This window comes from Melanostigma gelatinosum (assembly GCF_949748355.1).
Source record: "Melanostigma gelatinosum genome assembly, chromosome: 18".
NCBI classification, from domain to species: domain Eukaryota; kingdom Metazoa; phylum Chordata; class Actinopteri; order Perciformes; family Zoarcidae; genus Melanostigma; species Melanostigma gelatinosum.
In genome coordinates, this window is record NC_136651.1 from 20,242,218 (window position 1) to 20,314,306 (window position 72,089).

The 72,089-nt window shown below is 43.0% G+C and overlaps 3 protein-coding genes across 7 annotated transcripts in view; 2 read left to right on the forward strand and 1 right to left on the reverse strand.

Annotated features, from left to right (window-relative positions):
* Nucleotides 1–759: 759 nt before the first annotated feature.
* Nucleotides 760–27,302, forward strand: crb2a (crumbs cell polarity complex component 2a; the record flags this gene model as incomplete). Its single annotated transcript, XM_079288961.1, has 13 exons — nucleotides 760–811; nucleotides 9,784–10,359; nucleotides 12,247–12,442; nucleotides 13,355–13,494; nucleotides 15,055–15,225; nucleotides 15,305–15,418; nucleotides 16,676–17,629; nucleotides 20,134–20,708; nucleotides 21,331–21,496; nucleotides 22,539–23,409; nucleotides 23,717–23,833; nucleotides 26,275–26,401; nucleotides 27,081–27,302. 13 exons carry the CDS (start codon nucleotides 760–762, stop codon nucleotides 27,300–27,302), a joined length of 4,281 nt encoding a protein of 1,426 aa, XP_079145087.1.
* A 4,992-nt stretch (nucleotides 27,303–32,294) lies between these two features.
* On the reverse strand, nucleotides 32,295–59,401 carry dennd1a (DENN/MADD domain containing 1A). Of its 5 annotated transcripts, XM_079289868.1 has the most exons (24): nucleotides 59,308–59,401; nucleotides 53,441–53,505; nucleotides 52,217–52,260; nucleotides 51,780–51,829; nucleotides 49,797–49,916; nucleotides 49,502–49,571; nucleotides 48,444–48,524; nucleotides 48,118–48,171; nucleotides 47,064–47,174; nucleotides 46,392–46,442; nucleotides 45,501–45,601; nucleotides 45,218–45,263; nucleotides 45,019–45,120; nucleotides 44,793–44,918; nucleotides 43,107–43,208; nucleotides 42,948–43,035; nucleotides 42,076–42,116; nucleotides 39,350–39,421; nucleotides 39,201–39,257; nucleotides 38,887–39,036; nucleotides 37,824–37,888; nucleotides 36,254–36,391; nucleotides 34,467–34,713; nucleotides 32,295–34,070 (listed from the first exon to the last, which is right to left on the reverse strand). In XM_079289868.1, exons 1-24 carry the CDS (start codon nucleotides 59,322–59,324, stop codon nucleotides 33,006–33,008), a joined length of 3,063 nt encoding a protein of 1,020 aa, XP_079145994.1. In that variant the 5' UTR covers nucleotides 59,325–59,401; the 3' UTR covers nucleotides 32,295–33,005. The 5 variants fall into 5 exon arrangements, with proteins under 5 accessions (XP_079145994.1, XP_079145995.1, XP_079145996.1 ...); XM_079289869.1 differs by lacking the exon at nucleotides 46,392–46,442; XM_079289870.1 differs by lacking the exon at nucleotides 36,254–36,391.
* Nucleotides 59,402–62,341: 2,940 nt separating this feature from the next.
* nek6 (NIMA-related kinase 6) overlaps nucleotides 62,342–72,089 on the forward strand; it is a 29,781-nt gene continuing 20,033 nt past the window's right edge. The window contains exons 1-2 of the mRNA XM_079288788.1: nucleotides 62,342–62,480; nucleotides 71,576–71,712. The gene's annotated coding sequence lies outside the window, so the exon portion shown is untranslated. The remainder of the gene's footprint in view (nucleotides 62,481–71,575; nucleotides 71,713–72,089) is intronic.

The following is a 72,089-nucleotide window of genomic DNA, read 5'->3' on the forward strand; positions in this document are numbered from 1 at the left end:
AATGATCTAGAATTGGACTCGACTGAATCTTTAGAGTGAGTTTTTTTTAGGGGAATATTAATAATTTCATCATTGAGTTTCAAAACATTGTGTCAAATTGGAGTATGCTGCGTTAAACAAACAAATGAATTCATTTTACAACGTTTTCTGTGTTCTTGCATCGATTTTGCTGATTTTTTTTAGCTTCACTTTGAGCAAACAATGAACATTTTGAGTGACATACAATCACATTATGATGCATAATGACAGTGATTGTAATGCATTATGAAAAGATTATAATGTATTGCAACTACGGAAACTATGATACACAAAAAGAATGTCAATGAGTGACCATCAATTAGGAAGTATTGTACTTGACCATATAAGTCATTATTAAATGCTTTATAATATGTTCTTATTGTGCTTATTGAGTAGTTATGAACATTCATGAGTGCTTATTACTCTACTTATATCGTGTTGTAAGAAAGTTACCTCCCGTTTCCACAGGAGCTCAGAGGATGAGCCTCCGTATCAGCAGGTGTTAATCCAGCTCGTGTTTTCCCGTCGTCTCTCTGCTCTCATGGCTGATTACACTCGGCACAGGGAGGAGGGCTCGTCTGCTGGAGCCCGCTGCTGCACACTCACTAGTAGCCAAGCATGGGCAGTGTGTAGCACGCCAGCCTCTGAGCAACACAGCGAGGATGTAACTACTGTAGGACTCCCAGCACTTTCTTCTTCCTACATATGACCTTGTGGTCTTGTGCAGATCCAGGTTTGACCATGGAGTTGAATCTAAAGACACTGCTGCTGACGATGATGATGTTGAAATGGGGTGAGTAGAGACAACAGTGTGTGTTTTTTCCTGAGCTCAAGGGCAGTTTGAAGTGGTCCTTCTGGATGAACAATTTCTGTAATTGAATGCTGAAGGACTGAAGGAAATCACGCTGTAATCCTACCGAGTCTCTGCGTGAAGTTGGTGTTTAATCCTCTTTCCTGCCAAAGCAACAGGTTGCACGGAACGAGTTATAACAGGGACGTAAATATCCACCAGAACTATTGCGGCTTACTACATGCTTGTTGACACAATACAAATTACACTTCATCATTATTTGGTTCGGAGAAGTCCAGAGGATTCTCACTCTCTCAGGCCTCAGGAATGTCACCCTGAGAGGTGCTGCTCTATGGATGGTGCACAAGTGGGGTGTTTTGAGCTCCCACTATATTAGCAGACTCAAATAGATGCTGGGGGGGGGGGGGGGGGGTTAGTCCTTTGTCACTTACAACAATGATGAGAGGCTTGGCTAGTTCCCAGTGCATTTTCACAATACTGAGAAACCAGGAGCATGAGGAGGATAACTGTTGTGGTGATGTTTCGACCGACAGACATCTTCACCAGGTGCTTGAACAGCAGCAGCTGCTGTATAATTTGATTGTAAAACATGTGGTTTCAATGTTTGAACTGCTCTTTCTATCAGATGTGACACATGAATGGTTCAGAATCGGAGGCTCCTCGGTCATGCACAGTCGAGAGAGAATCTCATTCATATTTGTCTGCGCATGAATGGAGGTGCACAATGAGGTCACATAGTGTGCAGAAAGTTTTTGTTTTTTTTAAAGCGATGTTCAAGTTAGATTTTTGAATTCCAAAAGGCAGCAAAAGGTGGACTCGCATATTATGAGCCAGGATTTTCTGTTGACAAATAGAGATGTTATTTCAAAGTGGTAACGAAGTTGTCTGTGATGATGAGGACGGGAACTCGCGGCACCGTGTCAAAGTTTGGACTCTCTCCATTGAACACAATGTAGAGAACATAACTCACGAATTGACCCCAAGAATAGACTCCCGAAAATAAACCACCATCATAGCAAAATGCTGTTGTTGTTATCATTTGTAGGAACGTTGCAGTTCATTTGCATATTGTGTAAAATGAAAATACATACTTTTCTTTTCAAATTGCAGCTTTTATCTTCAGTGCAATCAACATTAGAAATCAAAAGCTTATTTACATCCTCTGATTTACTTCTTTTGTAATTTCATTGAGCATTATGTGTGTTGTATTTATATGGTGAAACTAACTCGAGTCATTTTCAAACAAGTGAAATGAACCTTTATTCAAACTTCAACACTTTTTTAACATGAATTGTCTTACAGTACAAAAGTAGATTGAAACCTCAATCTCAGTTTGGCCTCCTGTTAAAATAAAGGTTTGGAGTCTGTCTCCTTCACAACGACAGAGTGGCCGGTACCCCACACAGCTTCAGGTACTGTGCGCTCATCATTCAGGCTGATTTTGCAGGGACCTTTTTTTAGAATATTGAAACATTCATTCTTTTATCACATCCATGTACAGGATATCAGGAATGGACCTCTGAGACACCTTATACATTTGACACATGACCTGATGATGAAATATGTGTTGACGATATTTAACAACGTCCATAATGAGGATATCAGCCTGGGGGGGGGGGGGGGGGGGGGGTATCATGCGTTATGTCGTGTATGTGTGTGTGTGTGTGTGTGTGTGTGTGTGTGTGTGTGTGTGTGTGTGTGTGTGTGTGCGTCTGTCTGTCTATCTGTCCGGTCTCACATACTACTGGACCCATCGGCTTATTATTTTGTTGTGCTCATCTATGACTGAATGCTCGAGGACCCCTCCTGCTTATAATCACTTTCAACCCGTCTTTGACTGCTGACTCCTCGAACCGTCCGTTTGGGGCAGTGAGTGATTAACAAGTGTTTCAGTAGCGAAAGACATTTCCAACGATCGGCGAGACTAAAAACAAGTCTGACCTCGTCTGTTGCAGGCCACATCTTGGCCTTTGTCGTGGCTCAAAATCTGACATCCATAGAAAGGTTTGGGATGCAGATTAATTACATACCCGATATGTTCTGATCCACTAAAGTTAAACATGACATGAAATGAATATATCACTGTTTTTGTTATTTCGCCGCCAACTCTTCTTTCTTTAGGGAGGGGAGAGGGAGATAGGTGGACATCTGCAGTCTGCACTCTAGTGCACGACTCGAGTTAGTACAGCAAAGTGCGAGCTCTGCTTCCTGTCCCTTCATGCTTTCAGAAAAAAAAAGCTGTGGACCTCAAAAGAACACGACTGCTTTTTAAAAACTGTTTTGGAGCATTCTCACCTTAAATGGACAGTTGATGGCAGAGAGGCATACAGGAAACAAGAGGGAGAGGATATGGCATGAGTCCTAAACACTAAAGGACGGGCGCTCCGGGTGCTCCGGGCATCACTTGGAGCTGTGTCAGGTGAATGAAACTGTAGGTACAGGCGTCTGAACAGTCAGGGTCAACCTTGTGTGTGTGAGTGTGTGTTCTGTGGATTACCATGGATGATGTACAGGTGGTAACCTTGTATTTGACTCCACTGTGTTTGTGTCTGGGTTCGTGCTCCAGTTTCATTTGGGGTTTAAGGTGAGACGCTACAGGCATAAAAATGTAATTTTTCATGCACAGGCACTTTTTTCAGACTAGTGGAAAGAAAACTACTACTTTGTCTGATTTCTCCCAAATTCACTGAAGTTTACCATTAGATAATGCCTCTTTTACATATTCAGACATAATATTTCAGAAAACTTGCAAAGCAAAAAGTATTGGTCTTAATATAAGTCATCAATTTCAACAATTAGCACATATTTAATACAATATTGCCTCATTTGCACACTTAACATTTCAGAAAACTTGTACTTGAAAAAAACTATTGTTTTAATGTAAGTAATCAACCGGGGAAGTTTCAATGGCGATGAGAAGTAAAGAAAAAAAAAGAAAAAAATACAACCAATTATGGGGACTGAGCAAGCATGTAGGGATGGTGATGAGCTGCATGATATATGCAGTGGAATTGGGTTTTTTAAAATCATGATTCTATTAATAGCTCCAGTTTCCTATAGAGTAACAACTGATCACACACCAGTTATTGGGACTGGCCCATCCCATTAGTTCAAAGAAAGTTGTATGTAATTGATGTCTATTGCAACGTGTAATATTAAAGCAACAGTTCAACACTATGTGAGTGAGATATGAAGATCCATCTCATGCCTTGTGTTGAGTACGGAGTTGGAGTAAGGAAGTGATCAGCCTAGCTTAGCATAAACACTTGAAGCAGGGGTAAACTCTGTTCCAACGAGAATAGAATGGAACACTGAATTACTCCTCAGTGTGACGATTACAGGAAGACTTGAGTATTAGAGCAATCATTTAACAAGTTGGAGATTAAATCTTGCTGGCCATGCTCACGATGTTCCTTAAATATTTGTACATCAGTATATATCAGTAGCATTATATGAACTTTGTTCTGAGCAAAAGTAATTTTGCATAAGCTATTGTCAATAAATATGAACTGTGAAATATTATTGTGTTATTCCACTGCTGCAAATTTCTGGGAATCCCAACAATTGTTCATGAGGGTTCGAGTATGGGACGCTGCTGAGGGGTAAGGTCAGAGTGACAGAAGAAGAAGAGCACGTGACAGACAATATGGTTACAGAGAGGTTGGAGCTTGAGGCTGTAATCTGTGCAGGTATCCTGCCACCCGGAGATTAGAGGAGCAAGGGGATTGACCCAAAGAGACCAGAGGGATTACAACATGGACAGGCTCTGGAGGTCAGGGAGGCCATCAAACCTGCTATGGTGAAAGAGGAGGACAAAGGGTAGGATGAAGATTAGAAGTGGGGGGTGGGGGTGGATGAGGAGAAGGTGGTGGAGACGAGGATCAGAAAAGAGGGAGAAGGTGTGCACAATGAAAACCAAAGCAGTGAGACTAAAATTTGAATTTGACAAACAAGATCACACATCTCTTTTATTTGCAATGAAACATGAGAGTCAGGGGTAAGGGGTATTTTACCGTCTGACTGCGGCGATTCTGTTGAAATGAACTGGTTTTGATCTGCTGAAATGCTGGTTTGACTGTATTCTAATTTATGCAGTTTCATTTGATCTAGTTGTATTGCATCATCAGGCTTAAATGAGCAACACAGTACCATGGCAATTTGGTTGCACACATCACAATTGCCGGAGGTAGTGTGTGCAAGGGGCCATATTTCTGAGGGTTCTGTGGTATCCAGCAGATGACCGAGCCAAGACCTTCTTTTCTCTGAGCTGCTCCTTGTTTACAATCCGATTTGCAACTTAAAATGAGGATTGTTTCACAAGTAGCCGTTAACAAGCACATTTTACAAACCAATAAAAAAGCTAAATCAACGTCAGACCAAAGTCGGTGTGTTTCCAGATTGCATTTCTGTCAATCTGTCCCCCCAATGTGATTGGTCAACACTACTCACTATACAAATGGAAACCAGAATGCTTCAGATACCAGAATCTTTGTCACCTGGAGGCAAAAAGGTAGCAGGGGATGGACCCAGATGCAGGTAGACACAGGGGAACAGAGGGATCATGCACGGTGAATTTTAATAAATGAGAAATATCCAAAACTAACACAACAGGAAACACACAAGGGAACACAGCAGGGAACATATCAGTGAATACACCAGTGAACAAAGCAGGGAACACAGCAGGGAACACATCAGAGAACATATCAGGGAACACACCAGGGAACATACCAGGGAACACAGCAGGGAACACATCAGAGAACATATCAGGGAACATACCAGACAACATACCAGGGAACACAGCAGGGAATACTGCAGGAAGCATAGCAGAGCCAACGAACCAACACATGATTTGTTCAATCATGGAGTGGATCAGAAATTGATCCTCAAGGCGCACCATCACGTAAGAAAAGATGAGCTGACAGTGAAACACAATGATCAGGGTCTACTTATGGACATCAATGAAATCAAGCATTGGGGCCTCTAGATTTGCACATTCACATTGTGAACCTATCCCGATGTAAACTGGGGAGTAAAGTGTTTGGTTATTTGTGTGTTTTCCTAAAAGTCAACCTTGACTTCTGGTTTCACACGGGACATGAGCGATGGTTTCCTGGGTGAAAACCCACCCACCCTCCTTACGCTGATTGTTTAAAATCTCTTCATACAACATCACCTGTCCTTGGCTCACGGTTTTATTGATTACATACAAATTGATCGCGTGGGTGATATACGAATTATAGCGCTTTTTGTAGATGTTGCTACCAACAGAGGCCTCACAGAGGCAGGAGTTCTTGAGATTAGTTGCATATGAATGCATTTAATCAAAGAAAGGGACAAAACGATTAAATCAATTGATTAATTAGTTTATGGTTGAAATAAAGGGCTGAAAACATTCATCCCTTCACAACTCACGAATGGACAGTGTTTCCTCGACCAGTGTTTGACCCAACAGCACTTATGTTAAGTTTCTTATGAAGCAAGCAAAGAATCACCTCCTCAATCAATTAACATGTTTATCCTGGTCTCCTCCTCACATCAGAGAGACTTGAGCCGAATCTCAAAACGCTCCACAGCCACCTGGGACTCCTCTAGTCTGCCGCCGGCTAACACTCTCCTGCGCCCCCTGTAATCTGTAACATTCAAACACAGTTGGCGTCCACAGTTCAGACCGGGGGGAAGACGCAACTCCATAGCAATTGGAAATGACACCAACCTGCTGCTTCGGAAGGGCGATGCTGGGGCACGTTGTAGAGCCTGAGGCCTGCTGCCAAAGAGCGTTCTAAATATATTGAACATGATCCATCGTAGGGTTATGGACAAATGAGGTGTCGTATGACTGCTGATGCTCACTGCCTGTGCTTTTTTGTTGGTTATTTACTTATATGTGACACACTTACATCTGTATGTTATATTTCAAACTATAATCTTTTTCATATTTGCTGCTTGTAGTAACAGTTGAGTAGTCACTATTTGAGCTCTTTTAACAGGTGCTATAGTCTGTCCAATCTGGATTTGTCATAATCCGTACAGTATGGAGCTGTGGATTATGGGTACTACAAACTAAACCGATGGCTGAGCTGCATGCTCATCCATCAGTGGAGCAGACACTGCTTTTAACTTTTATTTATTTATTGTTTTTTCCTTGTCTCACATCAGGTTCCTCAATATAACGAGGTCATCAGCCAGGGCTGCATCAGACATGTACTCATTTCAATCTCACAAATCAATAATAATGTGAATGGAATTGACTATTCTTGGTCTTAATTACCAAGTAATAGTCGTGACCACACTCTTTTAATGAGGGGAGTTTAAACTAAATCCTGTTGGTGCTGCACTGGGTCCCAGTTACATTATTGGTAACACTTTCTATGACGGCCATGTCTATATTGCATTATAAACATACTCACAATGTGATGTAATCTGTTTACAGTGCTGTATTATTATAGTAATAAGCCCTCATATATGTTAATAATGCTTTATAACAATAACCATAACACATTATAGAGAATTGTATAAAGACTGATTGGTAAAGTTGAGTTCAGTGTGTTGTTCTTGCATACATGTATTGATCATTCTTCAATTAACTTAAAGCAAACAATGAGCTCTTATAGTAACTTGTAATAAGATCATAACGCATTTTAACAGTGATTCAAAAAAGATTATAATAATTATAATACACTATGATTTATGCAAAAATAAATGGCCAGCAATTATGAAATAGATATAAATTATACCTTATAAAAATGTGTTATGATTATTGTTGTAAAACATTATGAATATTCATGAGTGCCTATAACTACAATAATACAGTGCTATAAGCAGAACATAAAGCATTATAATTATGTTTGAAATGCAACATGTGCATTACAGAAAGTGTTACCAAACGATTATACTTATAAACGTCAATAAGAAGCAGGATGAGACTTTGGTTGATGTGGGCTCAGTGACATGAAGACCAATGTGCTGCTGGGGCCCTTGACGGATGGTGGGCAGGAACCCGCTCATTAAATACGTGTCTCCATTTAGCAGCAACAAACAAGTGGACGACCGAAACAGATTACCTTTTAAACCTGTTGCTTATTCATTGGGACGTTCCCACTAATCTGCTTTCACTTCTTGTCCTGGCACCGGTGTTCAGATGCAGACGTGTTAAATCCTGAACACATACTGAACAGACAAGCCCCCCCACACGTGTGTCTGCTTTGCTGTCCTCACTGTGGAGGGTGTTTGGTTTGTTTCTCGGCAGGATTATGGAAAACCTACTGCCCCTTACCACACACACACACACACACACACGTGAATGTGCTCGCCTATGTGCAAAAATATAGTAATAATCATAATTATCACTAATAGACATTTTAATTGAGACATAAAATATTTATTTTCATAAATGTGGACATTTTGGGCAGATTATGCGTTCTCTATTTTGTAAAAATGAGCTTTGGGCAAAGGTTAATTATAACGTTGTCATGTGTTCTAATGTAATCTTTTAAAATGGAAGAAACTTAAATAAACACATTTTTAAAGGTTCTCACAGCAAAATTATGACCTGTTAAAAAATGGTACCGAAAGATCTCTGATTTATGTCTTGTTTGTTTCACAAAGACGCATGCAGGAACAAGTTTGAATAAAAGTTCCTTGAGTCAGCTAGAATTGTGCATTATACTCTATGAATAGCCACTCACACAGAAAGAGAAAGATGTGAACAGCAGCTAAAGTGAGCAGTTACAATACGCTGTCTCCCTTCAGCGGCCAACGCCACGAGCTCTCTGGGGAATTAGTCCACATTCCTTTTATTAGGACAATCTCAACCCCCCGTCCAATACACCCCCATCCACGACTCCCACCCTCCCAGCCCCCAACACTTTGATCAGTGTGCTGTTTCCAAAATCTCACTGATGTGGAAGATATTAACAGTGAAGGGAGTTATGGTGGTGAGGAAGGGGGGCAGAGAGAGAGAGAGAGAGAGAGAGAGAGAGAGAGAGAGAGAGAGAGAGAGAGAGAGAGAGAGAGAGAGAGAGAGAGAGAGAGAGAGAGAGAGAGAGAGGGAAGAGGGGGGATATTTAATGAGATAAACCAGTGGTGAGAAAGTCGTATTATTTATTGCAAATTTTACAGGAACAACATAGAGATAAAATCTGATGATTTACATTTTAATGCTTTTTTTCTCTCATTGTGTACAGACAGAGGAGTTCAGAACGTGAGGGAAGAGATTATAAACACATAATTACAGCGTCATAACCCTTTGATCTTCGTGGTTTCATTCCTGGTTGATGTGGTTGTTCTTTTTTTCACTCATTTTGTAACTCTTTATTATATGTGTTTAAATATGTCTGTTTTTTAATGTTTTAAATTGTTGTTTTTGTTCGTTTTTTAATGCTACAGCAGAACCAATTGCCCCTCTGGGTCAAAGGTCTTTGACTTTTGACTTTAAAGCTACTCGTTCTCAAACCCATCTTTATTACAAACGTCAGTGCCTCGATGGACGATGAGATGCACCGGGCTTTTTTTCAGTGTATTTGTAACCAAGTATTTCAGCATCAATTCCTAAACTTGGTAAAACGCCCGAAACATGAGGAGGAACTTTTTTGTCGGATATCATACTTACAGCTGTATGAGGACGCTTTGCATATTGAAGCGTAGGCCGTCGGTATTTGACGAGTTGGGAGTGAGAAGGTGTTGGAAGCAGCAGCTGTGGGAAATGTTGGCAGTGACTTCACACATTCAGCTCTCGTGCAGCTGCAGAAGAGTGGTCAGTATATGAGAGACTATGAACAGTAATGATGCAGTACATGCATTGTTTCCTGTGACACTCTTGCACACGTGCCAGTAACAATGACAACTTCTGATTTATCCTGGGACTCCTTTAGGAACCACTACTCTGTAATGCACACATATTGTTCTTAAAATGCATTAAGTAGTCCTCAGCATAACATTCTGTTTGCTTTTATTAGGAACCTTCTGCACAGCCACTTCGGACAAATGTCTGTCTGCACCCTGCCAGAATGGAGCTACCTGCGTGGACAACATGGACGATTACGCCTGCATCTGTGCCCGAGAGGGGGTCCTACACATGGGCAAAAACTGCGAAGAGCTCTATGACGCCTGCTCCTTTGCACCGTGTGAGGACTGCACCAGCACCACTGGCACCGCGGAGTACCACTGCATCTGCCCGGACGGTCTCACGGGGGACAACTGCACGGAGGAGGTGGACGAGTGTCAGAGCAACCCGTGCTCCGAACCCCGCTCCATGTGCGTGGACCAGCCGAACGGATACTTCTGCAGGTGTCCCGCTGGGTACGGGGAGGCCTGCGAGGAGGACGTCAACGAGTGCTCGTCAGAGCCCTGTCAGAACGGGGCCATCTGCATGGACGGAGTGGCAGAGTTCCACTGCTTCTGCGTGCCCGGTTTTCAGGGTTACACCTGCGAGATCGACATCAACGAGTGTGCCTCACGGCCCTGTGAGAACAACGGCACCTGCATCAATGAGAAGGACCACTATGAGTGCGAGTGCCTGGAGGGCTTTGCAGGTACATCCAAATGTACACACACACACACACACACACACACACACACACACATGTTTGGCAGATGTCCTTTCACATTTCAAACATACAGTTATCAGTCAACTGTTGCTGTTTGCATTTTGTAATTTACATTGCCACAATTTGGTGGCTTTGGGGTATGTAGACAGGAAGTACAATGTTGCAGTAAAGGCAGCCCCCTTTCGGTCGGTACCCTCTGTACAACACATCGGTATAGGGGAACGTGTCCTCACGAGATCACCCTGAAGAAAGCCTGTCAGGGACGCTGTCAACAGTCTCTTCTCTTCAGTCTCTTGTTTGCCGTTCACCTCGTTTAATCTGACGACAGCAAAACCCTCGATTTAACTGTCCAACAGGAGGGGAGCTGCTTGTTTGTTAAAGGGACCTTCTGTTTTGCCAAGCCACTCCACGAAAGTATATCCGATCACCATGTGATCAGGCAGGTCGCATCAAGGGGGCGAAGTGTGGACACACATATGCGGACGCAGCTGAGTTCTGATCTGGCACATCCAATCACAATAGTTGCATTGAGAGGACAAGTGTAACTACGGCCAGAAGGCCTCTACACAATGTTGGCGTGATGAATGAACAGCACAAAATACTTTCTTGTCAATATTACATGTCTAGGGCTTTTATTGTGAAAGGTAAGAACAGAAGGAGTGGATCTGGTCTGAAGGAGTAATAAAGTTGACTGTCTTGGTTTGGACAATTGAGCATCCGTGTTGTTGTACAATATAATGTACATTTTGAATGTGCACATTCTGCACAGCGTGATTGGTTGATGCCTTCATTTTGAATGCGAAGGCGACGCTTTTTACGACGCTGTGTGAAAGTATTCATAACAAAAACAACAGTTCTAAATAAATATATTGAGTTTTCTTTTCTCGTGAAAAAGAAAAGCAACGCTCCCCCGGAGTGTAAAGGCCTTCAGAGTGGGAGGGATGTGGTGTCAGTCGGGGCCCACAGCTCAGTTTTTGCCCTTTGGCCCTTAACAGATTATTCCAGCGTGCTCCATAGTCTGAGTCGAATGCTTTCTTTCTGTCATGCATGTTTGAAGGTTTGGTATGTCATTTTCCTGCTCAATCATCATCTAAATAAGAAAAAAGATCAGAATGATCAATAATAGTGCTCCTACTCATCAACAAACATTTTCAACTGACACGTACAAACATGTAAACAGTATAGCCTAGTTCTAAACCAATCTAAACAGTGAACCTTGGTGAAACAGTAATATAACTCCATATTGCCTCAGCCTCCTGCGTGCGTGTTTGGAGCTGTGAGTGTAGGTGTTTAATATTATGTCATCATTAATCATCTCCTCGAGGAACACGTCTTTGAGCCGAGACAGGGACGTTCTGCTCGCTGACAGCGTTTTATTTGTTTTTCTACTCCGTGTTCCTCGCCACCATTTGTTGTGTCCAAAGTGTTCCGTTTGTTCCCGATACACTGGGCATGGGGAGTATTTTAAGTGTGCCGTGAGATGCCGTTAGTCAGACGTCTTATCTGCGGCTCAGATAACCTCGCCGTGCAGAGTGAGAAGAAACACTCCCGTCTTGCTGTTTCTTGCACTCCCCTCTCTCCTCCACGAGCCTGCTCTGTGTCAGAGGAGCTCCGTGTTATCTGCGAGCAGTCGGCGTGGATCGGCACCGCTGCATTCCGCCGTCACGCTATCACTTTGTTTGGAGAATGTAAAGACGGGCTTTTTATCACCGCTGGTATCTGGAGACCAGAATAGACAGACTGATGAAGACATTGATGACATTGATGATCAGTTGGCTCTAAACTGCAGCTTCATTCCATCATCACTATCATCATCATCACTTTTCACATGTCTCTTTCTCATTACACGTTGACCCCCCCCCCACACACAAGGAGTCAACTGTGAAGCCGAGATCGATGAGTGCGAGTCCGGCCCCTGCCACAACGGGGCCACCTGCCGCGACCTGATCGCCGCGTACTCCTGTGAGTGTCTGCCCGGGTTCGACGGAGTCGACTGCGAGGTCGACGTGGACGAGTGCGCCAGTGAGCCCTGCCGGAACGGAGCCGTCTGTCACGACATGGTGAACAGGTGGGAGCTGAGTAGGAATTACAACAGATCGACTTGTGCAGCGTTGGGTGGCAATGTGCTGCTTCATCAGATGGTCCCCCCTGTTAGTGTTGTTTTGTCAAACGTCAGTTTGTGCCTCTTATTTATTATCATTATCACAGAGCTAAACATTCGTTTTTGTGACAAATAAATACCCAAATCTTTTACTTTATGCACACTACAAACTATGTTTCTAAAGGTCTGGGCCACCAGGGATGAATGAGTTAATGAATGGACCTATACAGGTCAGAGCCTCCGTGTGACATGACTCTTCACATTTCTTTTTGGGGCTGCTGGATGGGAGGTGGGGCCTTTGAAGTGACTCTGCCAAAAGGCCCTTGATCTCATAATCCACCTATCCCACCAAAACATACCGGCAATGTCTCTGTTCTGGTGTGAATGTCCACACATAAGTCCTGAATGACGTTGTGAACCTCCAGGCTGCTCACATCTGATTGCTTTGAAAGGCTCATTTTTTTACACCTGCCATTTAAGGTCACAACTCAATAATGCTGTAATCTCAAGACAAATTTGATCGTGAATGAGTTATCTCAAAGTGCCTCTTTTATGGTTTTTCATTTCTCACTTAAATATATGTCACATGTGCTTTTGGATCCCAGTTGGACAAATCGGTGAATCTTTTTGTTGTTTATATCACAGACTGTTGGGAGATGTGGCTCAATAGAGATCTATTTAAAAGACTGGAGTTTGGGTTTGTCATTTGTTGCTATTTTTGGTAGTGGAACCACAAAGGCCTGCATATCAGTTGGAACAGCAGAAACAGCAGTTCCTCTACAGCTATGATCAAGCCCCATGTGGGTTTCCTGTTCAGGTGTTGCTCATTGTCTGAATTGTATTTCCTGCTGTTTAGAAACTCATTTGTGTCTCTTGCAGCTATGCATGTGACTGCAGAGGTACTGGATTCCAGGGTGACTACTGCGAAGTGGACATCCCCGAGTGTGCCTCTGATCCCTGTCAGCATGCTGCCTCATGTTTAGAGGGAGTCAACGAATACACTTGCCTCTGCTGGCCAGGTACCGAACTACATGCTGCACATCAAACGTTCCTGTACCAACACAAGGACACGCAACCATTGCGGACTGAGCCCACTGTCCATGTGAATCTGAGCCCGCAGCACTTTAGCTGGTGATTTCCACTGAACCATACACTGGCTTCCCACAACGACAAAAACTGCACGGCCCATTATATTCAGAGGGAAATGTATTTTCTTCAGGATTACGTTTGTTTTTGACGCATCACAAACACGTTTTTAACGTCTACAGTTGGGGTGGATGGGTCAAACAAACACAGGACTTTCACACAGGACTGCGCTGTCATTGTCCTGTTGATCATTTATTTCAGTGATTTAAATGCCACTCAATCCTACACACTGGACTGGATTATTATTTAATATTTCAATTTAGTTTTATTTCAATTTACAACCCATGTGTTAACAACTGCAAAGTCACCATCTGTATTACTTAAAGACACGAGTATCTCCCAACGTTTCAAAACCAATTCAATTATTTTTTGTAATCACAAATTTGCCTCAGAGGGCTGTACACATGCGACATCCTCTGTCCCAGGACCCTCACATCGGAACAGGAAAAACTCCCCAAAAAAACATTGAACAGGGAGAAACCAAAACCAAACCCAAATAAAACTGGATGAAAATCAGCAAGTGTTTGCTTTCATGAATTCGAGCTCTCAAGAGCCTCTCTATGGAGCCTCTCTATGGACAAAGTCAGAGGAACCATGAATGTTGGAGAAAATTCCATGACAATAGTAGTTAATGAAATATTTTAGACCATATGACCATGCCAATATGCTAGCATGTCTAAAAACAAAAACAGCATAATGTTAGCTATATATAATAAGAGTTATTAATTCAGTCATGAAAGCGTTAAGATTCTCAGTTTTGAATTAAGATTTAAAAAATGTCAGAAATCAATAAACGGAGATGAAGGAAATAGGGGTGTAACGGTTCACAAAAGTCACGGTTGGGTTCGGTACGATACAGTGGAGCCACGGTTCGGTACGGTTCGGTACAGTAGAAAACTATAAATGCCAGAGAAATGTACTTGATTTTAAAATATATTTATTCATTACAACTAACATCATGAAGTTATTCTTTGACTTTGAACAATGATGGAACTATACCTGAGTGACCCATCTTCTGGGGTGTCTTCTTAGCAACACATAAGCATCAAAAACAAAAACTGCTCCTTAATGTTATGTAGTGTTGTTACTTACATCTTCTCCATCATCATTTTAGTATGAACAATGATGGAACTAAACCTGAGTGAACGTGGCTCTTCATCAATAAAGTAAAAAAAAGAAAACTTTTTTTTCCTTTTTTTTATTCAAACGTATTCAGTTCGTCATGCGTACCGAACCGTGAGCCTCGTACCGAACGGTTCAATACAAATACGCGTATTGTTGCACCCCTAGAAGGAACGCTACTTTTGTGATGTCGTTATTAATATGCTTCTCCAATGTAAGTGAGGTTTGAAGGTTAATTTGGGTTCTAGGTAATGCGTCCAAACTCGGTGTGTTCAGTGTGAATAAAACATTGTCTGCTTTGCTTTCTCTAGGTTACGAAGGCCCAAACTGCGAGATCGATATAGACGAGTGTGCCGAGCAGCCCTGTGAGAACGGCGGGGAATGTTTTGAGCGTTCGGATCCATCTCACTGGGAGCACGACTGGGAGCTCAGCTTTGCGGATGCAGCAGGATATATCTGCCAGTGTCAGCCGGGGTTTGCAGGTCTGTAAAACTGAAGCAACCAATCAGCCATATCAACAATTCCATCGTTTGATTCGTCATCATTTCTTTCATATTGCAGGAGAGAACTGCTCTGTCAACATTGACGAGTGTGAGTCTGAACCCTGCCAGAATGGAGGCACTTGTGAGGATAAGGTCAACGGCTACACCTGTACATGCTCTGTAGGATTTCTAGGTGAGTCCCGGACCTTGTAATAAATAGACACAATCTCCTGTTGAATTATAGAACACTAAATATAGGCTTTGTATCCGTTTGTTTGTTGTCTCAACATAAAAGAACATCTCACATTTTCTGCTATTTTTAAATGGAGTAAACTGGACGTTACACTAGAACAGGCCCAGAAAATAGAAATGAAGCGATCAAAATAGTATGTATATAGTTAACCAACTAACAGCAATAGTGAGCCAATGATGGCAAACTCAACACTTGGTTTAATCCCTTGAATCCAACTGATCCGCTGGTAGGAAACTCATGCTACATGTGCAGCCAAAACTTCCAGATTCTAGTTGGGATTGTAAAGGAGCCGGGGATCAAACCACAATCACAATTACTGGATGGCCCGATCTAACACCTGAGCTACAAACCATTTTATTATGCCTCCTCACCAGTGACAGCCTTGGCCAGGTTGTCCGGATGTACATACATCCGGTTCATTCTCGCGAACGAGATATCTCCGAAACGTCTTGAGCAAATGTCTTCAATTTGCTGCTATTTCCAGTTTGTCCTTTATCTAACCAGAAAGGTCTACTGTAGATACAATATGTCCTTTGCCAGGGAGTCCTGGTAAAGATGGGCAGCAAGTAAAAAAGTACAGATGGGGACAGATAACACCACAACACAAAACATATCAATAAAACAGACACCAAACATACAGGATTTAGAGGCTCAAAGATTCAAGGCAAATAATGGCACTTGTTGAAAGCAGCAACATTGTTGTGTTCACAGATTCAAATATTTTAAACATGTAACGAGAGGGTGAAAATTCCAAGTCAAGTATGCCTTGAAGCTCGTTCCAAGCTGTGGATGTGTGAAAGGACAACGCAAATCTATATCAGTATTGACCCGCAGGGGATTCAAAGATGCTTACCATGTAATCACAATGTCCTCAGTTCAAGTCCAGTCGGGTGTTGCATCTAATCCCCATTCCCTCCCCTCATTTACTGTCACATAACTTCTGTCCCCTATCAACGGTCACAGAAAAGGAATGAAAGGTATACTCACTAGAGCAAAACGTGTGTTTCATTCGCTGCTGAAAATAGTCCCCAACAAATGCAATACTGTCTCCAGTTTTACATCTTTGGAGTCGATGGGCTTGGAGGTGAGAGCCACAAACAGGGATGATCAACATGATCCTTCGCCTTTCTCTTGCGGTGCAGCTCTGGTAGGAGTCTGCCACCACCATGTCTAACCCTCAGTGTCGTCTCCCTCTAGGTGAGCTGTGTGAGGTGAACATTGACGAGTGTGAGAGCCAGCCCTGCCAGAACGGCGGCTGGTGTGAGGACGGCAGGGCCTCCTACACTTGCCACTGTCCGGAGGCGGAGCCCGGTGAACTCCCCTGGGGAGGCGATCACTGCGATGTGAAACTCTACGGCTGTGTGGACCACGAATGCCAGAACGGAGCCACCTGCCACCCGTGGCTGGAGGGTGGAGAACAGGGTCACACGTGTCTGTGCCCTCACGGCTTCTACGATGAGCAGTGCTCTACGAGGACGACATTCTCCTTCTCCACTCCTGGATTCATTCACATCCAGGTTGTGCTAGAAGAAAGGACCCGGAGGGAGGTCGAGCACAGCCTTCACCGTGGTTTTGGGGTGCAGCTGCGCTTCCGGACAACTCTGCCTGACATGTTGCTCTTCTACAGAGGGGATGCAGACAATCACCTCATCTTGGAGATCATGAATGGCGGTCTTCGCGCAAAAGCCTTTTCTGAGGAGTCTGAACTGGATGTAAGATTTCTTGGTTTGGTCAGCGATGGAGAGTGGCGGGAGGCTCACGTGTTTGTAGATAAGGAAGGCCTGGTTCTGATTCTGAAAGGCCGGGGCTGCGACAGTGACGGATGCAGAGTTACAGATGGCGGTGCTGATGAACCACCCTTCCAGCCCTCTGAAGCCTTCACTCACATGTATGTCGGCGGAGCACCAGAGGAGCTTTTCGAGTTATCTGCAAGCGGTGCAAGCTTCATTGGATGTATGGAAGACCTGATGATCGACTCTAAGCCTATCCTACCGCACACCCTTCCAAAGGACCAAGGCCATGAGCTGGGATGCAGTAAGACGGATTGGTGTAAGCCTGACCCCTGCCATGGGCATGGACGCTGTGTGGACCTGTGGACCAGCTATCAGTGTGACTGCCACCGTCCCTTCCATAGCGAGAACTGCTCTGAAGGTGAGCACCTTCACCACCAGCAAGTTCTTTTCAAAAGTTTTGGACAAATCTTGTAAAACAAGTCCCTATAGGTGTAATTTACTTAACAAAAAGAAGCAAAACCACAGTTTTAAAAGTAAAAAAAAGTATTATGAGAAAAATGTACTGAAAGTATCAAAAGTAATAGTGTGTATAAGAGAGTGGACCTTGTTATATTCTTAGATACAGTGTTATTGTTTTGTTAGTGCATTGAAGCAGGAGCATTGTAATGTTGTAGTCAAAGTCGAGCAAAGTCTATTTAGTTATTACACTGCTTGGTGGTTTAGTTTGCATCATATTTTATAAAGGGATCATATATACTGTTTGTCAGATCTTAGATCCAATGCACTCATTGTCCACCCCAATGTTTCCTTATACAATGGTTTGTGTGATATTTCATTGTGTCCAACTGGAGCGATCAGGCAACAAAAGTACTTGGTTTAGGGAGAGGCCGTGGTTTGGGTTGAAAGGACTTCGGAAGAGTACAAGTACATACCTTCTGACTCCTGGTTTCACACGGGAGGAAAGTCTTGTGTTTATAGAACCATGACATTGTTAAGATGGGACAACTTGCCCTGTTGTCAGTCTCTTAAGTTATTGATTGTCTTATTACATTACATTACAGTCATTTAGCAGACGCTTTTATCCAAAGCGACTTACAATTCAGATTCTCTCACACCGTAGGCAGAGCTACAGGAGCAATGTTTGGGGTTAAGTGTCTTGCTCAAGGACACATCGACATGCGACTAGCGGAGCCAGGGATCAAACCACCGATCCTCTGATTGAAGGATGGCCCTGCTCTCCACTTAGCCACAGTCTCCCGTTATTAGTACATAGAGTTTGGTGACATCACATAAAACCCAACATAGCCCCACCTAGCATACACCTGCCCGTAGGTCTAACCAGAGTAATCAGAAAGCAGTTTGGGTGTATTTCATTTACAAAGTAACCAGTGAGTATAGCTGTCAAATAAAAAGTACAGGGTTTCCCCTCGAAATATAGTGAAGTAGAAGTATAAAGTAGCATATCTTGGAAAAGACTAGTACCTCAAAACTTGACTAAATGTAGTTAGTGACATTCCACCATTTCACGAATGTAATTATCTAAAGTATTTCTTCGGGTAACAGTAGACCTCAAGATACCGACTAAAGTCATGTGACGAAAAATAACAACTTTAACTGACTTTCAAAGATGCTTCCGGGTGAGAAGGTAAACAACCGTCACCACAGTGATTTAAGGTTCAATCCCAAGCAATGGAGCTTCAGATTTGGTCTGGTTCTCCATCAAACATAAATGGCTGTTGTTTGTAGATGGGAAGCCAGCGAGGGAAAATGCATGTTTTACTTATCATTCTTTGTTATTTTACAGAAAACCCTTGCAGAGAATCCCTACCTTGATGATCGGTTACTTTGGTTTTTAGCTATTTTTATGACTTGAATGTATGGCAAAAAAGAAAAAGTATGTCACTTTGTGAGAGATGATAGCTCCTGTTTGCACATCACCTGACCCAAAAATGAGAGCAAGATGCAGTTAGCTGCACCACGGCTTACTACAGTGAAAAATGATTGGAGCCACTGTTGTGAAAATAAAGCTATCTTTCACACTTAGAGCGGATTTAAGAATGAAACAGAAGCTCTCAAGAGGCGTATAGTTATATCAAAAAGCAATAGTTTATTTATCAACAGAGTTATTCAGCCCAGCAATCAAACATGCATGGGTTAATAAAGCTTCGCTCGCATTTGAGGTCAGCCATAAGAACCCTGAACATTGCAGCGTGATAATTCATATAGTCACTTCTTATGGAAGCCCATTGGTCAAATTCAAAGATGCAGGCGTGGCACGTTTGTACGTGTATGACACCTGGGTGGAGGCCTGAACGTCCGTTCACATTGGCCCCTCCCAGAAGGCGTTTCTTCTATCAGTGTGAAGTGAGATTTTGAGGCGAGAGGACCTGGGAAAAGTGTGCTCTGCTGGGGCGTTGTCCCTGTATCTCACTGTCTATTGTTCCTCCCTTATCTATCTAAAGATGGCGGCCTATTCCTTGTGACGCAGTTAAATCACTCAATTACTCTCCCTCCTGCTTCTGGTCTTGCCCTAGCGTGTACTGTGTGTATTGTATGAGTGGTTAATAGAGCTGCATAAGCTAATGGTTATTAAAACTGCAAATAAGCTAGTGATTAATTAAAGCTATATATAAGCTAGTGGCTGATTAAGCTGTATATAAGCTAGTTGCTAATTAAGCTGTATTTAAGCTAGTTGCTAATTAAAGCTGCATATTAGCTAGTTTTATCAACACCACATTATTTTGCATTTGATGGCCACCTGGAGAAACAGTGTTGAGTTCCATAGGTTTGAGGGAACAGCTTGCGCTGCTATGTGAACCTGTACATTCCAGGGGCATCAGGGGCTGCTACTGAAGTTATATTACTAAATGTTGTAGTCCTATTTTTTGCAATTAATCCAAACTTTCAATTTTCCCCTGTCAGAGTTCCCTTCGTGGACATACAGCCATGAGGACACCATGAGCTTCAGTGTCTACGATGTAGGCAGGAGCCACAAGAGCAACTTCAGTGTGTCCTTCTTCCTGAGGTCCTTGAAGCCAGACGGGCTGCTGTTCCAGCTGAGGAGACCCACGGAGGAAGAGGGCGGAGAAGTCTACTTCTCCGTCTACCTGGGGATGGGGAGGGTTTTTGTCAGCTCACTGCCTAACAGCGCCCCACTAACAGCTCCCATATTTGTGACCACCGGTGAGAAGCAACTTCTGCAGGTGGAGGTCCACCACAGACAGGTGATCTTTGAGCATGCAGGCCTTCGCTACGGGATAGGAGAGATCCCTGAGGTGAATGTCAACAGTGGGGATCAGGCTTATGTAGGGGGAGTCCCAGGAGACTGGGACTCCGACATGTGGGGGGGGCATTACAAAGGCTGCCTGCAGGACCTTCGCTTAGACTCGGTGCATCTAGATGTGGATGCCTGGAACAGCTCGGACAAGGAGGGAGTGTATCTACCAAGTGATGCTGAAAATGTGAAGAAGGCCTGCGTCAGCGACAATACTTGCAAGGTAGGAAATAGTCCCTGAAAGGGTTCTGTTCCTGACAGTAGTACAGTAACAATAGCTACTTGGGGCCAGCTTTGCTGGTAGTTATTAGGACCAACATATCAGTTAGTCATTGCAACACGCTTTACTTTACTTCAGTCCTGCTTCCTCTTATGACGCAGAACTGAATTATAGTCCCATATGTTTCTAGGGAAGGATGCTTTCTTACAGAAGTAAGGCGTAACACAGGACTTTCACCCAGGAGACCTTGTTTGTGTGAAGCATCTTAAAAAGTGTCTTGAATATTGTAACAAAAGCACTGACTGTAAGCCAAACAATGTTTACCTAAACCTAAGAAATGAGTTGTGTTGCCTGTATAACCAAATCAACGAATGCTAACGTGCTAACAGGCTAAGTGCTGGAATTTACTGAACACTAAGCTCCATGTCAAAGCTGCACCTCCTCTCAAATACGACGTCTTACACCATAGTGTCAAAGCACAGGTTTTTAGGGACACAGAATTGACTCTTGACAGTTTTGGATACCTGTCATAACATCCAATCAGTTTCAACCCTGCTCTGAAGATTATTTGCTGTCTGATCTCTTGTGTCTGCGTTATATTATATCTCAATGTCTCCCTCTTCAGATGAAGCCTTGTCTAAATGGAGGAGAATGCACCGTCACGTTCAACGATTTCTCGTGTTTGTGTCTGGCGGAATACACCGGAAAGACCTGCGAAACACGCGTGTGGTGTGTGAGCGATCCTTGTGTCAATGGCGGCCACTGTGTGGACCTTCCTGATGGATATGAATGTAAGAACATCCCAATCATTTTATAACTGTGGCTCTAGTCAGATGCTGGTCATATTCTTTGGGCAACATTAGCCCTTATGTAGACAGTACATTCCATCCAATTAGTTGTCTTGACTCTGACTTTGATGTACTTTGCCTGATCTAATTATTACAGATTTTTCTTATTTTTAACATACAAGCAGCATGAAATAATGTATAAGGAGTGCATTGGACATACTGTATGCTTTAGGGTTGAATGTTGTCCAGTGATTTTTTAAATGATTACTTCCAAGGAATATACAGTATATTAATAAAACTGGGATTTGTCATTATACATTTAGTTACATTTTAAACACGGATCTTCAAATAATGAACAGCAAAATTGTTTATGTTTTTCTATTTTTACTTACCCTGTCATATGTTGATATATGACATATGATTAAGTGGTGGTGTCTCTTAGTAGACCATCAATTTCTCAGTCAGTCAAGAAAATAACTTGTATTTGTTGAGCTAAATGTCATTGAGGGTTCCCAAAACATCTTTCCTCTTGTGGAAAATCTGCTCCTTAAAAAAGGCTCCTACCAGGTTGGGACTTCTCTTAAGTTCTCTAGAATATCAGCAGAGGAAGGAGGACTTTCTGAGTAGAAGTCCTTAAAGTCAGTGTCCATTTTTCTTAGTTCGGCGTGATTTCCTTCTCTGAGATTCCCTGAAACGATTGCTTTGTAGCAATATAAAAGAGAAAGCGTCTTTGTTGGGTAACACCAAACCCCTCAGGTTCAGAGACAGAAACATCTTGATGGAAATCCCAACTCCTTGAGGGTATATTTTGCATGTGAAGGGAGTCCATTTTGGTGAACATTCTTGGTAAATGTGGAATGTTTCATTTGGTGATGGGTACTCTTGAGTCGGCAGATGCCCTGAGTTGAGGTACTGAGAGAGATTAAGTTGTTGAATGGCTATTTGCTCTTCCCTGAACAAGTGCAAATCCAAATTGTCAGACTGATGCTTACAATAACTGAAATCATAATAATACAATAAACACGTTCTCCACATTGACCTTTAGGTGTGAACAACGCCACGTTTGAGAACAACCCTGTGCACTACAGCGCTGGAGGCTCCCTGGCTGAACCCGTCTCTAGCATATACGTGGAGCTGCGGACCCGTTCAGAGAACGCTGTGATCCTGAGGGCCTCCCGGGGCTCTGACCTGCTGATGGTGGGTCTGCTGGACTCGTCGGTCCGGGTGGAGATCCACATTGGCAACAGCGTTGAGGCGCTGGCCTTCACGGGAGTTCGCCGGGTGGCCGACGGGGGCTGGCACCGCGTGAACATCTCCATGGCCAACAAGGAGCGCAAAGCCTCTCCCTGGGTCATCACCGTGGACGGAATCACAGACGCCAGCAGCGGGCCGGAGCGCGCAGGAAGCGTTCGCTTTCTCAACGATAAGGGGGCCACGTTGGCCATCGCAGAGAGCTTCACCGGCTGCTTGGGGGCGGTGAGGGTCGGTGGAGTCTATCTTCCTTTTGTGGGTGACTATAAAGCCCCGCAGCCGTCTCAGTTCCACATAGCTGGAAAAGCAAAGATCCATTTGGGTTGCACCAGTGCCCCTGTTTGTGACTCAGACCCTTGTGTAAATGGAGCCACTTGTGAAGACCTCTTTAACAAACTGGGCTGCGTCTGTGACTCGGGTTGGGAGGGAGAGCTGTGCGAGACGGACACCGATGACTGTGCGTCTCAGCCCTGCGTCCATGGGAGCTGTAAGGACTACTTGGCTGGTTTCCAGTGCCGTTGCCACCCCGGATATGCCGGCGCGTTCTGTGATGAGGACCTTGACGAGTGTGAGCGTCACACCTGTGAACATGGAGGCACCTGTCACGACGGACCCAACATGTACACCTGTACGTGCCCCAAGGGCTACAGCGGCCCTCGCTGCCAGTGAGTACTGCCAACTGTTTATTGGTTCGAACAGGAAGTGGTATAATAATAATAATAACTTTATTCATATATATATATCTATATATTTTGGGGCCAGACCCGGACGTGCTTTAAAAGTGATCAGTAAAATCTTAAAATCAATTCTAAAACAAACAGGGAGCCAACGGAGAGAAGCCAGGATTGCAGTGATGTGATGTGGTCAGTTAGAACCAGTGAGATCTGCATCTGTAGCTTTAGCAGGCCGTGCCTCACAAAGCAACATTTCATTTGCTGTCATTGAAGATAAGTTACTCACCTTTTCCTTCAGGTGGAACTATCCTCCAATACAGTGTGGTGAAGATGTCCGCTGTGAAAATGATGGAGTCTGCGATGATGGGCTGTGGGGAGCTAACTGTACATGTATGCCTGGTTTTACAGGCAGCAGGTGAGCTCACTTTTCATAGAATAGAAAGTTCAGAAGCTGTGTTTTAGACTTCAGTGCCAAAATCCTAGATACCCAAATGAGTGTGTTAACTGGCTGATGTCTCAGTACGAAACATATTCATAAATCACATTCTCTGGTTCAGAAACGTCGACATTCAGAAACGTACAGTGCCACATTCACTATGCTCCCGTCGGTGCAATACAATGAAGTTACTGGGATTCTGTTCGTGTGTTTTGAATGTAATACAATGTGAAAGAGCTGTGGGCTAAAGACCTTTTCCCACAAGACATTTTGACTTTGTGTAATTTGTAACCAGGTCAACAGCTTCTACCATTCATGTGTGCCAGCATCAAGGCACAAGTAGAAGCTCACTCTGGCCATTAATTCAGTCTATCATGGTAAAATAAGAGTAAAAACCTTTGACTCGAATATGTCAACAAAATGAAGCAAGAATTATGAACCTGGCTTTATCCAATATAAAGATTTCTTTCAATCAGCACATCATTAACAAGATAATGGCTCACTTAAGCATTTAAGCACACAACTTATAAAAACCTGGAATACAGAAAATAATGAATTCAACTGTATTAACGTATTCAACTGGGGAAGTCTCATGGTGACATACAGTGCCTTGCATAAGTATTCACCCCCCTTGGATGTTTTCCCCTTTTGTTGCTTTTATACATGAAATCATGGTCAGTATAATTTGGCTTTTTTGTCAAGAATTTGCAAAAAAAAAGCTTCTTTCATGTCAAAGAGAAAACAGATTTTTACAAACTAATGTCAATTAATTAGAAATATATGAGGTAAAGTAAGTGATTGCATCAGTATTCACCCCCTTTAAAGTGACTGACCTAATTCAACAGAAGTCCAGCTAGTAGATGCCAGCAGTGTCACAAGTAGTGAGATGGAGATCACCTGAGTGCAGTTGATGTGTGTCAAGTGAATTTAGTATAAACACACCTGTGTCTGGGAGGTCCAGTCTCTGGTTCATCAGTATTCCTGCAACAATTGCAACATGAAGACAAAATAACACTCCAAGCAACTCAGAGAAAAGATCATTGAGAAGTACAAGTCAGGAGATGCTACACAAATATTCCCAACTCACTGGACATCCCACAGAGTTCAGTTCAGTCCATCATTAAGACATGGAAGGACTGTGGCACTTGTTTAAATCTCCTATCGCTGGCCGTCCTCACACACTGAGTGACCGGGCAAGAAGAGGACTGATGAGGGAGAACACCAAGACACCTAGGAGCACTCTGAAGGAGTTCAACGCTTCAGTGGCTCAGATGGGAGAGACTGTACATACAGCAACTGGTGCCCGGGTTCTTCACCAGTCCAAGCTGTGTGGGAGAGTGGCAAAGAGAAAGCCACTGTAGAAAGAATCCGCCCAAAGGCATGGGGGAGACTCCACGGTCAACTGGAAGAAAGTTCTTTGGTCTGATGAGACAAACATTGAGCTTTTTGTCCATCAGACTAGACGCTATATTTGATGAACACCAAACACTGCACATCACCACAAACACACTATCTCCAGCGTGCAGCATGGTGGTGGCAGCATCATGCTCTGGGGATGCTTCTCAGCAGCAGCCCTGGAAGGCTTGTAAAGGTAGAGGGGAACATGAATGCAGAAAGATATCCCCAAATCCAGCAAGACAACGAGCCCAAGCATACAGCAAAAGCTCCACAGAATGGTTCAAAGACAACAAGGTGAATGTTCTGGAGTGGAAGTCAAAGCCCAGACCTCAATCCAATCCAGAATCTGTGGCTGGACTTGAGAAGAGCTGTTCACGCCCGATCCCCGACCAACCTGACAGAGCTTGAGCTGTTTTGAAGAAGAATAGAGAAAAATCTTAGTGTCCAGATGTGCCAGCCTGAGTGAGACACATCCACACACACACACACACACACACTCAGTGCTGTGATTGCAGCCAAAGGTGCATTTACTAAATACTGACCTGAAGGGGGTGAATACTTATGCAATATTTACTTTACCTTATATATTTTTAATTAATTGACATTATTTTGTAAAAAATCTGTTTTCACTTTGATATTAAAGAGGGTTTTTTTTTTGCAAATTCTTGTCAAAAAAGCCAAATTATACTGACCATGATTTCATGTATAAAAGCAACAAAAGGATGAAACATCCAAGGGGGGTGAATACTTATGCAAGGCACTGTATGTCAGTGATTTTTTCTGCCTATTCCCCCCTTTATTTACCCAAATGATAGAATTAAAGCAAGACACATTGCTGTTGAACATCTCTTTGAGCGGCACAAACCTCCATTGTAAAATGTGTTTTTCATCCTGATAAAGTACTAAAGACTTGAGTAGCAAACTCTTGACTTCTCCCATAAATATCTTTAGAAATGTCCAGAGTGGTCTAAAATGTTCATGTCCTCTTCCAGATGTGCCCTCATGTGTTCTCTGTCCCGCAGGTGTGAATTGGAGATTGATGAGTGTGAGTCGAACCCCTGTCGAAACGGCGGCTCCTGTTTGGATCGATTCAACATGTTTGTGTGTGAATGCCCGCCTGGCTACAGCGGCCCGACCTGTGACACCAACGTATGTTTGTTACATTCTTCTTCTTTGGTTTTAAACAACCAGTTCTCACACACAGCTCGTCAAATACTTGGTCAGCGACCCTCGGCGTCTGATACCGATGCTCCCTTTAGCGTCGGTATGAGCCGCACCGGGCTTTCAGCTAACTCCAATGTAAACCCATTCACGTCATTATTAGACGCTCAGAGCATCTGACCTAGTATAAAGTGCAAGAAGTTCACTTGGCGTGAAGGTAGGAGGGGTCCAACAAACAGGAGGATGGTGTTTTCTTTTCGTTTACTCGTGCTTATTTTAAATCAAACCGGGATATTTTCCTAAAACAAATCAAGTAGTTTTGTTGCGTAGTTAGTATTTTATTTTGAAAAGACACTGTATGCATGAACATTTATTTTGAAAAGACACCACTCTGACACAAAGCTAGAGTGTTGTGTGACAGGTCAAGAGATGTCCATTTTTCACTTAGAAACAACAAAAATCCAAACGGAACATCCAATTCACTTATTTATTTTCCCCTGATCGCAACATTATATTATTACAACATTATATTTGTATACATTACATTATTTGCATCTATGAGTGTTGTTAAGTAGCTGCTCATCTTTCCACATCCATCTGGTTTCTGTTCTCAAATATCTGAAGACGTGACATTTACACAACCTCTGCCCCTCTGTGCCTTTTGCAGAAACAAGCCCACAAACAAGTTATCCCCTGGCTGCTGGTGGCCATCCCGTTGCTCTGCCTCTGCGTGTTGACCCTGATCATCGGCTTGACCTTCGTGGCGCTCACGGCGAGGAAGAAGCGCCAGTCGGAGGGCGCGTACAGCCCCAGCACCCAGGAGGTGGCCGGGGCTCGGCTGGAGATGGACAGCATGCTCAAAGTCCCACCGGAGGAAAGACTCATCTGATGCAAAAGGCCGAAAAATGAAGGGTGTGAGGGGGGAGGGCAGGTTGCTCGGGACTCGCTGTGAAACACACTCTGGGCTGAACTCTGTGTTGTGGGACACAGCCCCCTCCTGGTGGTGACCAGGTACTGAACCATGAGCTGCTGCTCTGTGTGCCCCAACAGTCCCAAGTCCTTGTATTGTATACCACCATAGCAATAGAACATATTTTATTTCTACGCTCTACACTCTGTAGTTTGCCTTAGTAGTCCTAACTAGTGCATAGAGGACCGTTTCAGGGCTCTCCTTCCCAGTGAAGCGCTACAAGCACACACACTGTCAGAAATGTCCTCTCAGAGTCAAAGGCTCACCTGTGCTGCTGCCGGAGACCAGGTTGCATTCTCACAAACGCAATGTGATTAGACGTTTGGGGCCCTGCTGTTAGCAGCATCCAGTCCAGTCAAGCCAATATGCAGGGCTGTGAGGCTGCAGTTCCTCTAATGGCCACTAGATGCTGCCTGGAAGAAAAAGACCGTTCTAATAGCACAAAGAAAGAAAACTTGTTTGTCCAGTTTTACTTGTAATGAGGGTCTTAGTGGTGACCACTGCGTGGTTCTTGTCTGAGCTTCGACCCAGAGCTATTTTGATTCATCATTATTTTGTAGCGTCGTCTTCTTCTGCAAAAGGATCGATGCCACCAACTGTTCTCCTCGAAGCCCTGATATTCACGTAACCCACCTCCGCTAAACTTACGGTTTTCACGTCCAACGAACAGGCTTGCATAGTTTCTTTCACGGTATGAAGGTAGGATTACATCAAGCTTCACTACAGACTGCACCAGAATGGAGGACTGGGCGAGTTTCATTTGCCTTGAAACTCAAGACAAGCAAAATGGTGTTCACAGGTTTTCTCAGCGGTGAAATCAGTGCCGTCAAACTGTGACGCCCTCCTCCTGTCAATGCCGGAATGCCAGCGGACGCACATCTTTTGCTTAACTTTCAATTTTGTTGAATTTTGTTTCCGCAAAAAGCTGCTGCACTCTCCGGTTGACGCCGGTGGCCTGGCTCTGCACAAGGTTGCACTCGTGCATTTGGTGTGAAAAGCAAGACGAGGCTCCGCGCTCTTTCTGGTCCCACTTACTGACAAAAAATGACAGCTGGTGGTGAATCCAAAACAAGATCGGCGTCAATTAACGAATCAAATCCTCGCTATGGGGTACTGTGTTACCGCACTGCGACAATCTGGTGAGTTCTGTCGCAAAAACTCACCCAAGAGCACCAGAAAGATGTAGGGCACCTTAAAGTGGAATGAGCTGATGAGAAGATACCTCGCCTGCTTATCGTCGCTAAAACCTTCTGATTCAAAAACACTTTTCCAACATAAACAGTCTCAAGCTTTAAAATGTAACGTCTTAGCAGATGTACCACTGGATCCATGAGACTGGGATTAGACTGCTTGAGTTGTGTGTTTGTCAATGGATATTTTGCTGCTCCCCTTTACTTTTCTGTTTTTTGATTGTGACCTTGGGTGACGTGAGGAATTTTTATTTTTTTAAATTTATTTTTTACAAGAATTCAACACAGGGTGAGTTATTGATGTGCAAAATGTTATTTTGGTGGTAAAGTATTCCTTTAACTGGAAAACTGAGGAGCAGAATGGGAAACTAAATTGATTTGACATTTTAAGAGCTTTTGTTTGTTCTGTGAATGATCTCGTGGTTCCAGTTTACTCCACAGTGAGTGGACTGTTTTTCAGAGCTCTTCCTCTTTGTGTCAAGCCTGTACAGTTTGTATATTTATATGTTTGTTCTCCGTGTTAACTTCTGTTGGATTTTGGGTTCACTGTTAGTGCCTCACATGCACACAGGAGTGTCTGCTGGTGTTGGTCTTGACCAGCGGTGGTCCAGAATCAACGGTTTGATGAAGGTTCCCAGAAACTAAACCGAGTTTTTAGGATACAAGGTTGAAATATTGCACCAAAATAAGTGATGAAAGGAATAAAGTACTAAAACATGAAATGTTCTGCAGGACACTGTAATGTGATGTAAAGTATTAGTTTTTTTAACAAACGTGTTATTGTTTAGTAAAGATTTAGATGTTGGTTGCACATTCTGACAGTTTTCTCAGTTTTCTTTTTTTGATGTACAAAATCCAGGATGTTCACAATGTCTTATAAACATGCAATAAATGGGTTCCATAAGTGTCTGTTCGGAGTCTTTCCCAGCATGCATTAGGCACGAGAACAGGTCGCCAGTCAATCACACAAGACAAACACATTCAAAGATTTGAGAAAGTTACCCTGTAACACGTGTTTCTAGAAGGGGATGAAAACAAACTGCCAAAAAGCGGTCCAGTCCTGGTGTGACCTGTGAGCAGATGCTCCGGTTCATCGTGAGACCTGACTTCTCTATGGATCTCAATTTGATTTGGTTTGAGGCTTTGTTTTTAGCCCGATGTGTCTTTTTGCTGCTGCAGCAGCAGTTGTTGACTTGAAGCTCTCCCAGCAGATTGCTAGCGCTAGCTGCTAACACCACCTGGCCCTGCTCTTGCTCAGCTCCACCCACTCGTCCACAGTCACTTTTGGTTAAAAAAAGACAAATTCAAGACAACAAAATGGTAGCCGAGTGACTTCATGACGACTACGTCCACTTTAATAAACAGTCTATGCTCCCAACTGACGGGGGGAGGGGGGGGGTTAGAACAAATGACATCAAGAAACCCAGACAAAAAAAGAGCAGCGTTGTGGATCGTAATATTTCATATTGATTTTATTTTTTTGTACATTCTGGTGATTGGAGTTGGTAAAGAAAAGGGTCCAAGTCACCAAAAAATGTATCCTCTGAGAACCACAAATTCAGTCCCTAGAGGACCACGTGTGTCATGTATTGTGTTAAGGACTATTATAGCATAGCTATTAAGTGTTTCCAAGTTCAAATAATGGCGAATCATTGGGCGGGGACCTACATCGCCATATTTAATGTCCTGAATATGAAGCGGTGGACAAGATATCTGCACCAACAGACACATGGACTTAGTTGTCATTGGCAAAAAGTAGCAACGTGTACATGAGGACAATAGTCAGATTGTCAAATTTCATTTAAGTGAAGCAGAGACAACATATTTGTTAAGTAAGTGCAATAAGGACCTTTTTTTGGCATTCACCACACATGAACGACCCGAGATCGCCTGGACAGCAGTAAAAGGCTGACGAGGCGCAACAATCACACACTTTGTGTCGTCGGGGGAGTCGGACCAGCCGAGACAGAAACCGGTCACAAAACTGTGAGTCAGTATCTCCGTTCTCTGTTCATCACAATGTGTGAGCAGCCCGTCACTCAGTCGCTCCATCACCGTCATCAAACACAAAGTCAAACGGGACGAAGGCCAAAAGCAACAGAAGGAAATCATTCGAGTGCAAATATCAGCAGAACCCTTTAAAACAACAGAATATACAATTAGGGGTTTAAAAGTCCACATTTATGTTTAATAAGAGATACATGTTGACAATGTTAGGGACTGTAACAACACATTATGTAATAACTGAACAAAATGCAATATATTTTCATTATTATATACTTACATTATGTAATAACACCCGCATCACAGCCTGAAAATATGTAATAATACATGCATTATGAAATAATCAGTAATTGTATGCTTTTAAGCATAAATCACTCAAAAGGCAATTTAAAAGATACAATTAACTCAGTAGATGATCTTTCATTGAACATCTTTTTTCATCGGTTGTTAAATAATGCATGCGTTATTACATTTCATCACAAAATTGCAAACGACCCATTTTGAAAAAAACATTGCGATAAGTAATCACTTCTTGCAAAATGCAATAACGCATTCAAGCAGTTTATTCCAAATGTAACAGATTACAAAATGCGGGTTTTACATAGTGAAGGGAAAATGTATTACATTTTGTTCAGTTATTACATAATGCAGTGTTATTACACAGGGATATTACAGCCTGGCAGGTTCTCTTAAAAGGTTTCTTGAAAAAAACAAACACAGTAGGAGGCAACACATGTTCACAGGGATTCATCATGAAGGCCAAAACAAAACCAAAAAACTGTACGAAGCTACCAAAAACATCAACAGGTGAACTGACTGCATGATGGAGAGGCACCACACTCTAGATATGGCACCATTAGCATGTTCTTCATCTATAGCTACTAGCTTATTGTAGAAGTGGACATCATTAAAACACACATCCTCTACCAGGAAACAGCTGTGACTATTTTTAGAGTCAAATCCACAGCGATCTAAGCTGAGCAGCACTACGCTAACGTGGCAGCATCAGAAACAGGTGACAGCGAGAGGCTGCGGTGCAAAGAATCTTGTGAGCAATTTGTGAATGAGTGGCTGTTGCCATCTGAACATCTCAAAGCAAGGCCAACGTTCGAGTGAGACTTCAAGTGTAGAATGGCGGGAAAACAAAAAATATCAAATGAAAAAAATGCAGGGGGGGTGAGTTCAAGTGTTGGGGGCTGACAAGACAGTCCATCTGTTCAAGAAACACATACTCCTGTTCGTGATTGGTCAGCATCACAGCTGATCATAGTGGGGAGGGCAGGTGTGTGTGTGTGTGTGTAGGGAGTTACATTAACATTCCTACATACTGGATCAGGACCTTCTGTTGCAGTGAATGATACATCGTCTCTGAAGCGTTTGCTCAGCTGTACTCCACATGCGCAACACACTAAAGTAGAAGAAACCATGAATGGAGCACTTACACAGTGGTTTTGTCCTGGTTGATTTGTGGTCACTGGTGGTAATGGCAAGTAAAAATGAGAGCGGTATCAACCACTTGGGTCAGCAAATACCTTGAGCAACTAACAGCGCAGCCATACAAACTGTGGGCTGAGAGGACTCATTATTGTTTCAGTCAACAAAGCACCTTTAATGTTACTACAAGGAACTTTCATTTTGTGTTGATGTTGGCGCCCCAGTGGACAAAAGCGGTAGTGTTTCCATGAGCACTACCAGACTCCCTTTAGAAAATTTCTCATTTCACCGCAGCAGGGTCTGCCACGCTCAGTCCTGTATCTGGTTCCCCGTGCCTCCTTTCGCTCCAGCGGGTCCAACCTGGGCCTCCAGCAGCGTGGTGTCAGTGTTGGCTCCCAGCAATCGGACGGGGAGGTCCAGGTCCTGCAGCCGCAGACGGACGCAGTGGAACCTCCAGCTGGAGTTGATGTACAGGTCGTCCTACCACGCAATATATCCTCCCAACCACAATCTCATCTTCACTGGCCGCATCAATCTGGATCAGCGAAGGCTGGAGAGCAGCGAGGAGAAGCTCTGCTGGAGCCTGAGCTGAAGGCGTTACTAGTGAACCTGCATGCTGCACAACGTTTCAACTGATGGGAGCGAATCAGACCCGATGACATTAAGGCATCAAGACTAACTATACAGAAATCGCTTATCTTCACGCTGATGGCCTTGTTTACTTATGAAGGTCATATAAAGGCATCAGTATTACATTGAGACCGTTTCATAACCACTTAAGAGTTCCTTGTATTAACTTTAATGTGTAGGAGGAATACTGGAAGCCTAATAAGCTAATGTTTACGAACAACTTTTAAGGTAATGCTTTTACTATTCTACGATTATGAGTTGCATAAGCAGAGTAGCATGAATTAGAGCTCATGTGCCATTGAATGCAATAGAAGGTCCTGACACAGTCGTGAGGAGAGTTCACCTCAGAACATAGTCACATGTTTTAGTCAAATGTTTCCCACCTCCTCCGAAGGTCCTCCACCTTCTTTTTTGGGGGTGTAGCTGGCTTGGCCATGGTCAGCAGATCCCCAAAAAGATCCTGAGTCTTCTGGCTGTCTACCTCAGCACGGAGTGGCTTTGTTAGTGCGTTCTGGGCAGTGCTGGGGACAGACGTGGAGTCCGCGTGACTGGAAAGGGCGTGATTGCTGGCGGAGAAGTGAGACAGGGAGGTGACTGAGGAAGGGAAGGCTGACGGAAGCAGTCCGTAGCTGGGCGGCAGAGTCGAGCTGCCGGGCGAATGTTGGCTGTAGAGCCCCGGTAGTGTACAAAAGGACTGTGGCTGGACTGGAGCGTGTGAGTAAGAGCCGGCTGGAGGCCCGTAGACCACACCGAAGGGATTCCCACTTACAGTCGGTGAGTAACGCATGTGAGGGGAGGTGTGCTGCAGAGACTGGGCAAAAGGGTTGAGTGATATGTGAGGATGCAGTGGGAAAGGAGGCAAGCCCTGTGGGTAGGACCTGGGTGGTAGAGTTGGTTTGCAGGAAGATGACGACGCGCCAACGTCTACCCCGTCGCTTAACGAACTGGAGGGTGCTGAGCTGTTAAGGGGGTCGAGAAGGCTGATCAGATCTAAACTGTCCTCAGCAGCCTTGGTGGGCTTCAGCAAGTCTCCATCTGTGGTCATGCTCAGGGCTTGTCTAAACTCTTGTCCCCCTGATGTAGTGCCTCCTTCGCCAGCTCCTGGCGGTTTAGAACGCAGCTGGGCGGCGGGAGGTGCTAGCACAGTACCGAGCTCGGGCGTCTTCCTTCCGTGGGGGCGTGGAATGGTGATGTAACCGTGGGCAGAAGGGTCCAGGGTGTCGCCGCCCGGGATGGAGCTCTCGTGGCTCGGAGAGTGGGCTTCTATCGGCGCGGGAGGTTGGACGGGCAGAGGTCTGTCGCAGGCGGGAGGCACACAAGCGGGTAAAGCCGCGTCGACCTGCCCTACACTCCACAGCTTGTTGTACGGGTTGGGGAGCTTGAGGCCTGGAAGCGTTCGCGAGTGTTCACTGAGACTCAGGTCCATCCGCTGCAAACACAAGCAGTAATTCAGACTTTTAAAGGATCACACCAGTAGTTTTCAAAATCAGCCCAGTAAATATCATGTTCCTACAACTTATATTACCGACAACCAGTTCCTAATTCATGTGTCTTTTCCTACAAGTCCTTACGTACCGAAGTTCACATGACAGAAGAAGGTTTAGGTTTAGGTGGTCAACAACAATCCCTAGGAATCAGCCTCAACATATTGCATGGCCATCTGGGCATTTGTTGACAAGCTTTTTTTGCTCTGGAGCCAAACAAAGTGGTTTTAGTCGATGTGGACATCTGGACAAAAATCTGAATCTGGACCTAATGTCTTTTCGGAAACACTATTAAGACAGTATTAAAGAACCTTTGGCTGCAGAGCATTTGGACCTCTGACCTGGTAGGTGAACTTGGCTTGTAGACCCTCAGTGTCTTTGGGAGTCCTCAGGTCCTCGAGACTTTTAGCCAAGGTGATTGGTTGGCTGTCAGGCTCGTCCTGGCAGCCGAAGATATCACCCAGCAGGTTGACATTGGAGAACTTCTCGTTTACCGGGCTGGGAGGGGCAGTGTGACTCTCTGCCCCGAAACCTGGATCGATCCCGTCTATCAACGCGGCCTCCTTCAGGGAGCGGTACGGCTGTGGCCTGCAGGGACAGCGTTTGACTTATGGTTATTCATCTCTCTTCTTTCCATGGCTAAACTTTACCCAACCCATAAAAGGACCATTGAACTTTTCCCCAAAATAAAGATGCACCTACACTTTCACTCTTCAGAGTCTATGATGAATGCTGTGCTTATCCCTGCACCCCCTCCTACTTATTGTCAACAAATTCCATGAAATCCATAATTTTGTCATTATGGTGAGCCTGGGCACTGTGGTTTATTTGAAGCCGAATAACTACCACACTAAATATGTATTCATCCAATTGAATCCATTTTGTGGACTATGACAATAGTCCACAAAAAATGCACTACTACTTCTGTTTGAGAAATGTTTGCTATAACACTACAGTGTCCAGCTGTTTGAGGAAATGATGCTTGATTTTTAAATATAAGTATGTTTTTGTGACCAGTTTGCAGCTTCAGTAAGAATCAATGGGCTTGGGGCTGAGTGGTAAGCTTCAGGTAGGGAACTCGGAAAGTATTGCATTGCTGGTTTTAGTCTTGTCATGGGATTAGTTGACAGCAAGAGAAGTGTAGAAAAAACATTTTGTAATACCCCGTGCAGACACTTAAGTTAGGAAAGGTTACTATCGAGCTCAGAATGAAAAACCAATGAAGCCAGATGGCGTCAGAGGTCAATGACAGCAAACTTCCTACACTTTAATTCGGCCCGCTCATCGTTTTCACAGCAGTCAACTTTAAGAATGGCCTATTCAAATGAATCGATTGAGGGTATTGTGTTGATTGGTATCGATAGTAAAAACTGCCTTTCAATGTCTAAGTAACCGGTCTATGGTTTGAACAGGTTATGGGAGAAACCCGATCCATCTGTGCTATGGTGGTGCTGATGGTTGATGTCGTGCTTCCAGTCTATGCATGTAGATGAACTACGATACAGCAGGCTTTGTTCTTGGGTCGGGCTGGGCGATATGGATACAATCTTCTGTCAAACATGATGAAGCAAATTGTTACGGAAACTCTATTGAGAAACCATTCGCACTTATGATGGGAATGGCTGTTTAGTCAAATCCAGTGAAGAGAGTATCTGACAGATTAGGAAACGTCATCCTATACATTTTCCATAAAGCAGTCCTGCTCATTGATTTACAACTTTGCTCGCAAAGGCCGAATACAACCAGAGACTTTAAAGGTATAACTACATGTGTGAAATAGTATTGAATAATCCATAACGCTTGACAAATCTTCATTATATCACACAACTCTACTGTCCTTTTATAAAATTGAGAGATTGGGAGTCAGGTTTGGTTTTTGTCTAATGACCTCTATCACAAACACAAATGCCTGATCAACTCGAGCCATAGCTAATCTTATGTAAATCATAATTCTACTGCCAGCCCTCTGATCAAAAGCTATTTTGCCTTTCCTTTACGATGACCGTAATGTCCTGCAAGTGAAGCTTCAAAAACACATGTACACACATTTCATTAGAAAGCAAAGAGATGCGTTAAGAAAAGCTTATTAATTAGTCAACAGTGCAAAGCCAATCAGAGAGATGCGTACAGAGGAGACCACTCGAAAGGGACGGAGAAGAGAAAGCTGTCAGGAAACCCAGAGATGGAGTCATCGTCATACTGGAGCTCATCTCCGGACGAATCCTCAGAGAGAAAGACGGTGTAGTGACGAGTAGGACGGATAGAGCTACGGTGAGGAGAAGGAAGACAACAGGAAGTTCACAGCTCGTTACATAGACATTAGTAAGGAGCATTAAAATCAGGATCAGGAAAGAGGAGGAAAATCAAGAAAAAGGGCAGTGCATACAGTGCAGTAGGAGCAGCATGTTCCACTTCATTTGAATGAGCCTGAAGGAAGCTGTGCAGCTAGTTGGAAAGGAAATCAAAACACAACGGACTAAATCAGTGTACTTGCTGAAAGAAATCCACAAACTTTGAATGTCTGTGTGACTTTATTTGGGAACTGAAGTGAGTCGGATTCTGTCTGCTCCCCTGTAACAGTACACAGTTAACACGGCTTATTAACAGATATCTCTCAACAGGGATGAAGATTGTCACTCTAATGTCGGCTACTTCTCATACAAGCTGCAGTTCACACTTGCGCAACTCTCGTCTCATAAGTGAGAACGTGAGATTTCATTTAAGGTTTGCTCATCAGTTATCAAGTGATCTAAATCAATCAAGTTCAATCATTTGCATGAAGCAACTCAATTCTTACCACAGACATGCACTCAGGATGGACTTGGTAACAAAAACAAGTGGCACAAATGAATGTTCCCCATAGAATGTTTGCATGTAGAATGTTTGGAACCAAAACATCACAGGTTATAGTGAACACTTCTTCAGCCAAATATCACAATGTCTGTGTCACTGTCAGTGAGCAACGGCCTCAAGCAATTAAGCACTTAGAATGAGAGAAAATAACATTTTGGTTAAGATGACGTGGAGGTAAAGTTTATAAAATATCTTTATATGTTGTCATAGAAGACTTCAATCCCCATTACTGCCGTTTATTGACCTCTCAGCCCTCGAGACAGACGGTTCGCTGGCGCTCTACAGCTAAACCTGATGTCAGAGGTTATTGACATACATTCTTTTTTCTCATTAAACTGAAGACATTCGATTGGAATGGGTTGAAAACGTTTCCATGTTGTGTATAATAGTATTGTCTATCATATTTACGCTTGCCTCACTTTAATAGAGCTGTATTTACTGTGTTCTATTTGATAAAACACATTATAAAGAGTGCTCAAAGTATCACAGAGAGAGTAAATGAAGCTGATAAGCAACACTGAGAGGCTTCTACTGGGAAGCAGCTGAAGGAAGTGTTAAACATCAACAGTAACTAATTATGCAAGAAAAGTAAGTCTGAGTGAAGCATAACTGCAAATTACACTCAGATCTCGTGACGTATTGAGGACTATTACGTTCAGAAGGTCAATATGGGCTTGTCATGTTGCTGACCTCGACTAACTCAAGGAATCCTATCTTCAGTTTTTTACCCCTCTATCTCAAATTGCATGCATAATTATATTATGCATTATCTAAATATTCAAATGTAATTGCTTAATTGCATGATGGACAGTGGAATATACTGTATATAATGGAGGTAGGCTTACTGATCAATGCTGCTTTCCAGACTCACGTTGCTGCTCGGTCTCTTCAACAGCACTGGTGGCCGAGCCTGTGGATGTGAAAAAGCGACATGATGAAAGGGAACACAGCTGGTTTAGCTTGCCTACCTCCTCACCACAGAGGCCCACAGGAATATATGTACAGCAACAACGTTTGGACACATTTTATGGCAACAGAAAAATAACTTTGGGGTAAAACTTGCAATTAACAAAGTGAAACTGTTCAATTGGTGCAGTGCAAAGAGTGAACAGAAATAAAGTCAACAGATCAGTAAATAAAAACTTGACAAATCAAAGTAGTTCAAAAATATATTATGATATAAATATACAGTATTGCCAAAACTTAACTGAAATGTTAATAACCATAAACATACAAGCCTTCCAGATACAGGCCGAGCCGCTCTGCCCACTGAGCTACAGAATACGCTTGCTTATTGATTCCCATTCCCACACCAGTTCTCTCTTTCTGCGACATTAATTCAATTCAATGTATTTCGTATAGCCCAAAATCACAAATTTGCCTCAGAGGGCTTTACAATCCGTACACATGCGACATCCTCTGTCCATCCATTCCAGAAGTTTGTTTAAAATCCGCTGGAACCCTTGAATAGAAACACGGCCAATGATATTTTATCGCAAATAAATGCCCGTACATCCACTTAGAAATCATATAAAAAGACACTCTTCATACATTTTTTACTAGCCAGAATTTGTGACCGTCATCACGTTTTCAAGCTAAATCATCTTAGTTTTAATTCTGCCAGTTTGTTAGAATGTAAACAAATACAGGCTAAAAAAACAGGGCTCAAGTTGTAGACCACAGCTAACGCACTGACTCCAAATTAGCATCATGATACGACCTTTTTACATACCCAAAGCAATATGGGAACAGATCGGCATAAATAGTACAGAATAATCTGAAGAATTTATATCATCTCATCATCCAACCGTTGTTCCACCAGTGCGTTCATACATTCCAGCTCTGTGAACTTTCTTATAAACTCTTTCTCTGCACACCAAGTAACCAGCCCGCCACATTTCTGCCCACCTGTCCAAAATGCACAGTGATTGGCCTGTCGTCCAAGGTTCGCAGTGGCCCCTCCCTCCTGACTGCACTGGTGGAGGAGGTGAACCCTGCTGGGTTGTCATCATCAATGACCGCTGACCCTGCTGTGGAGAAGCCATTTTCTGCCTGCTCCTGCAGAAGGGGGGGGGGGGTTCAGTTAAGGTTGTTGGGGAAAGACTAATAACTGTCACCTCCTTTGTTACTCGAGCTCAAGATTTACACACCAGTGTAACAATGTTTACAAGAACAGCAAAGAATAATCCAGACTGCTTTGTCAGCAGTATAGCGCTACATACCTTCTGCTTAAGCCTGCTCTTGACTTCCTTGATGCGCATTTTTGCATGGTCCTTTGCCTGTCAAACAAACAAAGCCAGACCATTTCCATTCTCGGTTCTAACCAACAGTATATTTTCTAATCTATAACAGAAACCGGAGATGTGCTTACAAACTTGTAGACGGTCTTCATGGCTGGGTTTGCCTTGGTCTTCACTGTGTTGAAGATAGCCCCTCCTCCTTTCTGTCAGAAAACATTGACACAGCATCCGTTAGTGACGGACACATTACTGCACCTCCCTCAGAACATCTGTTAGTAACGGACACGTTACTGCACCACCCTCAGAACATCTGTTAGTGACGGGCACATTACTGCACCTCCCTCAGAACATCTGTTAGTGACTGACACATTACTGCACCTCCCTCAGAACATCTGTTAGTGACGGGCACATTACTGCACCACCCTCAGAACATCTGTTAGTGACGGACACATTACTGCACCTCCCTCAGAACATCTGTTAGTGACGGACACATTACTGCACCTCCCTCAGAACATCTGTTAGTGACGGACACATTACGGCACCTCCCTCAGAACATCTGTTAGTGACGGGCACATTACTGCACCACCCTCAGAACATCAGTTAGTGACGGACACATTACTGCACCTCCCTCAGAACATCTGTTAGTGACTGACACATTACTGCACCTCCCTCAGAACATCTGTTAGTGACGGACACATTACTGCACCTCCCTCAGAACATCTGTTCGTGACGGACACATTACTGCACCTCCCTCAGAACATCTGTTAGTTAGGGCACATTACTGCACCTCCCTCAGAACATCTGTTCGTGACGGACACATTACTGCACCTCCCTCAGAACATCTGTTAGTTAGGGCACATTACTGCACCTCCCTCAGAACATCTGTTCGTGACGGACACATTACTGCACCACCCTCAGAACATCTGTTAGTTAGGGCACATTACTGCACCACCCTCAGAACATCAGTTAGTGACGGACACATTACTGCACCTCCCTCAGAACATCTGTTAGTGACTGACACATTACTGCACCACCCTCAGAACATCTGTTAGTGACGGACACATTACTGCACCACCCTCAGAACATCTGTTAGTGACGGACACATTTCTGCACCTCCCTCAGAACATCTGTTAGTGACGGACACATTACTGCACCTCCCTCAGAACATCTGTTAATGACTGACACATTACTGCACCACCCTCAGAACATCTGTTAGTGACGGACACATTACTGCACCACCCTCAGAACATCTGTTAGTGACGGACACATTTCTGCACCTCCCTCAGAACATCAGTTAGTGACGGACACATTACTGCACCTCCCTCAGAACATCTGTTAGTTAGGGCACATTACTGCACCACCCTCAGAACATCTGTTAGTGACGGACACATTTCTGCACCTCCCTCAGAACATCAGTTAGTGACGGACACATTACTGCACCTCCCTCAGAACATCTGTTAGTTAGGGCACATTACTGCACCACCCTCAGAACATCTGTTAGTGACGGACACATTACTGCACCTCCCTCAGAACATCTGTTAGTGACGGACACATTACTGCACCTCCCTCAGAACATCTGTTAGTTAGGGCACATTACTGCACCTCCCTCAGAACATCTGTTAGTGACGGACACATTACTGCACCACCCTCAGAACATCAGTTAGTGACGGACACATTACTGCACCACCCTCAGAACATCCGTTAGTGACAGACATATTACTGCACCACCCTCAGAACATCAGTTAGTGACGGACACATTACTGCACCACCCTCAGAACATCAGTTAGTGACGGACACATTACTGCACCACCCTCAGAACATCCGTTAGTGACAGACACATTACTGCACCACCCTCAGAACATCAGTTAGTGACGGACACATTACTGCACCACCCTCAGAACATCTGTTAGTGACGGACACATTACTGCACCACCCTCAGAACATCAGTTAGTGACGGACACATTACTGCACCACCCTCAGAACATCTGTTAGTGACGGACACATTACTGCACCACCCTCAGAACATCAGTTAGTGACGGACACATTACTGCACCACCCTCAGAACATCAGTTAGTGACGGACACATTACTGCACCACCCTCAGAACATCAGTTAGTGACGGACACATTACTGCACCACCCTCAGAACATCAGTTAGTGACGGACACATTACTGCACCACCCTCAGAACATCAGTTAGTGACGGACACATTACTGCACCACCCTCAGAACATCAGTTAGTGACGGACACATTACTGCACCACCCTCAGAACATCAGTTAGTGACGGACACATTACTGCACCACCCTCAGAACATCAGTTAGTGACGGACACATTACTGCACCACCCTCAGAACATCAGTTAGTGACGGACACATTACTGCACCACCCTCAGAACATCAGTTAGTGACGGACACATTACTGCACCTCCCTCAGAACATCAGTTAGTGACGGACACATTACTGCACCACCCTCAGAACATCAGTTAGTGACGGACACATTACTGCACCACCCTCAGAACATCAGTTAGTGACGGACACATTACTGCTGATTCACTTTATTCGTTTGTCTCCCGGCAGAAAGCAAAGAATAATAAAAGGCAGTGGACTAAGTGTGCAAGGTTTCTGTGCATAACGATTTTTAGCGGATGACGCATACAAGCACTAAGGCCTTGAGACTCTAATCTGGCCAGTAGGTGTTGAGTGGTTGGATGGATTGATGGACAGACATACAGTGTGCATTGACACCACTCTGTTAGCAAGGCAAACACAAATGACGATGAGAAATACAAAAAGAAAAACGCAATGTATTCTTTGGAGCAATGTTTAGTCGGTGTGGGTAGAAGCATTGAGACCAGCTCACCTTCACAGTGAACAGCCACTGATGGTAGGTCTTGTCACTGCCTGTGTTGGGATCACAACAATAAAAGGTCAACAAGTAGTAGGCATGCTGGGTAATTGCTGAGAAAATCTTGGAAATCTACACACTTAGAAATAAGTAAGGCTGACCCGAATGCTTTGAAGCTTTGACCGTTGCCATGTTAATAAACATCCCGAGAAATACTCAAATGCAGCAGGATTCTTTTTTTATGTTTTATCCCAAAATCCCAAACAGCCCATGAAATACGTAATTGTAATCCCACAATATTCATTATCAAGATGAATTATCATGCATTATTTTCAGACGGATATTTATTTACAGACAAACATTAAAGGCTATCGCAAGAATTTATTTGAGGAAAATCCTTGTCCTCCTCTCACATCAGACAATAAATGCAAAGTAAAGTATGCACTTGTAAATATCTGAGGACTGAGCCAGGTGTAGTTGTTGTATGTTTGGCTACTGATTTCACTCACTGACTTTGATCCCGTCTCGAAACACTCGGAGCAGAGGTGCTGTTTAAGTTGTTTTCACCAAAAAACAAGGCTCAAACAGAGATTTAGTTGTACTTTAGTTTACTTTTGATAAATTATTATAGCTCTTATCTTAGCTCTCTCTTGGTTATCGTGATTTGTTTTTAGCAGCACCCACCGGCCCTTTCTTTAACTTTTGTAGTTTGCCTTTTGTTCCTCTTGTAATAAAATAACTTCATTTTAGAAATTCCAATTGGTTTTATGTGACAAAAGTAGATTTCCTTTTCATGGTCTGTTTTTCCTCATGTCTCCTCACTGATAGGTGCGCTCTGCTCCCATGTCAATAGACCTGGTTGAAAAGTGACACACAAACTGATTCACCTGCATATTCGCCCATGTTGATCTCCTCCTCAAAGATGTCACTGAAACCCTCTCCTGAGTTCAACAGGTCCAATCTGCCGTCAATGAACTGCAAGTAGAACCCAAACATGTATTCAGAGTGTAAGATGAGGGGGGTGAGTTAGAGAGGTGTGTGTGTACCTGTTTGAAGAGCTGCAGCTGGATGGCGTTCTGGAGGAACTGCCTCATGGCACTGGAACGATGAGTCACGAAGGTTTCCTCATTAAATGTTATTGGCTCTCCCTAAAAAGGCAGAGGAACAGGCCAGCTGTCACAGTACCGTACAACTCTATCACAATCAACATTTTATGTTCTGTGTCCAGTAGCCCAGAAGGGTGTGGTATAAAGCAAGTTGGACAAAGACAAGCTTTCTTAGCGTTAGCCCCGGTGAGAGATATCGGGTACCACAACCGTGATCATCAACTGTCGTTGTTAACCCAGGGTTTCTTCCTCATGCTCTGTGCAGATTCCCATAAAAGTGGGCGTTTGGCCACATTCGACTCTTCTAATTCACTAAATAGTGCGACCGCCTGCCACCTCCTTCAGTCAAGAGGAACACACATAGACTGGATATAAGGAGTGGACGTAGTCATCGTGACGTCACCCATTCGTTTCTGGACTGCCATTATGAAGCTTCGAGTTCGGTGATTTGGCCGTCGCCATCTTAGGTTTTAGCAACCGGTGAACGGAATTTACCATATTTGGAATGCGGAGTAGTGATGTAGACGTCGTACACGTCTCTGGTAGCGTCAGCGACCTGTCAATCACAGTAGCCCCGCCCTAAAGCATCCCCTGCTTTATGGTCTGTGTGACTCTAAATGGACCATAACTTACTAAATGAACATCATGCTGTATTGAAGAAGACTTGAAACTAGAGATTGAGACATAAACTCATGTTTACAATGTTTACTGAGGGAATAAATCGAGAGAAGTAGAGTCATTTTTCATAGACTTCTATATAATCAGAGGAGTCGCCCCCTGGTGGACACTAGAGAGAATGCAGCTTTAAGACACTTCTGCATTGGCTTCACTCTTCAGAACAGGAGGTTGCCACCTGGGAACAAGTCGTTATATTGCTAGAATAATGTATAACTAATTATTACAGGAAAAATGTACACTGTTGCTGTGAACAAAGCAAGAAGGAGGAATGCTGGCAAGAACGGCTCATGGTGTAAATTTCCAAGTGAATATATTTATTTTACCACTCAAAGCTAACCGCTAATTTCTAGCGCGACAGTGTCGCCACGTTAGAAATAGACGGTCACTATCACCTGCCAATTACTTTTGATTGGTTCAAAATGAGCTTGTGAAAGAATCCGGTCTCTGATCTCAAGTTACGAATCAGACTGTAAACAATGAGAAGAGCATTACGTCCACTTCTTATGTACAGTCGATGGTTGGCTGCACCGGAACCCCAGAAACACAGCCCCTTATCTGAAGTCAGGGTTTCGACATTGCATACATACATACATACATACAGGCTGCTGTAACGCGTCCGGGGAGTAACTTGGGGTTCAGTGTCTCTCTAAAAGACACTTTAACAGGCGGCCCTCGACCGCGGCTCTGTCACCGAGGTCAACAGGATTTAGAAAGAATGGCGATGCCATTTCCAAAAGACTTGATTGGTGAAAAACATTTTTTAGCCAATTTCAATCGGAAGTGACATCGAAACTCTGACTTCAGGCTACACATACTTCGCTGACCCACCAATGTCACTTCGTAGCACACCCCTCTAGTTTGAGAGAATGTTGTCGTCAACACGGGCATACCCATGTGATCAACTTCCCCGCTCATCCCTCATGTCGGTGGTCTGCAGCATGCACTCACCGACTCAATCTGCAGAGCGTTTCTGTAGCTGCCGAACAGAGCCGCCTGACTCCTGAGGAAGGCTCGGGCCACACCGTCCCCGGTCGTAGTTGAAACCTTCCTCAAGCGACTCTTTAGAGACGAGACCTGCGGGACGTGAAGCCACGGTCATTACAACACAATTCTAACCGTAAACACTGACGTCCACATTGAAAGACGCACGGTGTCGTGTGCAGTAGCTCCTCACCACATCGTTGGGCAGGCTTTGGAGGTCATCGAAGGGTGTTTCCAGGGTGTTCGTGTCCACGTTCAGGACCACCACATCATCCAGAGCCATCCCTCGAACTTTCTACAAGCAACAGGAACAAGAGTCAACTGAAAGCACAAAGGCTGGTCAGACAGGTGGATACTCTACAATTTAAAGTTATAAAGTTATAAACACGTACCTCCATCAGACTGGAATGCACTCCGATGAGGTAGGGCATGGGGGCACTGAAGAAATGAGCCAGTTTTATTCAACATTGTCTGAGATAATAACTGGGTTGTGGAACTAGCAATACTAGTTTACATGTTGGTGTTGTCACCACTCATGCTAACAAACTCTTCAAGCATCTCTTGAGAGTTACTGTTGTTTATGTTTCCCATCCAGCACTTAACCTACATTTGAATATAAAGCCACCATCATCATACCATGCAGACAGAACATGGACTGACGGCCTGCAGACTCACCAGCAGTATTCCAACAGATGTTGAGGCAGGACAGGAATGTAAACGTGTTGCCAGTGCATTGGATACAACATGGCCGTAGACCCATGGACACAAGCTGTTAACTGGGGACAAAGACAAATGTCAAACACATGATACTCTATGTCACATCACTGCTCTCTTTGTGCAGCTATTTAAAGATTAAAATGCAATGCAGGACTAAAACAAAACCTATGAAATGTTCTCATACAATACATAAGGTTGTGAGTTATTGGTTATAGGATATAGAATTCATTCCAGTGATATCAAACATAACGATGGCAAACTATGGAACACTTCACCCCAATAATGATCATTTGTATATCAATTACTAGTCTAGTGTCACCTTGTATTCTTAAAGAAAACAAGATCAAAACATCCATTTACTAAACAGAAAATGAACTTTTCTCCATTTTTGGATTCTTCGTTCACCGTGGAGGCACGAGAGAAGAACAAAGTTCTGTGAAGGATCTGGGAAGTGAGGACCCAGAGTACTTCCTTGTGTGCACTTGTCTACACACTAGAACATGCAGAAACTACAAAAACAATAAGGCTGCCCCATGACCACTGTAGGGTTTCTCTAAGAACCACTTCAATAAAAAATCGAATTTAGGGACGTTTGATCTACTCTCTCTCAAAGCCAGAAACCAGAGACGTCTAAAGCGTGTGATATCAAGTACAAATAAATGAGACTGATTTTGTTTTCTACCCAGAATGAGCTTTATTCTATTGTAGTTGTGAAACAGCTGGAGCTTTCAGTGTCATTTAACATCTTCCAAACTCAATTCATTGTCTATGGAGCAGATGACACTTCACGTCACAAATTGGAGTTTTAGCACTCTGTTTTTTGGATTTGGGAGAGTTGTTTGTGTTTACCAATTTTTCCAGACTGTCTTCGACCATGGGAATAACTAGAGCGAAGTTCCCCTTTAAAGCAGAGATTTGGGGATGTACTTTGGATCACGCTGTGTTATCTTGACCTTAAACATACAGCAAATTGCACATGCTAATATGAGAGCATGAAAAACATAATTTGTGTGAATGCGTTAAGTTATTTTCTCTCTCTCTCCATGACAGTTTGCCATCACAGAAAACACCAGAGATGATTGTCATGAACTAATATGCAGGAGGAGACCTAATTGTGTTTGACTGTCACCAGGTGGACAACATAAAGTAAGACAACAACTATTTTCACATTTCTAATGAAAACTTCATTTTCTTTGGATATTTTGTCCCGAATATCAATAGATGTACCGTCTGGTATTGGCTTATTAAAACCCACAATCATTACTTTGTTTTGCATGAATGTAATTTCCAATTGAGTGTTTCACTTGCAGTGATTCATATTGTACATTCAATGTGACAACAACAAACAGCTCACACACTGCCAAACCTCCAGTAGCAACCGTTCATTTGAATGTGTGACAATGACATTATAGAGAAGAGATGTTCGAGAACAGATGAACTGATGTGAGATGTGAGAGATCTAACAGAGGCAAAGGGCAGAGCTGTGGAAGAGAGAAGGAACAGAGAGTGGACTCTACTTACAGTGCTTAGCTTGCTACAGCAGATGAGGACTCGGCGTTCATAAAGCATACTAGCGTACAGGTGAAGCATGTTATTGACATCTACTGCTACAAAGTACTCTGTTAGGTTTCTCTGCAACGGTCAAGCACAACAAGAGAAAAAAAACAAATGGGAAGAGTTAGTTGTGAGGGTAAAGACCAGTGGTTTAATAAACTATGGTTCACGTCATTCAACTTTAGCATCCAGGAGCTATTTCAACTGACAACCTAAACAGCAATACATGAAGTCTGGGCGAGTACAGGCTGCAAGTTAGAAGAAGAATAAAATGACAGTTCTCATCCCTCATAGCTACATTACGTTTCTAGATCAAACACATGACTTATTGTTGGCTATCTATTCTAATTCTGTTTGTATTCATTTTCTGTATTTGCAGGCTGCAATACGCAAGGCGCCCCACACCCACCGTATCACCTGGCCTTAGCCTCTGCATCCCTGGTCTGATAACACAGAGTAAGGGGGATGTTAGCTAACAGCTAGGCAGTTGCTCAGCACTGAACCTTAACATTAGAAAGTATTTAGGCTCCAATCAGCAGCTGTGGGCTAACGTTAGCGTAACACCAACTACGTGTTGTCTTCGCCACCACAGACGGCCCTTTTACAAAGAGAGCACTGGTCACTTGTTTATTCAATGTTTATCAATATTGATGTCACGAGTCCATATTGCGCAAACCTCGATTCTGGATATTATATTGGCAACAGAAGCAAGTATGATATGTTTGCTGTTTCAGCAAAATTAACCAGACGAACGATATATGCCAGATGTGTTTGGCTGCACTGCAGTGTATACAGGCAAAGCTTCACTCGAAATAATGTGTCACGGCAGTATTGATCTCAGAGACATTTCATTTAACAGCCATGAACACGCAGTAAACATAAACTGTTTGACTCTTCAGATAATTGAGCTGAGCTAACCGGGACGTGCAACTGCTCACAGACACAAATCAATATCATGAACAGTGAGTTCCTCCTTGGCCAAATGTAACAGATGGTTTGATGGGTTAGGGTTAGCACTCACATTCTCAGGTATGCTGGGGAGTTCCCTTGTGTCAGGCACAGTGAAGAAGGAATGCTGGAGAAAACAGAAGACATGAGTCAGCGCTAGTTTGAATCCATCAGTGTGGAAATGGAAACAATGCACAAGACAGACTAATTTTTCTTCAGTCTTCCTATGAAATAGTCATGTATGGTGATCCATGCATTTAGCTTAGTAATCCTGTATGGTAGATGACACTGACGCTTCATATGTCAACAGAGTGATTCATCAGCGAGATCATTGTTCTTTAGGAGGAACACAGATAGAAGTGAGCTCGGTTGGGTGTGATGTGGTGAAGTGGGACTCACCACACCGAGATGAACGGGGACCCCGGGCTCAGGGATGGGGAGCGTGTGTAGAGACACCAGGAACTCTTGCCATTGGCTTTCCTGAAACATTCAGACGATTCTAAATCCACGCAAAGACCGTTGAGGAAACACATGATCTCATGCAAGCAACACATACACAGCGCCTAAGTCAAACGAGTTAGTGGGGAGGCAAACTGACACCGGATAATCACTGCAGTCATGTGAGGAATCTGGATTTGGATTTGTTTGGGGATATACCATTGTTGGCGATACCCGTGCCATTGAAAAATAAAATATTGATATCATAGTAATAATAATAATAATAATAATAATAATACACATATTTTGAAAATAACCCAGCGGCTCTTAAATCATCTTATAAAACAGGTAGCTCAAATCAAGCAATCTGATTGGTTCATAGCCGTGATATATTACCCATATCCCACTGCTATGAACTCTAATTCATTTGCACTTTCAGTGTCACTCTATAAATGAAAAAATACAAATATAAATAAATAGCCAACTAATATTATCAATGTAACGTTACTTTATTGTGAACATTGTTATTAATGTCAATAAAAAACCTTTTGACTTGGAATGTGTCTGGAGCGGTCACGTTGCCATACTTGGTGACCGTTTTACAAAAGCGACAGCTCACTTCAGACTGTGGTATGTAGTCATCATATCACAGCTCAGAGGGTTGTCGTGCCTCCAGTTTGCGTTGGGCCAAACAACGCCCCTTAGCTGTGATATGATGACAACATACCACGGCCTGTCGTGAGCTATTGTTTAATTATACATACAGAATCTCTCTCTACAGCCTTACCTTGTATTACCTTGTATACAGCTATACACTTGTATTTTGACTTTACTTCATTTTAAAAGAGACAAAACGCACACTAAATGGAGTTAAAGGTGAATACCACCTGATAGTCTTGTTTTTCTATACATATCAAAGTGTATATTTCAGTTGACATTTTTCCAGGTGAAAACTGGAGCTAAGACAGACTTTCTTCTTTTTTTTTAAATGCGCTCATGAGTCGGCCGTCAGGACTCACCTGGCCTTTGATGGTGTAATCAGCGAGGATATTTAGCAGCTTGTAGAAGACTTCGAACCAGGGCAGGTAGCTGAGAGGACGAGAACAGGGTCAGTCTCACCGTTTGAGCGAAGGAATGATGGTGCAGTAAATCCTTTTTAGAATTCAATCAACATCCTGCTTTTTAAATGATTGTTTTAATTCATTTTTACCCGTTTCAAATAGTTAAAATATATACCAATACATTTACAAAGGTGACGGCCATATTAAAACAACAGTCACAGCTACACATACACGCACACACTCACTCACTCACCTGAGAATGCAGTAGCAGGTGTGGGCACCTGAGGAGAGGCGACAGAAGCCGAATCTCTGTTTGCTCTCGATGTCGGTCAACACAAATGTGAAGTTCTGGCCGACTTGGTTGACTGTCAGACTGCAGGGTGAGAGAGGTTCGGAAAACAGAGTACATCTGTTAAATCAATCCTCACCTGTCGATTAAAAGTCGAATCAAATACACGAGCATCAACCAGCCAGTCATGTAGCAGTTTACATCCATGTCTGTCCAATATTTCGTCACCTCGTCACTTTCTCCTATCAGACATTTGTGCGACATTGTTTAACAGCGTTAACTGTATACAAGAAGTGTATGTAGCCATTTTAACATTTTGAAGCCTCAGGTTCAGCAATTTGGCTGTCGCCATATTGGCTTTCTGCTAAATTGGACAATCGTTTACAAATTGACCATCATGCTGTATTGAAGAAGACTTGAAACTAGAGATTGAGACCATAAACTCATGTTTACAATGTTTACTGAGGTAATAAATCAAGAGAGAAGTAGAGTCACTTTCTCATAGACGTCTATACAACCAGACTTCTTTTTGCAACTAGAGGAGTTGCCCCCTGCTGGGCAGTAGAGAGAATGCAGGTTTAAGACACTTCCACATTGGCTTCACTCGTCAGAACCTGAGGTTGCCGCCTGGTTATGGCCAAAAGGGTGAGGTCACAGTGACCTTTGACCCCAAAATTCTACACAGGTCATCCTTGAGTCCAAGTGGACGTTTGTGCCAGATGTAATGAAATTCCCTCCAGTTGTTCCTGAGACGTCACGTTCACGAGAATGGAGAGGACATATGGATGGACAACCCTAGAACATAATGCCTCCGGCCACGGCCCAAGATGAGGCATAAATATACTTGGTAACTCAAAAAACAACAAATAAACAACCACAAAACCAAATTGTAGTAGAAAGAAAAGAGACCTGTACTCGTAATCCTCCTCTTGGTACCTTGGTCCAATAACAAATATCTCAGAGGAAAATAATTTACCCAGATACCATTGCTCCAAAAGATGAAACAACCACTGAGCCTGGAACGTTTAAGGAACGTTTCTTCCTCCACTGACATCCCTCCCTGTCTGTTTGCACTTAGCCATCGCCCCATGGTCTATCGGCTTGCACAGGGACCGACAGCAGCATTTTGGGGAAAATAAATGCCCTGGTCCCTTCTTTCCTGCCAAACACCTTTGCCGTAGATGAGATATCAGATTTTTTTATTTTTGACTCCAGAATATCGATATCGGAACCTGCTTTAGAAATCCAGTATTGGTCGGGCTATGCTGCGCATGAACGTACTGGGACGTAGAGTCCCAGTCGTCTTCTGCTAACATTGCAAAACAAACCGATGATCATACGAGTATGGTGAAAGATGATTGTTAAAACCTCCACAATCAAACCTAACGGCGGTGCTGTCGTTATCATTTCCTAATAATTCACTGCGGGTTGCAGCGTCAATGTAAAAACCGATGGCGTGCTTTGGAAGTCAGTGCATTGTCCTTAAAGGGACAGTGAAACTGACGGTAGAGCGTCTTGGTCTTCAGTAATGTGACACATTTCTGCATGGATGGATTAAATAAAATCCTTTAGATGTGATTGGATCGCTCAAAAGGGGTGTGGCTTAGTGAATAGCGCAACATGATAAGAGGAGTTCAGGAGCTGCAGAGGACTGCTGGTTGGTAGACCGGGAGGATACAAGTCGATGAATTTATTACGCCTACTAACATATTGCTCTGCTAGTTCATACCCACCGTGGGGGTGATGGGCGGGGTTAGCTAGCAGCCCCAAATCACATTTGATTGGATACATTTATGTCACCGGGCCTGAGTTCTAGATGAGTCATCGGAAATACTTTTTCTGTTAGACACATATTTATGTAAGGGATGAATGAACATAGACACGGGATTATAACTGTAACGCGTCTTTAAAAGTACTGTATGTTAAAACGTGTGTGTGTGTGTGTACCTGTCCATGTTGAAGGGGAAGCAGAACTTGGGCACAGTCTGAAGAGTCTCCTGTAAGACCCAGATGACAGATAATAGAGTCACATGGATCATCATCATCAACATGTAAGAATCATTTTCTACTGTGTTAAAGTGAGGGGCGATTGAGGGGCTGATGGGAAGGATGCAGTGTGGAGGAACCGATCTGTGATTGAGTAGGGAAAGAGCAAAGCACACATGGACAAAGACACCAACGAAAAATGTCATTGCTTGCATTTCCAGGTCTCCCAAGATTCCAATCTGACATGAATAAAAACCGGTACACAACAGTGGTACGTGCATTGATTAAAGTTCAGCCTGTGCACAACATATGAGAATAAGAAAAAGAAGTACGGGTGAAAAAGAAACCAAGGAACAACAACATGAGACAGGAAGCACAGTATATGATGTCTTCCAAACCTGGTCCGTGTAGTCTTCAGGGAACTGTCTCCGCACCTCCGGCCCTGTTAGAAATGGACAGACATGAAAGGACCGTGGATAAGTGAACACAACGAGTCAAAATATATATCCAGCCAGGCAGTTAAAAACAAGAAAAACAGTGTGGTGACTCTTCTTCTTTGGAGAAATGATCAGCTGACGTCTGAGTTTGTCCTGTTTCCTGTTTCAACATGAATTCATGAAGAAACATCAGTGTTGGACCTCACTAATGCTCTTGTGGCTGAACGGGAGCAAACGGTCCATTTAAATTTATCCACTAACATGAAACGAAAACGCTGTTGCATGACAGACAAAACTTGATTGTAATCCTCGTGTTTTTGAGAGAAACGGCATGTTTTGGAGAGAATATATAAAACTGTAACATCGGAGTGAATGTATAAAGCTGTTCTGTGAAACCCAACTAAAACAAATTGCAATAAAGGCTGAAAAGGTTCTGCATTTAAAAACAGCAGAGGAAGTCAGACAGAAGCTTTGTTTGTCACAGAGATGGATATGGCCTCTTAAATACTGAACAGGAAATGATGAGAAGCACAAGACTCCAACAGGAAGAGATTCTTAGAAATACAGCAGACGTCTTTCCTCAGTATCCAGGAAATCGGTGACATATTGCAGATTAAAAAAAGAAAAAGACGAGATCCATCAACATTTTATAAAAGCCATCATTTATCATTTAGCTCTAAACCAGCTGTTCACAACCTTTTTTGACTTATGACCCTACACCACAACAACCAGTGAACAGTTTGAATGTGTCTTGGAATTGTAAGCAAATCCACCAAAGAGTGTTTTTTTCCCTTTTAACTGTTTCGATTGAATATTTGTCTGAGGTCAACGTACACTCACATAAAAAAGCAAAAGAATTAAAGTTGAATCCATTTAATTTTGAGTAGCAGGACAATGGGCCTCATGCAGGAGTATTTTGCGCTAAAATGTCTCGGCGGAAACGTGTGAAACCTGTTGGGCCTGGCCAGCTTTGCATTTCTGCATTACAAATACTGCAGCCAGCATTCTTTTGAGCAAGCGAGGTTTTGAAAAGTGTAACCACACTTGCGACCGCTTTTGGCTCGCTGCCCAACGCGGCACCACACGTGTGCCTCGATGTCTCTCCTGGTTACTTAACGTCAGCGGCAAAGAAAAGATGCATGCGTGGTCCAGTTTCAGCTGTACCTCCAGCCTTCAGGAACTTACCAGAGCTGTGTGAGCCTGGATGGGCTACCTCCAGATACACCTCAAAAGTGGACTCGGGGCTCTCCCTGGAACAGAGAAGGAACACTTAACATTGTGCTCTTTGTTGTTATGGACAAAGAATATTTATAGTAAAAAAAAAAAAAAGAAGTTTATTTCAGCGTTCACAAATAGGAATAAAATAAGCCGTTAGTGTCATCTTCAAAACAAACAATGCTAATATCTTGAGATATTTACTTTGACAGAAACGAGTTTAATTTGTCATTCATTTGATGAAATGTTTTAAGTTTAACATTAAGTTGTGTTTGTTAAGAACGGTAGTTAACTGATGACTGCTTGTGATGCAGGTGTCCCAATACATGCCAGCCAATCAGTGACCAGTCTACAAAACAGCTCGGTTTTGAATGGAATTCAGATACTAATATACGTTTCGGTACAGTAGAAAACTATAAATGCCAGTGAAATGTACTTGATTTTAAATTATATTTATTCATTACAACTAACATCATAAAGTTATTCTTTGACCTTGAACAATGATGGAACTATACCTTAGTGACCCATCTTCTGGGGTGTCTTCTTAGCAACACATAAGAATAAAGGCAAGGCAAGGCAAGGCAAGTTTATTTGTATAGCACATTTCAACAACAAGGTAATTCAAAGTGCTTCACATAAAACCATTAAAAGCATCAAAACATAAGGCAAAAGAAAAGGAGATTTAAAAACAATTGAGAACATTCATTAAAACATTAAAAAACAGTGCAAGAAATAAAATGCAGTAGTAAAATGCAGAAATGCAGGAAATTGATTAATATATGAATTGAATGTGGTTCAATTAAAGGCAGCAGCAAACAGAAAAGTCTTCAATCTTGATTTAAATGAGCTGAGGGTCTCAGCAGACCTGCAGCTTTCTGGGACTTTGTTCCAGATATGTGGAGCAGAAAAACTAAACGCTGCTTCTCCATGTTTAGTTCTGACTCTGGGAACAGATAGTAGACCGGTCCCAGACGACCTGAGGGGTCGGGATGGTTCATAAGGTAGCAGCAGATCAGAGATGTATTTTGGCCCTAAACCATTCAGTGCTTTGTAAACCAACAGCAGGATTTTAAAGTCAATTCTTTGTTGGACAGGAAGCCAGTGCAAAGACATCAGAACTGGGGTGATATGATCCACCCTCCTGGTCTTAGTGAGGACTCGAGCTGCAGCGTTCTGAATCAGCTGCAGCTTTCTGATGGACTTTTTACAGAGACCTGTAAACACACCGTTACAGTAGTCCAGTCTGCTGAAGATTAATGCGTGGACAAGTTTTTCCAAATCCTGTTGAGATATAAGTCCTCTAATCCTTGATATATTCTTCAGGTGATAGTAGGCTGATTTTGTAATTGTCTTGATATGGCTGTTCAAGTTGAGGTCTGAATCCATAACTACACCTAGATTTCTGGCTTGGTTTGTGGGTTTTAACATCAGTGACTGAAGCTGAGCGGTGATTTTCAATTGTTCGTCCTTGGTACCGAAAACAATTACTTCTGTTTTATCTTTGTTTAATTGAAGAAAATTCTGGCACATCCAGTTGTTTATTTGTTCAATGCAGTTACCCAGCCCTTGTATGGGATTATAGTCCCCTGGTGACATAGTTATGTAGATTTGTGTGTCATCTGCATAATTATGATCACACACTTTGTTGTTTTCCATAATCTGAGCTAGTGGAAACATGTAGATGTTGAACAGAAGAGGCCCCAGTATTGAACCTTGGGGAACACCACATGTCATTTTAGTCAGCTCCGATGTGTAATGAGCCACAGACAAAGTATTCTCGGCCCTTCAAGTAGGATTCAAACCAGTTAAGTGCTGTGCCAGAGAGTCCCACCCAGATTTTTAGTCTTTCTAGGAGTATGGCATGGTCGACCGTGTCGAATGCAGCACTGAGATCTAGTAAGACTCAGACTGAACTTCTGCCATTGTCTATGTTTAAGTGGATGTCGTTGAAGACCTTAACAAGAGCAGTTTCAGTGCTGTGGTGCTGTCGAAAGCCTGACTGGAAAACATCAAAGCAGTTATTTACGGTCAAGAAGTCGGTCAGCTGTTGGAAAACCGCTTTTTCAATTATTTTACTCAAAAATGGGAGGTTTGATATTGGCCTATAATTTTTCATCGTTGCGGAGTCTAAACTAGCCTTCTTTAGGAGCGGTTTAATAACTGCAGTTTTTATGGCTTGTGGGAAGACACCCGAGAGAAGGGATGCGTTTACAATTTGTAAAAGATCAGTGGTCATGCAGTTTGAAATATTTTTGAAAAAGTGTGTTGGTAGAATATCCAAGCAGCAGGAGGATGACTTCAGATGTTGTATAATGTCTTCTAGGCTTCTACGGTCGATTGAATGAAATTGTGTCATGATATTTGAATGGATGTTAGATCGGGACAACACATATCCTGTGGTTGATGTGGAGGCACTGACTGCTTGTCTAATTTTCTGAATTTTGTCAGTAAAAAAGGAGGCAAATTGATTGCATGCCCAGGTGGATTGGAGCTCAGCAGCTACCGACACTGGAGGGTTTGTTAGGCTGTCGACGGTAGCAAATAAGGCGCGTGTATTGTTCTTGTTTTTGGTTATGATGTCAGAGAAGAATGACTGCCTTGCATTTCTAAGTTCCAAATTATATTTGCGAAGTCTCTCTTTATAGATGTCACAGTGAACCTGGAGATTCGTTTTTCGCCACCTGCGCTCAGCTTTCAGACACTCTCGTTTCTCTTTTCTGACCAGCGTAGCATTTCTCCAAGGAGATCTTTGCTTACCTGAGACAACCTTCACTTTAGTGGGTGCAATGGCATCAATAATATTTTTAACTTTAAAATTGAAGCCATCTACAAGCTCATTGACAGAGGCAAGAGAGGGCTGGTGTGGAGGAGAACTTCTGAATAAATAGTTCACTGGTGTTTTCAGAGATGTAACGCTTTGTCACAACCTCGGTTTGGACATTTGTGTGCAAGGAGATTGCACTCTCAAAGAAAACACAGAAATGGTCAGAGAGTGCAACATCAGTCACAGCAACCTTGGAAATGTTTACACCTTTGGTGATGATTAGGTCCAGAGTGTACCCCCTGTTGTGGGTGGGTCCTGTCACATGCTGAGTCAGATCATAGTTATCAAGGACACCACATAGTTCTATAGACTCTCTGTCCTGGGGATTATCAACATGGATATTAAAATCACCAACAATAACAACACAGTCAAAATCAATACAGATTACAGACAGCAGTTCAGTAAACTCATCAAAGAAGGTTGCACAGTATTTAGGCGGTCTGTAAATGTTTAGGAATAAAGCTTGAGTGGAATTCAGAGCCACATATTCAAAAGAACTAAAATGACCAAAGGGCATCTGCTTGCATTGAAGAGAATCATTAAATAAAACCGCAACTCCACCTCCTTTCTTATGTGCTCTTGTTTCGCTCATGAAACTGAAGTTGGGAGGTGTTCATTCAATAAGAACAGCTGCACTGTTATCTTGATTTAACCAAGTTTCAGTTAAAAACAAAATGTCCAGTTTGTGCCCAACAATAAAATCATTGATTAAAAATGTTTAGCTGTCCTTGGCTTTGTCCGTCTGGGTGCAGGGGTTGAGGAGAAGTTCTGCCCGTGTGCTAGTGCAGGCCAGTCAGTCGCATAAGATTCATTATCTGCTCTCTCCTCCTGTTTCTTGGTAGGCCTGGTTATGCTAGCTAGCTGTGTCTTAGCTTGCATTTGTCCAGTGTTTTGAGTCCATGGTAGAGTGGTATCATTCCCACACAGTCCATTTACTTCCGCGTTTACTTCTAGTCGGTAGATTTTTGTTTCCAAGACTGCAATCTTCTGTAGGAGTTTGTAGTAGTCATCCGTGGAGAAGGGAGGCATCTTGCTGCTACTTAGCTTTAACTTAGCTGCTAGTTAGCATTAGCCAACAATCCAAATAGCTCGACGACTTTCTGGATTTGTCTTCACTCAAACGTTGAAGAGTGATATATGTGATATATCTGGCAAGATATATGTGATATATCTGGCAAATTGAAGCAAGAAAATGCAAGCAGAGGCAAGCAGAGGCAAGCAGAGGCAAGAGCAAGCAGCAAAGCGACTGCACTCTCTCATCAAGGTCGAAACAAAAACTGCTCCTTAATGTTATGTAGTATTGTTACTTACATCTTGCAAAAGAGATTTTTTATCTCAATGAGACGACCTGGTTAAATAAAGGTTGTTTTTTTTTAATGAAAAAAAATATATTTTTTTTTATTCAAACGTATTCGGTTCGTCATGCGTACCGAACCGTGAGCCTCTTACCGAACGGTTCAATACGAATATGCGTACCGTTACACCCCCAGAAACAGGCCAAGCTGTCTTTTAATAAGACACTGGCTTCATCTAACATGGCCATCAGTGAGGGACGGAGGTTGAATTTAGGAAACATCCATCACTATGTGTCATTATCAAACAGAAACTGCTCCCCGTGTCGTTAAAATAACCAGAAACAACACAGAAGACATGACCTCTGGGTCCTCAATGGTAGCGCTCACTCAACAAAAGCCGGCGGTATACGAGGTGGCGCTTGATCTGAGGACGTCTCAGATGTATCCAATAATCTATATGCTGATGTTTAAGAATAAGACGTTGGCTTGTTGCTTGACCATCAATAAAACAGATGTGATGAGACACATCTGTTCCCACACGGGGTTGGGACATCAGCCTGCTGACAAGCCCATTCTGAGAACGTGTCATTGTCTGCAGTGTGTCAGATGGCTCAAACTGTCCTCTTTGCTGCTGAATGAGGAAGCTGTGTCGACGGCCTCATAAAAATAAAAAGGTCTTTACTGGATTGTATTCATGGATATTGTGACGGTAAAGACGTGACACTCATTTACCCACAGTCATAATAACTCATCAGCTCATTTCCCATTAAATACTAGGGTGACCAGATGTTCCCGTGTTCCGGGGTACAGTCCCACATGTTGGGGGCTTGTTAAAAAAATTAAACTATATTTTAAGTAGCAAGAAAGACCAGGCAGCAGAGTCCACTGGTTGATGTCTGATAGTGTTGTCTCTCTGTTAGTGTGTCGGTCTGGAAGGGTTGCTTGTCTGTCTGTCTGTCTGTCTTTCTTTTTTTTAAGTATACAAATGTAAATACACTGTTTGAACAATAGTAGTTCGACCATTTTCTTTACCGTGTCCTGTAGTGGGTCATGGTGCTGTAAACTGGAGATTAGTGTATTACAGTACAAACAGTTACCATGTTGAAGATTCACGAAACCGATATTTTCCATATTTTTTATTACATAGATAATAACACTGGATATAACTAGAATCGTCTCAGAGTTGTCACTTCAGAATCCTGGTCACCCTGATAAACACACCCTCACAAAGGACGGACTAAAACGTCCAAAAGATAACGGTATCGTAGCCCTACGATATTTACATTATGTCAGAAAAGTGACATAAAGATAGAGGACAGCACAAATCACAGCATTTCTGTTCTTCACTTTAGTCTTGACAACGAGCATCCAGTTTAGGAGACAGTCTGACACAGGCACCGTGTTTCCACTGTAAACATTGTAGCCGACACACAGAAACACGTTCCTCTCTCGCTGCTACATCTTTGACCAGAAGCTTCGTGTTAGCATTTAGCTAACATCTTGTGAATGACTAGCCGCCTTGAAACCCTTCAGAGACTTGGCATTGCTTTGTTTGTCTGCTCCGTTAAGTGGAGTAGCACCAGTGTTTTTAGCCCGTGTCGCAACAAGTCAGGGCCTCGTACTGTAATGTATCTTCCCCAATGACTCGCTGTAACGAAGCTAACACAGCAGCGGAGCGCTAACACTCTCCCGTTAGACCGGCGGATAAACATGCTTACTTGATTCGGGACCCCATCCTCGTTTCTCACACCGCCGTCGTTGTCGGCAGCCGCTCCCGGTGCACAGACGCGTCTGGTCCGGAGGTGTTTTTTAGAAGCTAACCTGTCACACAGAGCTGTACAACGCCATGGTCTGTCGACGACACACGCGTAGATCACGCTCTGACTCGCGCTGAATTGTGGGGCTTGTAGTTGTATTGTAGAAGATCGGTAGATCTGTCATGCGGAGCAATCTCGTGCTAGAAGCAGCAGCTTCCACAACATGCGTCGTCGACGACGGTATCATGTGATAAGATATATCGGCCGCTTTGGTATATAATTAGTTATATATATACTATATAGTTATAGTTGCTTTATTTACTTGACTTGAAGCCTACAATAGTTGGCACAATACTTCAGGATATATGAAGCGTTCGTTCTTTAAAACATTTTTTTTTATTGATAGGGTTAAAAAAAAAAAAAAAACTTGTGATGAATATTGATCGATTACAATTATTGCATGAAATGCAGGCATAATAACAATTAGACTAATAAGATACTAATCAAGGTTGAAACTTTATATTCTAGTATAGATTATAGAGTCTGAACATGGAGGTCCTGGATGTGACTTTTATGTAAAGGAGTGTTTCTTGCTGTTGTCTGATTTGTTTAGAATAATGACTAAGAAATGGGCTAATGCTAGCCAATGTGTAATATTTCATATTTCTGTAAATGTTCCAGATAATATGCATGGATGCAAAAAAAGCAGATATTATACTTACTGGTACATGCATATATTCCTTTGGTGTTCAAAGTGGGGTTGTCTCAATGCTTTTCGGGGCATATCGTCACATGACAATATGGGTGAAATGGGTGAAGTGTATCCAATGCAGCAAATCAGGCACATGGGGCTTGTACTGCAGGGTTCACCGTTTAATTGTGTCAGAACTGTGACTGCCGAAAACTCAGATTAGGCTATGGAGCCTATTCAGCAACAGCATTTAAACTATGTTGAGCTTGTCAGTTTGCAACTCTTGTTGCATTTGGTTTTGAATTGGATCTGAAAACGTCATAGCTCAGGATGAATTATTAGTTTTTTTAATAATGTGTTATTCATTATCATTCATAAATTATACTTTCAACTGTATGAATAAGTTTGGAAAGCCTCTATTTGTATGCATGTTCTTATTTGTTGAAAAATATAATATAAAATATGTAGTGTGGTGATGGGGCAACTTGTCACAAATGCACATTCTGTACCTTACCAATTACAAATCTATATTAAAGTGAGAAGTAAACATCTAAAGATTATACTTTTGTGCAATAGAATTTATAATTTAGTCTAATGTGGAAAATGAGTGACTGTGATGTACTGATACCAGGTGGCAACCTCCGGTTCTGCCAAGTGAAGCCAATGCGGAAGTGTCTTAAAACTTGCATTCGCTCTACTGACCAGCAGGGGGCGACTTCTCCAGATGCAAAATTAAGTCTGATTGTATAGAAGTCTATGAGAAAATGACTACTTCTCACTTGATTTACTACCTCAGTAAACATTGTAAACATGAGTTTATAGTCTCAAACTCTAGTTTCAAGTCTTCTTCAATACAACATGATGTTCATTTTGTAAATTATGGTCCATTTAGAGTCAAATAGACCATAAAGCAGAGTATGCTTTAGGGCGGGCTTACTGATTGACAGGTCGCTGCTGCTACCAGAGACGTGTACGTAGTCTATACAACACTCCTCCGTATTCCAAATATGGTAACTTCCGTTCACTGGTTGCAAAAGAGTAAAGATGGCGACGGCCGTAATCCAAGGTGGCGATGGCCAAATCTCCGAACTAGAGGCTTCATAGCGGCAGTCCACAAACCAATGGGTGACACCACGATGACTAGATCCACTTCTTATATAGTCTGAAACTGAGATCGAGAAATTTAAGTGAAAGCAAAAAGTCTGACAAGATGTCCCGCTCTCCCCTATATTGGGAGGGCTGGCTGCTTGGGCTCATGACCTCTGCAAGTCTAAAGTCTTGGCTTCAGGTCTGACTTGAGTAAAACCTTTCCACATAAATAGGCTAAAGCAGGGGTCTTCAACGTGTTTCAGGCCAAGGACCCCCAAACTTATAGAGAGATGGAGCAGGGACCCCCGACTTTATATATTGTATAAAATTGTGTTTTATATTAAATGGGCCTAGTACCGTGTATAAACATACCTCTTTATTGTGCATTCATTACTAAGCAATTCAAATAATACACAGGTTCATATATTCATGTTTTCATTTTAAACAGGTACAGTGAGTAGGGAGGCCGTGCCACTGCCTTTTATAAACATACTGTGTCAGCTGATACCAATGCCAATATCAACATTGTCTGTCAATTGCATGATAATCATGCATACAAGCTATTCAATTTGATGTTTTCATTTTAAACGTGGAAACGAAAAATGAGTGATGGCCTATTAGTACCACTTCCATGCATAAAGATACCTGTTATCTTTCATACAATACTGAACTATTAAAATAATGGACAGATTCATGTTTAGAGAAAAAATATATATATATATATTTTTTTAATTTTCTAATCAACCAAATATTTCTCGGACCCCCTGTTGAAGACCTCTGATCTAAACTATCAATCTAGATATGCCAAATACGGATTTGAGCTGGCAGTCTAAACAAGGCCAAAAATAGAAAGAATCGAATCATTAGATGAGACTTTAATACTCATATGGCTACCTAATGCTTTTATTATACTTGTCACGTGCGTAAATACACTCATATATACCGTCAAACAATGGCCCTATCCCACGTGCAAGGGGCCGAGTGAAGAGAGAGGGAGCTGTGACGTTTGACCTACTTTTCAACAAACACTTGCAACAACAACCTTACCACCACTTTGGGTTATCTTTGCACATCCATGGGTTGTGTATCCCCCCTGTCTTATTCGGTAAACTTCTTAAGCAGTCTCCTTGAGCAGCCTGCGTGGCAGCAGCGGCACTAACTACAGAGAAACAGCGCGCGCGTGAGAGAGAGAGAGAGAGAGAGAGAGAGAGAGAGAGAGAGAGAGAGAGAGATGAGAGGCTGGAGACTCGGGGGAGGGGGTCTGTCTGTCGGTGAGGAGTTGCACAACAACGCGGATCAATGTAACTCGTAGAAACTGTTTCAAGTGAGTAGGACATTACTGACTCCTCTTCAGGTAAGACTCATTTCCTTCTGTAAACCGCTAGCTGGTTTAAGTCATGCACGAGCGAACTGTTGACATTGCTCGTGTGGCATTGTCGCATGAGACGCCTTCACTAACCAGGGGGCAACGTTACAGTCTACGACTTACTGTTTGGAAAGTGGCAAAACAGCTCGTGGGCGCACATCTAGCTAGCAACCAAGTTAGCCCGCGGCTCTTTACGACCATATGGAAATTATATTTACCCGTTACCCTGGACGGAAACGAGGCTGCATCCAGCTATCTGCTTTAAACTAATAACTGAATTATATGCAGCACCAGTGCAATGTCAGGGCAGGACAGATAGCCAATAGCTTGGACAATTGAGAATTCATTTCATATTCAATTTCACCTGGTCACATTTTGCCTTGGCACATGATCACTGACAATTAAGTCAGTTTAAAGCTTGACTCCCTGTCAGTCTAACTTACTTAAATTAAGTTATGCAATTCATTGCTAACTTCTGCAGGTTAATTTTCGGAAAATGGCATTTCGAAAAATTATAGCCGAGTCTTCAATAAAACTCATTTGAAACTTTATACATATAATAACATTACAATGCAACAATGTCACCTTTTCCTTTCCTTTCAAGTTAATTAAAAAGCTATTGAGTATGGCTTTTGGCATAAAATGTGATACTATACAGTGTAACTACGTTTAGGGACCAAGTGTGCTGGCTTATTGCAACACAGACTCTTATTTCGCCAGAACAGCCTGTTAACATGATACATTTTACATGCAGTGTGAAAGCAGAGCCTCATATCTGTGTGTGTGGTTTGTGGATGTCTGTGGGTATAAAGGAACATTACGTGGAATACTGTAGTAACAGCAGGGGTGAACACTGGCTGCAGGCTGGAAAGGGGGCCGGGTGTGGGGTGGGTGGCGGTGAAGCTATGAATTAGCCCTGTAATGGGCTAAAATGACTCACGTGTCAGCTGTGACAGTGGAGCCGGTGTCCCTGGTGACTGAGCTGGTTTGTATCAACCAAGCGGGAAGCCATGTCTTCACACGTCCTCGCTGACATGCAGCTCGGTGTTATTCTCCTTCCTTATGGCTATTTGAGGTTTGGAAGAAGTATCTCTAAAGTTTGAAAAAAGACGAATGCAGTTAGATTTGGTAGTATGGTTAAGAATATTGGATTACGGTTTTTATTAATTGCAATATTTCTGATCGAGGTATTTGGTCAAAAAATTGTGATATAGGATTTTCTCTACCTTGCCCAGCCCTTTCCCCCAAATTATCATTTGGTAGGCAATTACTTGTCCCGTGTTTCCTCGTGTTCATAAAGAAAATGTTGTTCTTCTCAAACGCTTCCATGGTGAACAAATAAACCAAACATTGAGAAAGGCATTGATGAATGTGGGGGAAAAAAATCGATGTAAATCGTGAATCGGATTTTTTGTAAAAAAATCGGAGATTTGTTTTTTAGGCCATATCGCCCAGCCCTACTATATCTATCGAATTGCCTAATCTACAGTTCTTAAGATGTGGTGAAAACGCAAATCGGAATGTAAGGGACTTTTAGTCCCGATAGTTTCATTCCTCTAGTTTGAAAAGTTCTATTTGTTTGTTCATCAGCCTTTTATTACCTTTTTTAAACAGACTTCACACCTGAGTGTGAGTAAAGTAGCTGAAGGAAGGTTTTGCACCAGTTTTTCCGTTAATTTGATTGGATAGTGACAGAAAGAGTACCGACTAGTGCTGGGCGCTATGACCAAAAATGTGTATCACGGTATTTTTTAAGATTCTGGTGGTTTCACGGTATATCACGGTATTTCTTTTTTTCCTTGACTGTGTTTTTATATAGGTTTATAGTGGCTTACTCTACTGTCAGGAGTACATGGAATATAAAAACATGTTAATGTCATCATGTATAAAGGCTTTGCTTACATGGGTTTGCTCGTTTGTTCCTATAATGTTGGGATAGCAGCTTGGTTGAAGTATTTTGCCCCGGTAAGACGTACCTTGAATCCAGTGTTTTGATGGGGGGCGACCGTGGCTTACTGGGTAGAGAGGGTTGTCCGCCAACCGAAAGGTCACCGGTTCGTTCACCGTGTCCTGTGTCGAAGTGTCCCTGAGCAAGACATTGTACACCTAACTGCTCCCTGGACGCCTGTCATTGGCAGCCCACTGCTCCCTATATATACAGGGATGGGTCAAATGCAGAGAATAATTTCCCCACTGTGGGACTAATGAAGGAATGTTTCTTCTACTTCTTCTTCTTCTTCTTAATCATTGATCTGAGCCCGTCTTTCTCGACTGTCTGTAGCGGGACCATGTCCTTGCAGAGGTGGATCGTTATTGCGTTCGTAATGTCGCTCCACCGCTTGCTTTTCTTGTCATATGTAGTGCCTCGAGCAAATGCCTCTTCAAGCGATGTGTGACCTTCACTGTTGGCTTCACTGTTTCACTCGCGCTAACGTTACTGGTTGACTGCCATCATCACACTCTTGGTATTCCAACACATGTTTTCTGCTGAGGTGATGGAGTAAGTTGCTGGTGTTACCACCAGCGGCAACAACAGTGACTCGACACACTTTGCAATATATATTGTCTTTTCTACGCCGAATTTTTAAAAACCAAAACACTTCCAAATAGCAGACCCAGCTCCTCTCTTGGGCACAGACTCTATCGGTGCATCTCCGGTCTGTCTTTGTTCATCCTGTTGGGAACGTAAAGGAGCGTGTTTGGGTTATCAGCATTTAAGAAACTGAATTCTTGACATCAATAGAATTATTAATGTATGTAACAATTATTAATGATTATTAATAACAACGGGGCACCACCCTGCGAACAGGGACCAATAACCAAACGATAAAACTAAGTCTCATAATTAGTAGTCACTCATAATGTCAATAGTCTGCGTATGACTATACATTCAGTGACAGTAGGGCTGGGCGATATGGCCTAAAAAAAAAATCCGATTCACGATTTAAATAGATTTTTTTCCCCCACAAATTTTTGCAGATGACAGAAGCTGTTGAAAACAATTTTTTATTTTATTTTGTGATGATTTTCCCTCGTAGGTTGATAAAAATAAAGTGCAAACAAAACCTGAACATTGTAGAAAGGTGCCTGTAGTATACAAAAAGTATTTGGTCACTCTTTTTTTCCCTGAATCATTTAAATATAAAATTAAATTAAACATAACATTAAATGGCATTAAATAGTAGCCTTCCATTGTAAACAACTGTGCAAATGTAACTTTTTACAGTAAGCTTTTCTAACTGAATACACTGATACAAACACAGCATGAAATAAAATGTATGTGACCCTTTAACATTCACATTTTCAAAAGTGCAACATCTGATCTAACATCAACATAACATATTTTGCACAGTAAATAAGTGCATGTAAACAAAATCAAGTGCATTCACAACATAACCAACAGTATTAAACAGTAGTGCATGTTTCTTCTAAATATTTTTTGCCAGGAAGACAGCGTCGCTTGTGCTCCCGCGGTCCTGCTCCCTCCTCAGGGCGCAACACTTCTCCCACTCGGCGGCATGCCTCTGTTTGAGGCTGTTTGTTCGGTGTCAGATGACACGAACCCGAACCATTTCCAGACCACCGAAGACACATTCTTCCCTCTCTTAAGAACGAGAGCTTCACTGCTGGCCGCCATTGTTTTCGTTTGTAAACAATGCGCGCGCACTCAACTACGGGAACCCAGGGGTGGGGGCGATTTTCTCGATTTTCAATAAAACACATCGCCTTAAAGCACACATTCAAATTAATCGATTAAATCTATTTATCGCCCAGCCCTAAGTGACAGTGAAGGTTTTTAAGTTCGAGCACAGGCTACTACATACAGTCTTATCAAATACATATGCACAAGTAATCACAGACGACTGCTCCTTAAAGTATAACAGAGTTTATTAAATCAAAATAATAAATGATCAAATCAATTAATATTGCAACCAACAAACGTTATCATACAATTTTATATGCCTAAACTAAAGAATGAATAAAATGGATGAGGGTGTATGTCTGTGTGTGTGTGTGGGTCTGTGGGTGAAAAGGAAGGGGGGTCTTACAGCTACCGCTAAAGACTACAAAGATGGTGGCGTCGAGTGACGTGGGCCAAAAGGGGAGGGGCCTTAAGATACTACAGCTGAACTACCACCAGATAGCGGAGTCGAGTGACTCGGACAAAATGGCGGTGAGACTGCTATACGTAATCACGTGTGCCGATGCACACATGTGTTGTGAGGCGATCGTTTGAACGGGGTTTCCCCCAGGGGCAGAGATAGGAGCTGTGTGTGTTAGGGGAGAGGCAAGAAAAGGAAAAAGAAGCGAGAACTCGACGTGAATCACACTTCGGCGTGCGATGTTGTAGTGAGCCTGAGTTTGCTGGTTCTATCACGCATAAGTATACCGCTGTCGTCTTTGAACTGCCGGTAACATATGCCGTGATAAGCCACGCACCTCAGCTCACTCACAGAGTCGAGTTAATGAAGAGAGAACTCCCACACGGAGTGGAATACAATGAATGAAAATAATCCCCAAATAAAACAGTCATAGTAGTTAATACACAAATACAGCGGAGCTTCTCTGTTCCGTAATGATTGCGTAAATACCTCCGTATAATGCGACAGTGTCTTAACACAAACAGAATACGGGAATGTACCATAGAGCGAGTCTTGTGATCCGCGAGGAGTTGCGCAATACCTCGATATCGCGCGACAGTAACTTAAACACACAAAAACACGGGAATATCAACATATAAATGAATGGCCTGAATTAAACTTAAGTTAATTTAAGCTAAGCTATGCCCAGATACCATGAACCTTACTTGTCGATGCTTCGTTGCAACGTTGAGTGTTCGTGGGGAAGTTGTTCCTCCAGAAGAAGAAAAAGGCGTCAGGCGACTGCGTCTTTCAGTGCGGCTGATGAGCGGCTGTTGTGTTCGGTCCGTTGTGGCGTGTCTCGTGTGAGCTCACGCGGGTCCGATCTGTACTCGCTACAGAGAGTACAGTTTAACTTCGGCTGAGACGGCGTGGTCCGTACGTCTCCCGGTAATCATCGGTCAGGAGAGGATTAGACGTCTTCCTGCCGGAGTGTGCACAAAAAGAAAAAGAAGCGGAGACGGGTCGTGGGAGGGATTCGTCTCGGCGGGGTAAAGGGGCCTTACTCAAAGTGGAGCACTGTCTGTTTCGTCCAGCGAAATGGCTCGTGACCTGTCAGGGTTTGAGGAGGGAAGAAGGCCATTGCTTCCTTGTGGCCAGCGTCGCGCTGGCGGGGAAAGCTGGATCTTCTGTGGCCTGGACGGGGGTCCGAGCGAAGAGAGCGTTGTGTGCTCCCTGTTCGACGGAGGTCGAAGGGAAAAAGCAAGGAGGTGTGTACTGCAGTTAGTTTTGTAGAACAGTGGTTGAACCACAGGGGTCCTGGGGTCTCTTGGCCCTCGGCCAATGAGATTGCAGCGGTGCATTCAGGTGACTTCAGGAACCATAGTTTTTTTGGGGGGGGAAATTCACACCCTAGTGTGAAATTCCTTCAGAGGAGGTTTGCTCTCATCAAACTACAAATCAGGATGAAACCTTTGCTTGAAAAAGTGAAGGCCCGATTCTCTTTGTTCACAGCACATGTTGAAGCCATATGATCAGATCCCAACAATCCTGTGTCGCTCTGTTCTGTTCATTAATGTCCCGTTACTGTAGCGACGGAGCCTCTCGCTGTTAGCAGACTGTTGTGCTACTGGGCTAGCTAGCGACCGTACCCAGCATGCCGTTCGGCGGTGAAATTTTATAAATTATTTTATAACAATTTATAACTATTATTAGTGTTACAAATTTTTTATTTGTCACAAACTGTTGTGTCATGGTGTTTTGCCCTGTTAAAGAGCGTTAGTTGTGGGTTATTAATTGTTGTGTTAAAGTTATAACCATGATTAGAGGTCCCTCTCAATACAGTTAAGACAACTAGCTCCGACTGTAGCCTTCTTAGCGGCAAACAATATACCGGTATTTAGCTGCCTGTTGAAGAGTGACAGCAGTTGTTTCGGCTATGACTGTATGACGGTGTGTGAAAAATTCATATCATACGGGAAATTAAAACGGGTATACCGCACTAGTCCTGACATAGCCGAGCAGAGAACATTGCATTTATTTTGGAATACAGGACTCGGGAAGCTAAAGTTCTGTCTGGTGGGTGGGTAATGTGTGTGTAATAAGCTATGTGACATAACCCCTAACTGTTAATTTGGCATATTTTCGTGTTATTTTGATTTTAATATAATTATTTTAAGTCCAGTTCATTTGTCTTACAGTTGAACTGATTGTCGTGTCACCTGGCAGTCCTGGCTGTGATGCATGTTGCACCCACAGAAACACCTGGGAACGCTTTGCATTGGCTGATAGCTTCCCGGTGAAATGTCTGCTTAAAGTTCCTTTGAAGTACTGGAATGTTGTTTGCGTGTGTTATCTCTCTAACTGCAGTGGACTCGTGACTAACTCCACTGCAGGGGACTAGAGTCTATCCCAGCATGCTTTGGGCAGGAGGCAGGGTACGCCCTGCTCTGGCTTCCAGTCTATCACAGTGTGAACACCCATATGAACAAATGTATTCACAGAAGTTTCTGTAGCATTCATGTGAGGGCAGATTTTCATTGGGACAGGAAGAGGAAACAGTGGGTTCATGTTGAACATGTGAACAGAAATATAACCAAGTCCCAGGAAAGCCCCTCTCAGGGTCTGGTTGCAGTCACTGTTCTTTCCTGGTATTATTCTGAATTTTGGAAAGAACACAACAGGGAAAACAAATGGGAAAATGAAAAACCTCCGCTTCTTTGGTGATCCAATCACAAGTGGGTTGAAGTGAGGTCCTTGCTTGATTTGTTTTTTTGGGGTTCACTTTACTATAGCTTACCTTCCTGGTGTAGTGTCGTTAGCCAGAGGCTCCGCACGGCACACTGTGGTAGTCCCACCGTGGGTCCAGCCCGGGCAGCCGAGCTCTATCTGCTCCTCAGCGGCATCCTGTCGCCATAGTCTACTCATTTACCAATAGTGGATGGCTTCATTCTCTTGGATGGATAAAAAAAAAAAAGAAGCTAATATGGGTCCCCAAAAATAGATTGGGCGGCCTTTAATATACCTCGGCAGCCAAAGTAAAGTCCATGTGTCGGAAATACCGATGTTGCTCAGACTGACTCCAAATGCGGTGGATCTGCTCGATGACACCTGTCATATTTGGTCATGATTATACTACAATACTACAGCATTATACCCTCAACTTCACCATGGATCACACAGGAGCAGACTGTATGAATCTGACGCACCAGCTCACATGATGTCACTAGGATCAAGGACCGACATTCTTGTAAAGTCTATTGACGTTCGCTTCCTGACTAGTGTAAAAAGCGTGTGTGAGTGTGCGTGTGCGAGAGATGAAAAGAAGCAGGGATCGAGGGAGTAGGTGCGAGTGCATGAAATTCTTGACAATCAAACCCAATTTTCTTTTTTATTTATTTTGGGTGAGTTAGTTATTAGTAATCTGGAATTTTAACGATCAATAAATAAGCCTTTAGATGAATAGACTAATATAAAAAATTGTCGATTGATGAATCGCTGCAGAAATAATCATTGCGTACAGCCCTAGTTAATTGTTTGACACCCCTAAACACAGCGCTGTTCTAAAATATATTCAACAGTTTTCTGGCTCAGGCGATGTGTAACAGTCGACCGTTGAAATAAATCATAAAATCTTCAGCATTTTGGCGTGTGAGAGATTTTCGAGCCTTGCATGCCAACAACAGCACAGTCCTCATTAACAGCAGCCCGACATGTGGGCTGTAACCTAAGTCATGGCATGAGTCATTGCCAACATTTTAATGGCTAGCGGAGCTGAGTATGTTAAGGTGAACACAAGTTAGCACATGTACACTCTGCTAAATGCTTAAAGGTGGGGGGTAGTTTCAACATGACACATTTTAGAAGCTATATGTGGTCAAAAGTTATTAATACATCAGTACTTGGCAATAGTACCTCCAGGAAATCTGAAAATATTCACGCTACGGATTTCAACGTGTTGGTTTGGAGAGAGGAAGGCACGAGGTCACGCTCGGACGCCTCCGCTCGTCACGCACTAGCTCACTCTGTGGCTTGCTCTCAGTGATCTGCTTGTTAGGCAATGGCCATCTCATTTCCAGTTCAAACTGGAGCAAGGCCTCTATCATCATGAGTCATCACCACAGACACCCAGCGAGCCTCAACTCCACTGTCAGAAAAGAGCGATGAGCACTGTGATTTAGCAGTTAGTTCAAAGCATATGTAGTCCAGCTCAAACTAAGGTACGGTAAATTAAAGCTCAATTTCCTTTTGCTCTGTAAGCCCTGTTAGCAGTCATGTATGGATATAGAATTGTTATTTATTTTCTATTTGCTAGCGAATATTGGTGACTTTACTTCTCATAGAGAACTGTGATCCCTGAGTCAGGAAACGTTCCTGCAGACCCTCTTTTAGGGCCAATATCCTGCATTCCAGGATGTGTCGCACACACACGCATACTGTCAACTCTGGGAACAGAGGACACAGAGACTGACTTTTCAATGCCAGGAGGGCCAGCTTTCAAATATTTTATACCAGATAAGTCAAGAACCAGTTCACATTTACAATGACCCCCTGGCCAAAAAGGCAGCAACAGGAGGCAAGCCGTTACAAAACCAAGTAAAACTTTGAAACATCTCAAACAATCTCATCCAAAAATTACAACATCATAATATGTTCAGTATATATCAACAAACGGTGTTCCTGGAGAAGCAAACTCAGAACCAGGTGCAGTGATCATCGAGATTTAGCTTCTTTTGTAACTCGTTCCGGTCGCTTGGAGCAGCAGACTGCAGACTTTTGGAATGACCATGTTGATGAAGTAGCTAGAGTAAATTGCAGTTACTGTTGGAGGTGATGAGTAGTAAGTGGAGATATGAGGTTTTTTACCAATGATAGTTTTGTAGATGAACTGATACCAGTGGATTCATCTTTAGGTCTGGAGTGATGGTCAGCAGACTAGAGAGTACAGGCTGCAGTGGTGAGTGTTGAAAGGAGCACCGGTGACCACCTCTTTCTTCTCTTCAGCCTCTGGAGGAACCCCAATACGGCCCAAAGGCCCACATCCAGCCATCTTTAGAGGAAAGAAACTGAACTCCACCGTATCTGGCAAACGCTGCCAGCATCTCTGCCGCCACGTACGGCCGAGCAGACCAGAAAATGAGGTAAGAATCTGCTGGCCATTACCTCCAGCACAACTTTTCCCCTCACTGTTGGAACCGGCAGATTCAATTTTATGTTTTTCGGTCACTTTGGGATCAATGCTAATGAACTAATTAAGAAGCGTTCATAAGTAGGGTCTCACAAGCAAAATACAGCTACTGAATTGCTTCACGTGTTCCGTTGTGCTTCCCAAACTCTCAGCTGCTGAATGATGCGATGTGATTGGTCAATGTTAAAGCTCTCTTCCTCTTCTGTGTTCCCCTAGCGTGGATTTAACACAAGTTAAATTCTGCTTATTTAATATGCATTATGATTGCCAAAGACAAGTGCCATCACTGTCCTCTTATACAAATTCATATCTTTACCATGTATATTTTTG

What these genes read in the sequence shown, in the direction of transcription:
- dennd1a (XM_079289868.1), bottom strand. An exon ending in CATCTGTTGGAATACTGCTG is followed by an intron (nt 45,264 to 45,500) that starts GTGAGTCTGCAG and finishes TCATTTCTTCAG; the next exon opens with TGCCCCCATGCCCTACCTCA. An exon ending in CAACATGGGCGAATATGCAG is followed by an intron (nt 42,117 to 42,947) that starts GTGAATCAGTTT and finishes ATCCCAACACAG; the next exon opens with GCAGTGACAAGACCTACCAT.